At 45.2% G+C, this 72,089-nt stretch overlaps 1 long non-coding RNA gene across 1 annotated transcript; it reads left to right on the top strand.

Annotated features, from left to right (window-relative positions):
* The first annotated feature begins 12,195 nt into the window (after positions 1 to 12,195).
* LOC109307603 lies at positions 12,196 to 22,884 on the top strand. Its single transcript, XR_002100304.1, has 3 exons — positions 12,196 to 12,288; positions 12,472 to 12,477; positions 22,874 to 22,884. It is a non-coding gene; the product is annotated as an uncharacterized LOC109307603 (long non-coding RNA).
* The last annotated feature ends 49,205 nt before the right edge of the window (positions 22,885 to 72,089 follow it).

The following is a 72,089-nucleotide window of genomic DNA, read 5'->3' as shown; positions in this document are numbered from 1 at the left end:
AATCCAAATTTATCAGTATTGTAAGAAATTCCTGTGATATATCTTCCTCCTCCCACTGAAAAATACAAGCAGCTCACATAAAAAAGGTTTTGATTTTTTTTTTGTGAACAAAACTGTGATGAAGACTAGATTTCCTTTTTTCTGAAAGTCCTTGTAAACCTGCTGTGTCATGACATTAGTAAGGCAGAGCAACCTTCTGTAGCAAATACACAAAGGAATGTCATGGACAGGACTAGGCTGGCTGCCTTTGACACCTCAGCACAAATGATCAGGTACCCATTTACCTGACTGTCTTGGTCATACTTTGGCATATGTGCAGAGAAGCACTCAGACACACTCACATTATAAGAGGTATCTCAAAATACTCTAAGCACCCTTCTATTGTACTCTACTGAGTCAATGTTTATTTTAGCTAATTCATGACACCCACTTTTGAGCAAAAAATTATACAATTAGATATTATTCTAAAGGAACAATTTTGCTCTGCAAAGTAAGTAAAAGGCTTCTTAGCATTATGTTTTCACAGCAATTTGATGGTTCAGGGGGACCTGTTTTGGTCACTGAACCTATGCTGTACTAGTGCACTCAAATTTCAATTACTGCTCTGGACAGACATCTAAGATTACCTGTAGGCAAATTGATCCTCTGTCAAGAATATATCTGCTCTATAATTTCAGGGCATGGTGTTTATTTCTACCCGGGGTACTACTAAAGCAGAACATTAATCAATTCATTAACAAGAGGGATAATGAAAGACAGGATTATGCAATCATATTTTCTAAACAATAGACTTGAGAGTGCTTAAGGCCAGGGAATTTCTGATATATAGACCCTTAACACAGCAAATATAGGTACTTTATCCTATACCCTCAGAGAAATGGTGGGGAATTCATAAATGTAGAAGCAGTGGAGTATCTCAGGCTTGGGAGAGGCTGTGAGGGAAGGCGAAGATTTAGGAATGAAGTAAGGGACTCATAAGGAATGAAGTGAGGGGAGAAAGGATTGGAACTATATTAACTATTGGTTAATATATATTGGAATATATATTCACTATATTGGAATATATATTCAGACCCTGAATTAATAATATATATTCAGACCCTATTATTCACTATTAGGGTAGTGAGTTAAAAGGGGATGGGTGGTAGAGAAGGAGTAGGGTCTGAAGCATGATGGTTGTTCAAGGAAAGAGGATGCAATTAGGAGGAACAAAAGGAAACACATGGGGAAGGGAGGGTGGGCAGAGAATATGGTACAAGAGCTGTCAGCCCTACATTCTCCTCTTCCTCATACAGATGTATCACTTCTAGTTGCTCCCTGGCTAGGAGTAGAGGGACAAGGTATGAGCTTCTCTCCCTTTCCTCTGTTTGTGTGTGCCAAGTTCTAATGAATCCATTCCCCACTGAGTAATGTGAATGTTTTTTTCCTATGCCCAGGATCTCTGGAGTCTTAAGACTCTTCTGGAGGAGTCCTTAACCCTTCCTTCCTGTTTCCTGTGTAACTGGCATCTAGGAAATTCCTGTCTCTCTGTATGGAGGGATATGACAACAAGCCTCATTAGAGCACACATCAAAAACATGCTGGAACTAGGCTGAGGAGCTGAAAAGATGTGTGCTTGATACATAATGTTGATTCAAGTAAGAAAAATAAAAACACACAAGAAAAATGAAATAGTTCATTCTTCTCAGAGTTATTGTTACAAGTTATATTAATTGCTGTTGAAAATATGCCCCCCTTCTCTAGTATCTGAGCACCTTACTGTCTTCAATATGCAGTATAACCTCATTATAACTGACCACTATGGCCAGGTACAAAAATTAGACTTACTGCATGGTAGGTGCACAGAAAGTACTCTACAGCTATAACTGAATGGATGATCAGGGCACAGAGTGCTGTAAAAATGGGAGATCCCAGTCTAGGATAACACTAGATGGATGTGGTATCAAAATTCATTGCTGTAAGTTAGAGCACCTTAAGGAACAAGACCCTATCATGATTCATATTATGTTGCATTCCACTGACATCCCATGGAGCATTGCTGCACTCCACTCTCCCCCTCAGGGTGGCGGTCTAGCCTCAGCCAGTGCTTGACTCCTCTGCCAAAGCATTGGGCTGTCCCTGCCCCTGGGCTGTCACTGACAAATCATCAAAGCTCATGTTTCCAATGTCCATATCGAGTCCATGTTTTTTTTTATATCTAGAAGTAGATTTATGAAGTGAAGTTTGTAGGCTTGTCTACAAAAGGTGTTTTGTAAATTCCCTTTCAGGATCATGACTGAGATATTGGATAGACAGTGCTTCTCTTGTGAGAAATGTGCCTCCACTGGTAATTGGGTGTTCTTGTCTTTAATAGATGTCCGGTGTACATTCATTCTGGTACGCAGTTGTTTTTTGGTCTCTCCTATGCATTTGCCATCAGGTCATTTGATGGACTGGATGAGATTTATAACATTTCTGGAGGTGCACCTGTAAGATCCAGGAATGGTGATGGCTCTGTTGTGGGGTGTAGTAATTTTGGGGGTACTGAAGATATGTTGGCAGGTGTTAGAGTTAAGCTATACCCACAAAATTAATCACAATCTCTTGTTTTAATATGAACTGGTTAATTTACTTTATTTCTCGCATGCCACAACTTTGATGGAATAAGGTACAGAAATAAACACAGTCCTGAGTGATTAAGATATTGTGTCTGTGGTTCAGCAAAAATAACTCTTCTATACAGTTTTTATGTCTCTCTTAGATAACTAACATCTTAGATATATTTAGTTCCCTCTCTGTTTGAGAGCTCTCGATTTCTTGGTTGCTTGCCCCATTCTCCTCTGCATGGGTCTCAAGTAAATGGCAAATCTATGCTACCTTGTATTTTCTACTAATATCAAAATGTAGGGCTCTCTTCTCTTTGCTAATCTTCATACACTCTTGTTCCTTTCTCTGTTTTAAGTCTCTGGGACATTATCCGATATCCTCAGGTATCAGGCTCACCAACTCAGAGGTCTCCCTTGTTACTTCACTTCAGCTTCCCAGGCAAGTATCTCTCCAGGACCCTTCTTACATTCCCTTCTCTCTGTCATCTGTTGTCTCTTTCTCGTAGTCTTTCCCTATTTCTTCTGGGTTTCTTGCTTCTCTTTTCCAGAGCTAATTCTAGGTTCCATTCCCCTTTAAATCATTCCGGCCATTTGCTGCCTCTCTTCCAGTCAGCACTCTCTCCTCTCTCCTTCAGCACATGCTGCCTTTGTTTATCTTTTCTTCTGGATTCCTCTCTCCTCCATCCAGGTATCCCCACCCCTTTCTCTCCTCAGACTTATTGCTATGGTAAGTTTTCTGTTTTCCTTCACTCCCCCGGAGTTCTGTGATGGGGCAGACTTGGTGCCCCATCACAGCAGATTTTGCATTTCTTGTCATGGCATAGTCTGGATCCATTCGGTGTGTTTTAGGCTATAGGAAGTTTGCTTCTGGTGATGAGGTTAGCATGTTTCGGTGCTTGTTTGAATTTACAAAACACTTTTCACAAACAAGCCCATGACCTTCACTTCATTAACCTCCTTGATACAAAAACTCATGGACTCTATATAGATATTGGATTTATGACACACTATAACCTGCCTTACATCTGACTCCCCAAGTACCTCTCCACTTTTACCTCTACACCCTTCCCACTCCGCCCTCCACATCCTGTCTGTGACCCTCTGATGCCTCAATTTACATTTTTCAGGAAGAGCACACACACCAACTGCAGATGCTTCCTCAGCCTGATGAAGGGTTTTTAAGACCAAAAGCTTGCCAAGATATATTTCTCCAACTATTCTGTTGGTCTAATAAAAGATATCACATCTACTCAAAGAACCTTGCCTGCCTATTCCTTAGACCAACACAGCTACAACCAGAAACCCAGTTAACACACACAAGTGACACGAGTTTTGCTTTCAACAGCTTGAGATGCAATTTTACAGAAAACCCTGCACGTATCTTCTTGAAACCTGTAAGGCGTCATGCCCTCAAAAGGGACTTCCATCCCTGCTGTTTTCAGCCTGCTCTGCCTTAACATACAAACATGACATGAGTTTTTCTTTCAACAGTTTGAGGTGCAGTTTCACACAAACCCCTGCACTTATCTTCTTGAAGCTTGGCAAGCTTCATGCCCTCAGAAGGAGCTACTATCCCTGATGTTTTCATTCAATTCTGCAAAAAAAAAAAAAATCAGTTTTAAGTATTTTAGTGATTCCCTATTATAGTCTATGTCTGAATCACCGAATCACACTGAATCATCACCAAATCTTTTGAATCCAATTAAGTCAAATCAATTCAGGACAGTGATCTAATCACTGAATTGAATCACTGTCCCCTGAATCAACCAAATCTGAATCCGAATCAAATACTGGCCACTTCACACAGGCCTAGTGAACACCACTGACTGTGGTTCATGTAGGGCACTGTCCAAGATGTTCATCTTATACAGTGTTATTTTGAAGGTATCTCAAGCTCAGGATGTTCAACTTGACCCATACTTGTCTGTCAAGGTCATGCCCAAAGGAGGTCTCGTTTGGTATAAAATACTGTAGAAATAGATTTCATTCTGGATTCCTCTGAGCAATCATTTCATTTGTATTCAGTCTACTGTTATATAAATTCTGTGCAACACACAGGGTCACTGTACATGGCCAGTTAGGCTCTCCATGGGCCCAGAAGTCTGGCTTCAGGGCAGTGGTTAGGGTCTATCTTCTAATCTCACTTGGTCTAATGCCCTAGAGTGTAGGGAATACACCTGTGTGTGTGCAAGTTGTGCAGCCTGTTGTGACTCTTTGTACACTGTTAAATACTGTGTTGAGCTCTTTTGCATGACAACTTCTTGACCATACAGCAGCACAGTAATCTGCTGTGGTGTATACCGTTGTAAGTGCAGTGGTTCTGAGTTCTTTGAAGTTGGTACGCTATGTTGTGCTGGCTTAATCTCTAAAAGCAGCAACCTGTGCAGAAACTTTATTCCTGACTTTCTGAATGTGATGTTTATAGATGAGGGAACGGTCCAATGTGAGTCCTTGGTAAACTAAGGTATGCTCATAGAAAAGGATGTAGTTTCCTACTCTGATATTCAGTGTGGTCATGGCTCAATGATTGCTCACATAGAAGACTTATGATACTAGATTACTGATGATCCCCACTGACCTCATGACTCTTGACCCACCCCTCTCCACCCTCAACCCCTACACCATTGGCCTGGAACAAAGCTGAGGCACCAGGAACAGGACCTCATACTGTTTTGTGGGGCTTATCAATCAGTGTTACATTGAGTAGGGCTATAAATATGGGGTATTGTCAAGAGATTGCTGCATCCCCAAGGTCACATTGCTTTCCTGAGAAAGGCCAGAGTGTTTACCCAGATTCACCTGACAAACCCTAATCCAAACAGGCCCTGATATACACCGAAAGATTTTTTTTTTTGAGAGACCCTAAGGGATAACTAACAGGTGAATCTGTGTATCTATGCTGGTGATCCTCTGGGCAACATTTGGCAGAGCAGCTGCAAATAAGCACTACCGCAGGTAAGGCACAGTGTGAAATGGGACTTCTCCCTAGAAAACTGCCTCCACTCTTCCCCCCTCCCTCCCTTTCTCTCCTTCCCAGAGAACCAGTGAAGACTCATGCCTCTGAGCTCTGACACTTGGTTTTCCCAGCTCCCACAACAGGGAGATAGAACCCAGGTGTTTGGGTTTACCCAGCTGGGAGGCAGAAAGCAGTCATTTCATGGCATAGTGAGTGCCAGGTTGTAAGCAGATGTGTAGGCTGTGTAGGCAGGCTCTGAGCCCTCCACAAGGGCTAATGTGTTCTGTCTTACCCTGACCTAAAAGGGGGCACTTAGAGTAATACTTAAAAGTTAGAGTGCTTCTACCATGGGCTTCTTGAAAGCCTGTTCTTTGCCCACTGGACTAAGAAAAAACTTATTTAAAAGAGGGTGTTCATTATAACAGGACCAATAAATCTGCTACATCATAATAATGGAAAAATTGTTGCCTGATGTAGGGATTTTTAAAATCAAAGTTTCTTTATGGTCAAATCAGGTTGACTTTCACATTACAGAAGCTGAACAAGTTTTTCACTTCATTCTATGTAAGCCCCAATAACCATCCCTTGATAACTATACTATTTGGTTCTGATTCTTCTTTCTTAATAATGTATGAATATGGCATAGCACTACTGTACAGAAAGTGGAAGCCAGGTGTATTTGTTTCTGGGTTGTGTACATTTACATACAGCTTCCATTTTTAAACATTGGAAAACAGATAAAAACACATGAAAATTCAGTAAAATACCTTAAATATGCATATTTCTTCTGTAACTTATGATCATCCAAAGTTGGAAAATGTAATATGCCACATTTCTGTAGGATATATTTATAATACATATAACATATAACTATGTACAGCGGCTATCTTTTCCCTTTAGATTTAGCAAGGACATTAATTTTAACTATGCTTTGTGTGAATTTCAATGGTATTATCTCTAGTTAAGTATGATTCTCAGGTTTCTTGCCCAGGTTGTGACAGAGATGGTTCCTTTTAAATGTGATTGTCATCATAAAATCAAATTGCTTTATGCTGGGAAAAAAGGAAAAGGCATTTTACTTGTAAACATACTGTTGTGACTGACATCTCTATAATACCATGGCACTCTTCATGCTATTTTACAAGAACAGAATTAGATGACCTACCAGTGCAAAGCAAATGTTTTAGCTGCAGTAGTCCTTGAGAAGTCAAGAGAGAGAGAAGATGTGGCAACACTTGTAAGTTAAATGACTCAAAAATTGAATTACATACAATTTCAAGGCCACAACCCATCTTTATATAATTTACAGAAGCAAGTTAGCTATCTGATAATCAAAGCTTGTGGATAACTTCTTCCTTCTTTAATAAGCTAAGTCAAAACAAGGAAGAAAAACTGGAAAGAAAATTTAAAGATTAAATCCTGCAAGGCACTGAACGTCTCCAGCTAATGGTGAAAGCTTTTACCTCCCTCTGTAGTTGAAAATGGCCAGATAGTATTCAGTGCACTGCAGGGTTATATCAGGGCATTTCAGGGGCCTTTACCTGTATAGTACAATGAAAAATCAATGTTCAGTTGTGTGATCCTGAAATCCTCAACAAATCAAGAACATTTTTAAATGGTGTTTGGGTCCTATGTTCTGACAAGGCTAGATAATATGGCTTTTATAATACCAGAAACTGATCTTTAGTGGCATTGTCATATCTAAGTTACAAAGATTTCCATCCTACAGGCTGCTGGTATAACTATGCTGGCAGAGCCCTTAATACAGGTGTGAGCAAAATGAGGCCCATAGGCCAGCCACCAGCTGATTTCATCCTGCCTGTGGGAAGATGGCCACCAGTAAATCATATCCATCACAGCCCATGGCTGCCCTTGCTGTGGTCTGTATGGGGGCCATACCCACCCATTCCCACCAGGGCAGTGTGCTGCACTCCCACCCTCATTTGCTAAGGGTCCCCAGCCCTGACCAGCACACAGCTTCTGAGTAGGGCTGCTGCTGCACCCACACAGGGAACTGCTCAGCTCCCCCTATCCTCCAGTGGCTCCTCCTTGTGTTCGTGCTACAGGACTCTGGGCAGCAGGTAGGGAAGGAGTAATAGTTGGGGGAAAGTGGCAGCTGGGCAGGAATGAGGAGCCCACAGCATGGTCCCCACACCCAGTGGAGTGGCAAGAGTGCAGAGTCCAGGTCAGTTCTGTTCCATCATGGGGGGACTCCCTTCAGCTCATGTGCAGCTCCTGGGACTCATGCACCACTGCGGGGAAGGCCCATGTGATGAAACCAGCAGCCTTCCTTGCTCCCTGTCGCCACATGCAGATCCTGGGACTTTGCCAGAAGTGGGGGGAAGCACCACACAATGGAGCCAGGCCAATTCCACTACCTGATTCCTGAAGGAGTCCAGGGATCTGCACATGGAGGCAGGAAGCAGGGCCAGGCTGCCACCTGCATTATGTGGAGTTCCCCTCCACCATGGCATGAGCTTTTGGCTGGGTCCTAGGAGCTGCATGGGATATACAGGGAAACCCCTACAATGAAGCCAGGTCAGGCTGGTCCTGCTCTGCCACCATGTGCAGCTCCCAGAACTGGCTGAAGCCACACGCCACTGGGTGGGTCCATCTGCATAGGCCATCAGCACCTCAAGGGCCTGCTCCCTGCTGCTGCCACAGGTATTGAGGGCTCTGCACCATAGATGGGAGGGAGACATCTCTGTGTATAGGGGAACTCCCATATGTACACCCCACCATACCCACACACCCTCCCCCACCCACACACACCATCCCCCACATCCCTCCACTCCCCCTACAAACCCCACAACCACACCCTTCTCACACACAACCACACCCTCCCCTACACCCTGCCCAAAGCCAACATTCCCCGACAAACCCCATACCCTTTACATCAGGCCCAGATACTGCAGCAGGTACACCTGTGTGGCAGCGTATGTGTGTTCTTGGCTCCTCCTGACCACACCACACCGGAGTGACTGGTCTCCATTGGGTGAGGAATCACCACAGAAGTAAGTCAGATGAGTGGATGGGAGGGGCAAATGGAGGGGTCAACTGTAGGAGATCCGGAAAAGTTTTCCCACCCTCTGATCCTTATATAGCGGCACCAGGAGGAAGCCACACTCCCGAGCCATGCAAACTGGTGCACTTTTTTGGGGCATGCCAGAGTTTGCATGGGAATGGGTGCAGGCAAGGAATAGCTGACCTTTGTGGGAGGGAGCCTACTTACTGGGTGATCCCTGGGTGAGGAGTAGCTCCCAGAGCAGAGGGGAGGGGCGGCCATCACACCCTTCTGTGCGGGAGCAGGGCAAGCCATACCTGTGCAGAACAGCTGAGTGGCCATTGGTAGGCATGGGAAATTCAAACCCACATGATTTGGGCCCAGACACCAGAGCAGGCACATGTGTGTGGCAGCATGTGTGTGCCCTCAACTTCCCCCAACCTCGCCACACTGAAGAGACTGGTCTCTGCCGGGTGAGTAATCACCACAGAGGTCAGTGGCACAATTGAGGGGGAGGGGTGAATTGAGGTGCCAGCTGTAGGGAATCCCTTTCCCCTCCTTTCCACCCTCTGGTCCCTATATAATGGCACCAGGATGAAGCTGCACTCCTGAACTGCATGAACAGATCACAGAAACAGACACGCTCTTCTGGGGCATGCCAGAGTTTGGGTGGGAGTTCAAGCAGGAGGGAACACAGATGGGGCCTGAACACTTCCTGTTAGTGGCCCTAGACGGAGACTTTGGCAGAGTAGAAGAGGAGGAGTATTTAACCATGGTAAGGATATGGTGCACAGCCAGTGACCTTACCTCAACAATGCCTCTTACCCAGGGCTTCTCTGAGGCCTACACCCAGATGGAGCCTGTGGGAGGGTTGGCAGCACCCTGCCCTCCTGTATTGGGTTGCCTGGAGAGGCCCTTGTGGCCTAGGGGTGGGGGGAACACAAGTCCCCTCACACTGTCCCACATGTGCCCAGCTTGAAGCCTTGAAGGTGAAGGTGAGGGAACTCCAGAAAGAGGTCAACAGGCTGTGGGGAATCAGGGATGCTGAGGATGCAATTGATGGGTATTTTCATTCTCTGCAGGATCACACATCTAGTGGGGAGATATGAGAGGCACAGTGGAAGCCCCTGTAAGGGGTTCCGGACCACCACCCCATGCACCCCAGGACTTATCTTAGGGATCCCAGAGAGTGGCAGCCTGGAGGAAATGCAGGTGGCAGCCCTGCAGTTCCAGAGCTGCCTGCAGCTGAGGATCAGTGGGGGAAGGGACAGAGGCTCCAGAAATTGTGAGCTGCTCAAATGGCAGCCAGAAAAGCAGCTGAGTGATGAACAGCAGGGGAAGAGGATGCTGATCCTGCTGGAGGAAGAGGAAAGCACCAGACCAGGGACACCAGTGGAGGGAAGGACAGACAGTGACCTGAACACACAGGTGGCCAAAAGGAGGATTTCATGGCTGCAGGCAAGAGGAGGGAAGCTGAGGGCCCCAGGCACAGGATGTGGGAGGCACCAGCAGAAGCAAGTATCCCACATGGAGGATATGACAGAGGGGCATGAGCAACCCTGCATGGGAACCATGTACTCTTCCAAGCGGGGAAGACCAGGAACGACTCCAGGTTGTCTGGGGGCCAGGGCCAGCCAAATTGAGAGGCCGGGCCAGGGTGAGGCATGGAGCAGCAGTGCACCCCCATAGTCATCCAGGGTGCTGGGAAGTGTGGGTTCCTTATTTACTTCTCTAAGTTTCTCCTTTACATTGGACTCTGAAAGGAACACTGGCAGGCAAGATCCCAGGGGGTACCCTCCTGTGAAAATCCAAGTGTTGAGTTTTGTTGAAAGCTCTAACTGGCCAAAGACTGGGCCCACCCAGATACAGTGGTTGGTCTGAAGCCAAGGAACTGGCTACAATGAGGGGCAGACTGACTGGGATGGCCTGACCCAGATCAGGGGTGGGCAAGCCAAGTGAGGAGGAAGAATCATCCAAAGTGGACACCAATAGAAGACAGTATCCATCCTGGCTGTGGATGTGGTAAGGGTGGGGTAAAGGGGAGGTTTGGAGCCCCACAAAGCAAGAACAGAGACTGAGGCATCTTCATCCTCAGGTTGGAGGAGCCACCTGATGGGAACTGCCTCCCCATTTCGAATATCAAAGTTGTGGCAGGAAAGTAAAGGCAGCACCCATACCACCCAGGTGGCATCTGAGCTCAAACCTGACCCTGATGTTGCTTGGGGGCAAGGTACCCAGTAAGAGAAGGATGAAGCCGTATAACACCTTCAAGCAACACAGGAGGGACCAGGTGCATATGTATGAAAGACAGTCACCTCCAGAGCCAGACACTGCACTGTTGAGACAACTTCCCAAGTACAGCTGGGGAACAGGTATGAGGCCTTGGTTACAGGAGGAGAGTGCAGCAGAGGAAGCCACTTCCACAACCACCGCCATGCAGACTGAGGGACAACCAGACAGCTGGAGGAAGAAACAGCGAGTTGTCATGGTGGGTGACTCCCTCCTGTGAGGAATGGAGGGACTCATCTGTTGCCCGGATCCCATGGTACGGGAGGTATTCTGCCTGCCAACGGAACTCAGGCTGGCGTAAAAAATTAAAGACAACAAAAAGTCCTTCTTCAGGTATATAGGGAGCAAAAAGAAGGTGAACAGCAACATAGGACTCCTGAAGGACAAACTAGGGCAATTGGTAACAGAGAGGAGCAATAAAGCTGAGCTTCAGTGTGTTTTTCACATTCATATTCCTAGACATGGATAAAGACACATCTCCCAACTGAATTATAGACAGGCACAAGAGGGACACCAGCCCACCAACAGTTAGTGCTGACCGAGTGAATGGACACTTGGAGGGGCTGGACATGTTTCAGTCAGTGGGCCCACATAATCTTCATCCTAGAGTGCTGAGGAAATTAGCTAGTGTTGTAGAAGAACCATTGGCAAGACTCATGGTGCTCAGGACAAGTCCCAGATGACTGGAAAAGGGCCAGTGTGGCCCCTGTTTTTAAGAAAGGGAGGAAAGAGCAACCAATATAAGTACAGGTCAGTTAGTCTCACCTCTATCTTTGGGAAAATCTTTGAAAAAATTATTAAGGAACACATTTGTGGGAGTTCAACAGAAGAAATAATGCTGAAGGGCAACCATCAAGGATTCCATAGCAGGTAGATCCTACCTGACTAACCTTGTTTCTTTTTACAACCAGGTCACAAAATAGGTAGATGCAGGAATTGAGGTAGATGTTATTTACTTGGATTTTTAAAAGGCCTTCAATATGATGTTTCATCCCATTCTTACAAACAAACTAAGCAGCTGTGACATACATGATTACATAGTCAGATGGGTGGTGAATTGGTTTATGGAACACACCCAAAGAGTGGTAGTGAATGGTTTGGTATCGACCTGGAAAGATGTGGGTAGTGGGGTCCCCCAAGTTTTAGTCCATGGACCAGTGCTGTTCAATATCTTCATCAGTGACTTGGATGAGGGCATGGAGAGCACTCTGCCCAAATTTGCAGATGACACCAAAATATGGGGCAAAGTAAACACATGGGTGGGCAGGGAATAGATTCAGGCAGATTTGGACAGGTTGGAAAAGTGGGGAGAACAGAACAGGATGCAATTTAACAAAGATAAATGAAAAGGGCTGCACCTAGGGAGAAAGACATACAGATTGCACCAGCACACATACAGATTGGGAGATGACCTTCTAAGTAGCACAGTGCCATAAAGGGATCTCAGAATCATAGTAGACTCTAAAATGAACATGAGTCATCAATGTGGCAAAATGATAAGTACAACTAACTGCACTGTTTAATACATAAGCAGGTATATCACAAACAGGTCTAAAGAGGTGATACTTCTTCTGTATGCAGCATTGTTAAGGCCACAGCTGGAGTACTGTGTCCAGTTTTGGGCACCACACTTCAAGAAGAATGTGGATAACCTTAAAAGGGTCCAGAGGAGGGCTACTTATATGGTTAGGGGCCCTCAGGTAAGGCCCTATGAGGAGTGATTGAGGGACCTGGATCTCTTCAGCCTGCACAAGAAGGATGAGAGGTGATCTTGTGGCCATCTACAAATTCATTGGGGGGAGGGGGGCTGGAATGGGAGTAGGGCAGGCAGGCAGCAAGGAATATGAGATATTCTGTTTACCAGGGTGCCTCTTGGGATAACTAGAAACAACGGCCACAAACTGACAGAGAACAGATTTAGGCTAGATATCAGGATGAATTTCTTCACGGTAAGGGTTACCAGAATCTGGAACAGGCTTCCAAGGGATGTGGTGCTCTCCTGTACCCTAGAGGTCTTTAAGAGGAGACTGGACAAGCACATGGCTGGGGTCATCTGACCCTAGCACTCTTTTCAGCCCAGGACAGGGGGTTGGACTTGATGATCTATTAAAGTCCCTTGCAACCCTTAAAATCTAGGAAATTCCCCACCCATATCCCCCACAAACCTCCACCCACACAACCCCCACACCCACCAACACACCTGCCCAACACCCTACCACACACACAGCCACCCCCTCAGCCATGTGCAAGAGGAAGACATTATTTTGAGCTTTTATGCAATAGCCTCTATATACATTATGCAAACACACATAAATAAGGACAAAATAGTTTTTGAAATAAAATTAAAATGTTATAATAGATGTTTAATTTTTAGCATATGATTCTTTTTCTGGTTCCAAGATAGCAAACCCCCTCCCCAAAAGAAGTACTTCCAGGGGCAATGGGAGGGATTTCTATTGGCAAAAGTCGGGGGTTAGGGGCAGGACTTCTGATCCCAAGATGATAACCAGGGGGTGGGGTACCTGTCAAGTAGCAAAGCTGCCCTTGTGGCCCTTACAGCTCACTAAAACATATTAAGTGGCCCTTCAGCTGAAATAATTGCCCACCCCTGCCTTAACAGAACATGCCGACAGAAGTTTTTTCTGCAGGTGCTGCTGTCCTATCTTTCTGAAGACACAAGCTAAGCCAAGCCAAGCACCCTTCTGTCAGTACTGCTGTGTCTGTTGTGTGTGATGGGGTGGGGAGGGAGGGCTAAACCTGGCATGTTTATGTCAGTTGGGTATGGAGCAATTTATTTTGTCCCTAGACAAGATAGATATGCCTTTGTCACATATACAAAGCATTTCTATTGTTAACATCAGTGCACCCATAATAGCCTGCATAACAATATATCAGTCCTTAATAACATATTTATAAGAGCTCCCTTAAATGTTATGCCTCTAGACTCATAAAGTGATTTCAACCCTTTAATTTCAGAGGAAGAAGAAAGCACTCACTGTTAGGAGGAGGCATTCAGTGTCTTTCAATATTTTATCTTTAAATGTTTCTTCCTAGTTTTGTTTTGGTTTACTCTGTATATTGTTCGTCTCCAGTTTTTGGTACATAACATCAGAAGCAAATAAGAACAAGCAATGACATGACAGTAGTGTCATGGAAGTACATTTTTTATGAAGCAGACAAAAGACATACAAAAAAAACAGGACACAAATGATTCTAAGAAATACTGATTAAAATTTGTTAAAGCTAGTAGAAAAAATCTCTAATGCAAGGTTCTGTAAACAAAAGCTTGTGAAATGTATATAAAGAAGGGGATAGAAAATAAAGAGTAATTTCTTTATGCTAAGTTGTGAAGTTCATAGATTTCATAGATTTCATAGACATTAGGGCTGGAAGACACCTCAGAAGATCATTGAGTCCAGCCCCCCGCCCCAGGAGCAGGAAGTCAGCTGGGGTCATAGGATCCCAGCAAGATAACCACCTCCAGCGACAGTCTATTCCAGACCTTGGAGGCTCAGATTCTAAAGAAGTTCTTCCTTGTGTCCAACTGAAACAGTCCTGAAAGAGTTTCTGACTATTTGACCTTGTCATCCCCTAGGAAAGTCTGGTGAACAGACGTTCCCCCGGATCCTGGTGAGCACCCCGATAAACTTACAGGTGAATACCAGGTCACCCCTGAGCCTGTGCTTTTCCAGGCAAGGAGTACCATAAATCTCAGCCTCTCATCATAACATCTGTTTTTCTGACCTCTGATAATCCACGTGGCTCTCCTCTGGACTCTCTCAAGCATCTCCACATCCTTTATAAATTGCAGAGCCCAAAACCGGACGCAGTACTCCAGCTGTAGCCTCACCAAGTTGGAGTACAACAAGAGAATGACATCCTAGGATTTGCTTGAGAAGCATCTATGAATGCAAGCCATCATTTTGTTCGCTTTACTAGCTGCAGCATCACATTTAAGGCTCATGTTCATCTTGTGGTCAGTCATGACCCCCAAGTCCCTTTTGTCCATAGTGCTAGCTAGCATAGCACTGCCAAGTCTATAAGCATGCTGTAGGTTTTTCTTCCCAAGGTGGAGAACCTTGCATTTTTCAGTGTTGAACACCATCAGGTTCTTATCCATCCATTTCATGAGCCTGTCAAAATCTGCCTGGATCACCCTCCTGTCCTCAGATTTGGATGCTTTACTGCAGAGTTTGATGTCATTGGCAAACTTGGCCAGTCCTTTTCTGACACCAATGTCCACATTATTGATGAAGATGTTAAATAGTATAGGCCCTAGGACAGAGCCTTGAGGCACCCCACTGGTGACGACACACCAAGATGATTGGCTTCCATCAACCACCACCCTCTGGGTCCTACCATGGAGCCACTTCCCCAGTCAGTGGATCATTGTGAGGTCAAGGCCACAGCTGGCCAGTTTAGCCAAGAGGTGATCATGGGATACTAGATCAAAGGCTTTTTAAAAGTCAAAATAAACAACATCAATCTCTTCCCCCTTGTCCAGGTGATAGGTCACCTGGTCATAAAAGTAAATGATAGCTACACCCCTGCCCCTTTTGTCTACTCAGTCTCTTCTGTACAGGGTATAGCCATCTATACCTGTGGTCCAGTCATGGGTGGAGTCCCACTAGGTCTCCATTATCCCTATGATGTCATAATAATTTGTGTTAAGCAGGAGGACAGGTTCCTCCTGCTTATTCCCCAAGCTTCTGGCATTTGTGTACAGGCAGGCAAGTGTTCCTTTGGGGGCCCTTGCCTTGCCCACAGCTCATTCCAGAAGAGTTTCCTCCTCAGCGGAGAAAGATGGAGGAAGCTCTTCTCAGGCAGCAGCTCACTGCCTCTCTCACCAAAGAGAGGACTGTGGTCATGGAAGCCGAAACCTTCCCGATGACCCCAGTACTACAGTCTTTGGTTTACTACTTCAATCCTTCTCTCCCTCCTCAGGCCATAGCCCAAGACTTGGAGGATTCAAAAAAATACCACCTGTGCCCCCAAACCCTTTAGTCCCACTCCCAAATCCCTGTAATGCTTCATGACCCAGCTGAGATTGCTCTGAGCCATGTCATTTGTGCCCACATGGATAAGGAGGGTAGTGGTCAGTGGGCTGGAGGAGTTCATGGATATTCTCCACAGTGTCTCATATAGGGGCTCCTGGGAAGCAGCAAACTTCCTGGGCTAAGGGGTAGGGGTGTCAGATTGCCTACTCCGTCCCCCTCAGGTTGGAGTCTGCTATGACAAACACTTTGTCTTTGGGAACACGGGGGCGGTAGCTATAGTTGAGTCTGTGCTGTCTACTGGAGCTGGCAGCTTAGCAGGCTTTTCTGGGGCTGCAAGAGGTTCATACCTGTTGCAAAGCTCCAGCAGGGTGGGGATCTTGGTGCGGGGGGCCTTGGGGCCCTTGACCACCTTGGTCCAACCCCTTGGCTGGACAGCATGGGAGGTCCTTTAGTCCTCCCTTGTCCTGGAAGGAGACCATGGTCTACCCTACACCTCCAGGGGGTGAAGGGCCTGGTAGTAGGAGTCGATCTTCCACTCACCATCCCTGATGGTACGCCGTCTCTGGACTGTGGCCTGGAGCTCCTCCAGCTGGCGCACCAGAGACTTCAAAAGGGAGCAGACCTCACAAGGGGAAGTGGCCATGCTCCCAGACCCCAGAGCCTGAAAAAGTGTCAGGCAGCCCTCACAGCCAAGAGCAGGGACTCTGCCTGCATGAAACCTGGAACTATGGAATACGTCTGGGTGGAGGCCTCTGAGGAGAAGGGGGAGGGGGCAGCACAGACCCTGAGGAGACCCTAGTACTGCAGTGTGTGCCCATATGCATTTTACTGGTGGTAGTCTGGCTAACAGTGACTACCTACCCTAGGGGCTCACAGGCAGGGCCTCGGGCATTCACCCTTCTGTACAAACTCTATGCTAACACACGTACCAGGCAAACCTGCATACTTGTGGGTATGGCTTGTTCGTGAGGCTCCAGTCATGTGGCTCCCTGGCGGCTGGGCGAAGTAAAAGGTGGGGGGGGGAGGGGCGTGCTCCTTCCTGACTCAAACTCAGCTGCCCCGCAGCTGTCTGGGGTTGAGGTCCTTCCCTCCCTGTCTCTGGCTGTGCTAGAGGTCTGGGTCAGGGTCCCACTGGGGGGGTCCTGGGGGTCCCTAGGCTCAACAGGGGTGCAACAGGCTTCCACCTGTGCATCTCACTCCAGAGCCAAGGACCAACTTCTCGCTCAAGTGCAGAAAATGTTATAAAATATTTTAGCATGTCTGAATTGGCATTTTTAGTGATATCTTTTTCTGGATGGAAATCTCTGCCTGATTCCATTTGAAGCATTCTGATGCTATCTTTTGCTATTTAGTACTTTAGTACCACACTAAAACTCCATGATTGTATTTTAATATAAATTATTATAAGGTTTCCAAAAATGTTTAGAAGGTTGACTGTACAGTTTCCTTCCAAGTAGATGTTTATCCTATATATATAATTTTGCAGGCAAATATAAAATGCTTGAGGGCTAAATCTCCTAGATAAAGAATAAAGATGCAAATTGAATTACAGCACAATAAGTTTTTGTTAGACTGTAGTGGACTATACTGCCTTGTCTCTCTGAATTTATTCTAGCCTCATTGTTGGTAGGTTCATCAGGACACCTTCATTCAGGTAACTACTTTATCTTATGCAGAAAAACAAAAAACAAAACAGTATTAGAGTGTTAAACCATATTGGTGATAACACAGGCCAGCTTGGGTCCTTCATTCTCAAAGGCTTCCAAGATAGAAGTAATCCTTTAATCTTCCATGTGAGTCTCAAGGCTCTCTCTTTTAATGCTGTACTACATTTTTACCCGTTTTTCTTACTTTTCTGAATCTGCTTGCTAAATCCATTCTATGTTTATTAGTTGGTAGAGATGTCCCTTCAACCTTACTGACAGCAAAGGCTTTGGTTAAGTATTTTTATATATAAAGAGGTAGATTTCCCAGGCTACGCAAAGGTTCATTACTAATGGTGAGAAAAAGATTCTGAACACTTATTTTGGTTGAATGACAAGACAGATCAGTAAAAGAAAACACAGAATGTTACAGGAAAAGGTCAAGGGAGATAGAATGGAAATACATGTTGCTGGAACACATGCCTTTTATCTTAAAGAGCTGTTTTTTACTTAAGCATCTGAAAAAAATTGTAATGTAATGACATTAAATGAAATGAATTCATCAGCCTCTGGCAAATTACGGTTTTTAACAATTTATATTTTATTCTCTTTCTTATGTAGTAACTCTCTCCTCTTCTCCCACTGTGGAATGGCTTTAAGTAGTGTCTTTTCCCTGTTTGGTAAAGGGATCAAATGACTCCACATTCATTGCTATATTTACCTGAAGAGAAGCTGATGAATCTTTATTGTGTTCAACAAGCTATGCAATTTCTAGTCCACCGTCAGGGAATCTGAGGGCTACAGCACCATAAATTATCCGAATGATGACAGTGCGTAGGCAACAAGAGAGAAGGCTTTATGTCACCTTGGCAACTTCACAATTTGGAAGCTAACTTAAACTGTGAATACCAATGGTATCATGATCTGTATTTTGGTCCTGAGTCTGTGCTGCCTAGTATGCCCATTTGTACAGAGTGGGTGTGCAATGCCAGCAGTTAAGAATGGTACCTGGTATATGACTTCATAAAGTTCCAGGAAGTTGTGAATAGGACTTTTAGACTCTTAAGTTCCCTGGGAAGTCACAGGATATGGAACTGTTGCAAATAATAAACTCAAATTCACCATTTTAAGTTTCAGTAACCATGATTGCTCAAGCATCAAAAGGTTTACAGAGGATTTTCATTCAGAAAGACTTAGCTAACTTTGATATGAATAATGCATTGGAAATCTTGTGAGATCATGATTCTATGATTCTCTCCATTCACTCAGTCAGGAAGCAGCTTGTTTGGAGAGATTGGTATGCAGGCCTCCCATAATGGAAACATTTTGAACAGGTCTCTGAGCCAAGGTTCATAGTCTCTATATTTATGACTATATGTTGTAACATTGACACCTTGAACAGATTCCTGGTTCTTTGAAACCAGAATATGGATATTTTCCTATCCTTATGTGTGCTATCTGGGTCTGTGCCTATGCCATTTTCCCTGAAGTAGCCAGAATGTGGTGCTTCAGATGTACAAATAATAAAATATGTTAAAGATATGAAACTTCAATTGTTCAAAAATAATAAATGACATTAAACAGGGTTGAGCAAATCAAGATACTTTCACCATTTCAAGGAGTTCTAACTTCCAAATAATTCTAATTAAACTTAAATTGACATGCAACATTTGGCAATGTATAGGTTCGTTCACACTTTGATTATTCTTGTTTATGTTTTACCAAAAAAAAAATTCTTTCACCCTGACTAGACATTTATCTTTTTTCTGCTTTCAAAAACAGCGAGTTCTGCTACGAGATAATTTCTGCATTTAATTCCTTTGAACATTGTTTAAAGCTTTCCTGTCAAAGGAATCATCAAATAACATTGCGATTTTAAATGCTGTATTGTTGGTTGTTATAATGCTAATTAAATGTCTGGGGCAAATTCCACTTAGACCCGAACTATTCATCTTATCTTCGAACAGACTCCAAAACTCAGGTCTTTAAAGTGCCACAGAAATAAAACTAATCAGTAGAAAACTAAAATTAGATAATAAAATATCTTATCACAATGTAATGTAAAGAGGAAATTGAAACTGGAAATAAATAACATAAGCAACTCTGAATTGTAAAAATCAAGACTGTTTAACTAAAAAGCTTAAAAAAATAGGAAGAGTGCACCATAACTTCCTTACAAGGTGATCACAAAAATGCATCCTATATACATTTAAAAATAATTACTACATAACATAAATTTGTATCTGAATAGTTTTATCTGAATATTTCATTACAGATTTTTTTTTATTTGAGGATATTTGAAAAATTGTCCTCAATATGTGGAGTTTGGTGTTATATTGCCAGTAGCTAACTCTTTTCTATGGTGGCTCCCAAAGTTCCAGTATTTTCACAATATGTAGTGTGAGATGTTGAGATCAACAACTTTAAGCCTTAGATGTTTGTACCAACTACTTAAATTTCACTCTGTTCTGAATTTGAGACTTATTCTAAATTTTAAAATCTTATCTCTTTGTTCAGCCACTTTAAAAACACTGGAAGGCCTCTTTATAAACCTTGCCTAAAGAAATGCTATGCCACATTGGGAAGACATGGGCTTTGGATGTTCTTATATAAAGGACAATGGACTAGGGCTCAGTGGATTCAAGTTTAATTCCCAGTGCTGTCACCACATTTCCTGTGTCTACGCACAAGTCAGGGCCTTGTTGCACATTCATTTTAGGCTGATCGTAAAGCTCTTAACCCCTGGATTGTCCACACATTAACACCTGAAACTAGCTTCCAGCACATTTTAGGCAGCTTAAATTTACACTGCACCAGGGCAGTTTTATCTCTGACCCATCTTACTCAGCTCACGTTCCATTAATGTGTGACCACTCTTCATTGACAAACTACCTAAGCTGCAGTCCTCTGCATCACTGGATACAATGTTGCTCCTCCACAATCCTGTTCTGTGTGAACAAACTTTCCATCTCCTAAATTCTACTGCTGTGGGGTGGGAAGGGTTCTAGCACCAAGCCAATTCCCCCTCCTAAAGGTACAGGGCTGCAACCTGTGCAAACAGCCTGCAAAGCATATGCCAGTGAGACAGGTCTCAGAGTATGGATGGGGTGGGGTTAGGATGGCTAGAGGGGTTGGGGGGAAGTAGAGGGCGAGATCAAGTCCCTATGAACCAGGACTTCCTTTTCAGGGTAGGGGCAGTACCTCTCCCAGAAAATGCCTTCCCTCACCACTCCCACCTCCAAAGCACCTTAAGAAGCACCCATAACTCCTGATCCACAGTCCCAAATTCAAATCTATTAAAACATGAGATCTTCTTTAATTTACTTCCTTTTTTATATAGTCTTAAAATATTGTTTTTTACTTTTTTCTTCTTTCAGTAGCTGACTTCATTTTACTACCCTTCTGCCACCCCCATCTTCTTTCCACTTCCCATTTCATTACCCACCCCATTTCATTAACTTTCTGTCCCACAGCTTCATGTTCCTACCTTCCCACATCTCTCGCCCTCTACCACCGAAAGCAGGGATAGAAGCTTTTCCTGACTCACCAGACCTGTAGTATCAACTCATAGCTGTAGTTGCTAGACTTGCCCCTGCTCACTAGCCCTATAGTGGAAAGTCACAGCTGTGCAGGTAGAGGCAATCAGAGAAGGTTTTTAGCCTTAAGGTGTGACTGCTCTGAAGTCAAGCTAGCATTAACATGATCTATATTTGAGCAAATTGAAGTGCAATGTGGAAAAATGCCCTCACTCTGGTCTAGATCCTCAAAGGTATTTAGGCATCTACAGTGATTATACAGGTTCTCCAGGAGGTGGGGGATACTTTAATATAAAAGCACCCAGAATGTCTCATGTACCAGTGTCCCTGGGCTGAAAAATGGCAATGGGGGCACTTTCACTAAAGCTTGCTGAATGCACTTTAGCTAAAGCAACCCCACCACCATTTTCCAGTACAGGGATGCTAATACATGAGACACTGGAGTCTCCCAGAGTGCTGTAATTACCATACTCCAGAAGACTTGATTAATCAAGCCTGTTCTGATGTGCTGTTGGAGCAGCCTTGCTGCTCATGTGTAGGTGCCCCCCTAAGGCCCAACCCACATTTAGGTGTCTTTCACTGATTTTAATGAGAGATAGGTGTATTGGGCCTAAAAATTCTGTTTCATTTGTAAAATAGTAGTGGTAATAACTTTTCCTCACAAGGAGACTCTAAACTCAATAATAATTGTAAGGTGCTCATCATATTAGATCACGTGGACTATACAAATATTTTTAATCTTTCAGCCTTCATTTTAACTTCAACTCAGAGGGTGTGTCTACATGAGATGCTTTTCTCCACAGTAGTATAGTTTACTGCACAGTAAGAGCAAGCATCTACACACACACAGTAAATGGTGCTACTCACAGGTGCAGTAAATGAAGCTACTCACAAATAAATTTGCTACCTGCAAATGCAAATAGCAAATTTACTTGCATTTAGTTACTGGGCAGTAATGCAAGTTGAGATGCCAACTGGGAGCTGATTTGTCCCCAGTCAGCCCTGCCACTAGTGGGGGCAGCCTGAGCCTCGCCTTAGGACTCTGGGGCTGGAAGCCTGTCCTGCCCCGGGGCTGGCCTGCCTCTATGGCAGCACCAGCATCAGACCCTTAAAAGCCTGCAGGGATTTTGAACACTGGGCACATGTGCAAGCAGCCTGAGGCCAGTCTAGGCCTGTGTCCCACTTGGCAGGCCTCAGGCTAGCCATACCAGTGTGCCTGCACCCTGGCACCTCTGCCTGGCACCACAGTGCTGCATGGCTACCAAGCCCTTCACTGTCCACGTGTGAAAGATGCTGCAGGCTCCTGCCACATTGGCCAGCACTGCCCACAGCCCACTCTCAACAGCCTGCCCGGAGCCTACAGGTGCTCTGGGCATTGGCTTGCTGTGGAGCTGCCAGTCCCACACCATGCCCCTGCATTGGGTGTTGCAGGCAGCTGCCCAGGCCTGGCAGCACAGGGAAAGCTGCACAGAGGCCCAGAGAGCCAGCACAGAAGCCCCAAATGGCTTCATTGCCCATGCCTGTGTGCACCATCTGGGGCCCCAGTTGGTTCATGGAAGAGAATAGTGACTTTGAGGCACTGTGGGGAGAGGCAAAGGTGCAGCACTAGTTCATGTGGGGCAGGCATTCCAATGCCCATGTGTATGAGGGACTGTGAGGCTAGATACAGAAGCATGGGCATGACTGGTCAGCATGGCAGTGCCACATAAAGGTCAAGATTGCAAGTACTGTGGGTCTCCATCACTGACCACAATCATTGGTCAGTTAGTGCCCACCAGTCCATGCCCTTTTTGCAGCAACTGACAGAGATTCTCACACCCCATGAACCAGGCAACAGCTATGCTGTATAAAGTAGTATGGCAGGCCTGCCCAAGCCTCTGTTCTGGCCTGGTACCCATGGTTATGTTTCCCTTAGGATGCCAGCAGCCCATCCCACTGAGCTCCCCACCTACAGCCTCCACAAGCAGCTTGGGGAGCCTGGGCCAGTGCCTATTCCAACAGTTCTGCAGCCTCAGCCCCAGCCATGATGTGTGGCTGGCCATGTCACCAGGTAACCTTCCAGGCAGTGGCATAGTTTGTGGGGCAGCAAAGAAGCTCAGGATTCCATACCAGATGTGCAGATGTGGCCAGGTTACCATGGCAATCGGTAGCAGCAGGGCATAGTGCATGGGGCACCCCTTGGTTCACACAAACACCTCCTCATGCAACACCCATGACATGCACAGCAGGGACACAGTCAGGGTGTAGCACCAGAGCAGGGAGAAGCTGGCCCCAAGGCACCTCCCTAGAGAGGTCCCCTGCAGGGAGGGCAGGGGTGTGGGCATCTCCTTGTCCCAATCATCTGGGAGCCCTATGGCCTCTGAGTCCAGATACCATGGGCTTGACAGCAGCACAGGAGAGCAGCTGGCCTTCAGGGTTGGGGGTTGGGATTGGGCACAGCAGGGTCTGGAGCCATGGCAGCAGTTCCAAGACCTGACCTGTCCCAGCCTGGTAATAGGCTGGGGAAGGCAGCCTCGATGAAGCCAGCAGAAAATCTTGCCATCTCTCACAAACAGCTTATTGTTGAGGGTTCTGCAGGCCCTGAAGCTGCACTCAGGGTAGCAGCCACTGTTGGCAGCCCCAATGTGGCCCCAGGTTCACCACTGCCCACAGCCAGGGCCCTGTGCATGCTACAACTATGACTCAAGAGGGCAGTAAGGATGCACTTGTGTCCCCTCAGGCAGTCAAAAGTACACTCCAGTAGGGCATAGGTCTGGTCCGGGCACCAGTTGAAGTGGGACTAGAGGGGGATCCAACTTGCCAGTGTAGGGTCATATGAGCAAGGGCAGGAGTGAATCATAGAATCATAGAAGTAGGGTCGGAAGGGACCTTGTAGATCTTTAAGTCCGACCTCCCACCTGGGCGGAAGAAAAGACTGGACTCAAATGAGTCCATCCAGGTAGTTATCAAGCCTCTTCTTAAAGATCCCCAGGGTAGGAGCCAGCACCACTTCCGTAGGAAGTTGGTTCCAGCTCCTAGCTGCCCTAACTGTGAAGTAGTTATTGCAGATGTCTAATCTAAACCTACTCTCTAATAATTTCTGTCCGTTGTTCCTTGTCATGTGGGTAGGTGGGATCCCCAATAAGGAGAAGTGAGACCACCATGGTGCCCAGTTGCAGGTCCAGCACTTCTGGCATGAAGCAGTTACTGTGCACCAGGGTTGGTAGGACAGAGATGTAGAACATGTGGGCTTTGTGGATGCTTCCCACCCAGTCAGTGCTCTTGTTAGTGAAGGTGCTATGGTGGTCCATGATGGCCTGGAGCAGAACAGAGTGAAAGCCCCTCCGGTTATAGCAGGGGTGGTAGTTTGAGGTGGGCAGGTGGTGGGGATGTGGGTCCTTTCCAGAACCCCAATGCACTGGGGAAGTCCCAGGGCATGAAACCCTGCCACCACCACTAGGCAGTTGTGCACACAGAGCACCGTGTGACCCAGCATGTCCTGGAGGGCACCTCACACCTGCAGGACATCCTCTCCATTAGTGGCCTTTTCCAGCCCAAAGAGATGGCCCACATACTAGAGGCTGGCAGGCTTGGCCAACATGAGCAGGCTGAGGGTCAGCCGGGTGTCCACAGGGAGGGACGACCATATGTTGGTGTCCTGCCACTCCAGGTGTGGCTGGAGCTGCTCCATGACATCCTAGAAGGTGGCCCAGGTCATCTGGAATGCCTCCAGCCACTGCTCATTATCCCAAGTCTGCTGGACAATGTGCAGCCACCAGTCCTGGCTGGCCCAGTCAGCCCAGATGCAGCAGGGCTGGAGACTCAGGAGGGTGAGGGCAGCCTCGGTGGTGGCGTCCAGCAGTCCATCATCAGCATCTTTGCTGTAGTTCAGCCAGCTGGATGGGGTCCAGGCAGCAGTTGTGCTGTGGTGGTGGCCCTGAGATGGTGTGCTGTGGCCAAGCAGGCAGTCACTTCACATGGCGGAGCTGGGAGGACCCAAACAGCTGTGGGCCAGCCGGCGGTTGTTACGGTGGACCAGCAGGGTCAATGCAGTGAACAGCAGGATTCTGAGGTAGCGTTTATTGCTGCTAGAGGCAGGGGCTGGAGCAGCCATGGCATGTAAAGGCAGAGGTGTTGAGGAGAGAGCTGCCACATGCTGCCCCTGTGCTGTGCTTGCTTCTCCAGGCCAGGGAAGTGGTTGGTCATGGAAAAGAGAGCAGAGCTGGCTTTTCATGATGGCTACTGGCTTCTGGCAGCTGCAGCTGGAGCCTAAAGCTCTCCCCTGGTAGCAACAGGGGCTCCTTGCAGCACCATGGGAAGTGGCAGCAGTTTGGTGCTAAGAGCAGCAAGTCTGATGCCATGTCCCTACACATTTAGATGCCTTACCGGGAGCATTTATTTACAAGTAGTTTACTTTCAAGTAAACTGATCTCGTATCAAATGCACATGTAGATGCACTCAGAATGAATTAAGATTTGGTCATGCTAAGTATCAGATAACTACCTATGCCTTCAGTGAATGCAATGAAATTATTCGGATTCTTTTAATCCGGTGTTACAAAAGTATGCAAACACAATACATTTTGGATAGCTCCTCTCACATTATTTGTGATTTTTTTTCTAACACTCCTTATCCTATATTTACATTCCATAATATAATTCAGCAAAATTGTAAACTTCTCTTGAAGATTAACCAGACCAGGCACAAAATTGTGCCCTCTCTCATGATCAATGATGAAAATAAGAAAAAGTTGCTTTTCATTCTAATATAGCAAAAAACTTACCTTAAACCATTCAAACAAGTGACCAAGCTAAATTTTATGCAGCTAACATAATGAATGTCTAAACTATACATGTTTAAAAACTAAAAAGGAAAAGAAGAGGCAGAATACAGACTATTTAGTTAATTTTACTGTGTGATAATTAATCTAATTCAGACAAACTTAGAACTATAAGAAATGAGACTGTGATTCATCTGTCATTGACTCTTTCCTGGGAATGGCCTGATTCCGCTCAATTAGAAAAAAATAATCTCACTCATTCTATGCCTCCGAGTCATTTTTATAGCAGCAATGCTTTTGTTTGTCCTTCACATCTAGCTCACCCTGGTAAGATTAAAAATTTAATAGACATGGGTAAAGAGGAAAACTCTACAATAAGGAGTTTTTCAAAGCTGTTCATGTACTGAGCTAAAGATATGAGCTATTACAGCATGATTCTTTTTATATGTGCATTAAAAAAAATTGAGCAGTGAATAAAAAAATGAGGTATAGTTAATATAATTATGTTTTTTAATGCTTTAGGTTAGCTGGAAAGCTGCCTGTCTTATTTTAAATGGTTTTGCTACTCAGATGTACCAGTAGTATGTTCTCAAAAAACTCGATGCCATAGTCTTTTTATATGAAAAAAAAAAAAAAAAAAAAAAAAAAAAAGGTCATATCCAGAGGTGGGATCTTGATTAATGACAACTTTTTCTCAGGTGCTGAGAAATACTCTTAAATCAAATGAAGAAATACATTGTCTTGGTACCAGGAAGATGGAGATGCTTAATATGAGGTCCCCAGAATTTGGATATCGTCTGGTCTAAAAAAATACTGTTAGAAGCATAGTTTTCTGTGAACATGAAATGCTATTGCTATTTCTTGAAAGTAACAGCCTGTAAAGCAGGTTAAGTTCATGCTATAGAACTTGCAGACTCTACAGTTGACAAAGGTCATAGTACTGTCTGTAGCCACCAATTTTAATGCTCTTTATCTACAGAATAACAGAAAAGTAGGCCTGGAAGAAACAGCAGGAGGTCATCTAGTCCAACTCTCTGCTTCAGGATTATCTCTATCCAAACCTCATCCAGCACAAGGATTTGTCTATCTCATTATTAAAAACTTTGGGAACAAGAATTCTATAAAGATGGCTGTCAGTCCTTTGGCTGATTCTACAGGTATACTATATAGGTCTAACATAGAAAGCTAGCTGTCCCTACCTTTCAATCTCTGTGAATAAAAAAAAATAAGTATTTTAATTCTCATATGAACCGGGGACTGTTTTTTACATCACTTGTGGTCTTCTCAAATCGTCGTACACAAAAGCATATTTAAGTAAATGAAGTTATCCTATGGTTAAAAAGGTATCAACATGATTTATAATCAGGTATCAAACTTCTGTTCTTCTTTTTCTCTCCTTTTTTCTGCCTTCTGGAAGCAAAAAGGGTCCAATTTACCAATGCCTTGTATTTTATGGAGTCATTCAAGGTGAATATATGAGTTAGAGCAAACTGCAGTTTTCTACCTGTAAAGTTTCTTTTTGAGGATAATTCAAGACATATTTTTACTAGGCAAAACCATGTTTTTTTGGTTTTTTTCCAGGAGTGGAAAGAATTGTTTTGAATGTTCATGTAGCCCAAGGCTGCCCTTGGATGGACAAACCCACGAGAAGAGCTTAGGAAGGAGAGTTTGGGTGCTTAATTTAATTGAAGTATGTGCTCTGTTAAACTACAGTTGTAACTTTTCTGCAAGGCAGTCTTCTTCTCACATTTGACCACTTTGTTACACATGCTTGTGCTCATTTATTGTACTTTGCAAGATCTTTTATTGTACAGGTCCCTTCAAGCAGCAGGCACTGCAGCAGGTGTTGCATAGTCTGAGGCTCTGTGCCACAGTTATAGGTGGTTGAACCAATGGTAACCCCACATAGGTAGTTGAGACATTGCCACATTTGCCAAGGTTCATCAGCCCCTGGTATTAAGGACCTGGCTGCTGAAATATCCTTTTTCTTCAGCCTCTCGTTCCACATCTGTAATTGCATCTCCTTCGGTGTGACATGAAGAGGTTCAGTGCTGGTGAGGAAGCTCCTGAACTTCATACCATGATTTTGCCAGGCATTGAACAGCAGTAACAAAAGCCAAGATCAGATTTGCACAAGACTTCTATTTTGATAACCTACCCCTTCCCCACCTGCATGTGTATAAAGTTGCATGCAAATTTTCAGCTGTATGTATGTGAATCACATTGATATTTCAACAACTTGTCTGTCATTAGTACCATCACACTGGCAATTTCCAAGAGAGAACCTAATGGGAGAAACAACCTCAAGTTCATTTGAAACGCAAAGGATTTGAAGTCAAATTTGCCATTTATACCCCTGAAGTTAATATACGTTTTTCCTGAGCAAAGAGGATATGAGGTTTTGGACTTTATTTAACATGGCTGGAGACTCTAGACGACAGGTGGTCAGCTGTGATGGTAATGGATATGGGACATGCAAACAATCAGGGTGCATCTGTCTCCATGAGAAAGACTGTGCTCATCCTGTAAGTCTGAGTTTGTGAGACCAACAAATGCAATAACAGAGAAGAACTAAGATCAAAAAAAAGCTTTCCATGGAGGAAGGATTTATAGTAAACCTGAATAGATCAAAGATCATTATCTTCTATTCAATTCTAGACTAGGACAGTCCATTATGTCTGTACTTATGGTGGCTTGGAATTTCTATATATGGAACACTGAAGGGCACCAGCTAATAATACAGTCTGTAGTTTGGAGTGCTCAATTATTTCACTTACTCCTTTTTAAATACCAACCCACAAACCCTAACTACTGATACTTTATACAAAAAAGGGTGAATTTTACCCTAAGGAGTGATGGTGGTATATAGCTGCACTATATAACTATTACAGGGTGCATCTACACAAGACACTATGTGGTGTCAGCAGGCACAAATCATGATGCTGATGCTACTGCTTAGTAGCAATGACCTACTATGCAGTCAGTAGCTTATTGATACTGCACAGTTGGGTCAGAAACAACTCATGTGCCACCAGACCAGGACTGTGCAGCAATTCTGTGGTCATTTACTGCTTGCTAAATGACTGCACAGTAACACCTGCACAGTCAGGCGCACATAATTATTTACACTATCCATAAAACATTGTGCCAGATTAGAATCTGATTCACCCCAGATGTAAACTGAAGTAGAGCTGTTTGAATGGAGGCTTGTGGTCTGCATGCAGCCATTCAGGGGTTAACTGGTATCCCACAGGTTTCCTCATGGCCAGCACTCCTTCCATTGCTCCTGCTGCTATAATAGCTAGGGTCTATGGTCTCTCCCTCCCTCTTCCAGATTTTGCTTTCTGTCCTAATCCTGGGAGCAGGAAGACACAGTGGGAGGGGTGCCAGGGAAGGATCTGTGCTGCCCACATTCTGTGCACAACTGTCAGGGAAGACAAGCCAGGCTGCATGCAAGGCTGGCAGCAGACCCGGGCTGCCTGGACTTCACACATACCTGAGAGTGGAACTGAAAGAAGTGGGCTGCACGTGTACCTGGGAGTAGAGCCAAGGGGAGCAGGCTGTACACAGTGTGCACATCTACACATGCAATTAATGTGCAGATAGCTTACCACACATTAGACTCCCTGCCCATTTGAGGGCTTCCTGCCAGCTGCTACATGAGTGGGACAGCTCCAGGCCAGCCCCTGGCTCAATGCAAAAACAGAGAGCTCTCCAGTCCCAATGCTGCTCATCTCCCAGCTCCAGTGGGAGCTGCACAGCACTGGGACAAGGGTGGGCAGAGAGCAACCCTGTCCCAGAGCTGACTGGCTCCCAGCTTCTGGGTAGTGCTGGGAGCTGAGTAGCGCAAGGACTGGGGCCCCTGCTGGTGTTGCTGACTGAGAGCATCTACACAAGTGCTACTGTGCAGTAACTCCTGTGCACTTAATCTAGTACCTGGATTTACTTGTACTAGCTAACTTTACAGTAGACTAATTTACTGTGCAGTAGCTGGTGATACTGCATATGGTTACATGATGACATTTTAATGCACAGTATATTAGTCTAGTGTGCAGTGAAGCACCTTGTGTAGATGCATCCAATGAGTTAGAGAAGAGGGCTGCACATATGCCTGAGAGTGGAACTAAGCTGTACATATGACTAAGACTGCAGCTGTACTGTATGTGGTGAGGGGGGCAATGGGATGCCTGTCCAGAAGGGATGACATAGGAGGAATATTCCCATATTGTGTGGGCTAGAATTTGGTAGCCCATGGGATGTGCAGCCCTCTGCCTCCCAGAAGTTGGGAAACCCTGAATTAGAGGAACACCATGAATAAATATGGGGTTTATAGTGGAATACATAAGGGCAAATCTAGGTCCATAGCTTTCATTAAAAAATCTGTCTGCTGTACTATGTAAAGAAGGTGCATTTGTATATAATAGAGATAGGTCAAAGATTTACGTTTACAAGTCTGACTACCACAATTGTCTTTAAAGCTTATCTATATTAGAGGTGCACTGGTATATCAACTTATATTGTACCGGTGCCGATAAAAACAAAATTGACATTATCAGCAATTGACCTTTTTTGACTGATGTGGCCAATTATGTCACTATTGAATGTTGTGTGCATGCATGCAGTCCTGCAGCTTGGAGAGCAGTGTCTGGCTGGTAAGTCTGTGGAGGGAAGGGGCATGGGGGGAGGATAGGGGCCCCCATGATAAGGGAGGGTGTGAGGCAGGGGCAGGCACTGCCCAACTGGGGTGGGGGCATAGGCAGTGCGTAGGAGGAGTACAGGGAAGCATGTGCCCTTCCTGAGAAAAACCAGCAGCACTTCCATTTTTGCCAGTGGCACTTCTGGCTTTGTCACTGGCACTTCCAAGGTGAGGGGACCCCCGCCTCCCGGTTGGCAATTGGGACCCCTCGGTCAGTGATCAGCTGCTGGTCCCCCCCCAGAGTCAGGAAGCACCAGTTGCCCATGGGTGGGGGTGTGGGATGGAGCCATAAGTGGCTGGTCTGGGAATGGGGGGGCTGCTCCCACCACTGGTGCACCCTGGGGGAGACACAGAGGGCACATGCCCCCTGGATCCATGTATGGGGCAAGGGTGGACAGCCACTGCAGGCTGGAGCTGGGAGCAGCACTGAGCTCTTCCTGGCAGGAGGCTGGGCTGGGGTTGTGTGCAGGGCAGACAGTGGTAGCACAGGGAAGGTGCATTGCAGGGTGGGGCTATTACAAACTCTGGGTTGGCCAAAGTCCACCCCTTAGTCTCCACTCCCAGTGCCCTCACTGCCCACCCTGCATGCAGCCCTGGCCCAGCCCCTCATCCGGAAGAGCCTAGCACCACTCCTAGCCCCAGCCAACAGCAGCAGCCCACCCTTTCCCCACACACAGATCTGAGGGCAGTGTGACCCTCTGTGCCTCACCCAGGGAGTGCCAGCAGTTGGAGCCACCCTCCCTCCCCACACCCCTGGAAGAGCTGCTCACAGCTCTGTCTTGTGCCCTGCCCCACCCTAGCCAGGCAGTGCCTGCCCCAGCCCCAAGGCCACACTCCCTCCCTCACCACAGGGGCCTCAATCTACCCCCCCCACCACATCCCTTCCCTTCTTCTGCTCCTTTTTTCCCACAGACTTACCACCTGGATGCAGCTCTCCAATCTGCCAGGATGCATATCGGTAATCAGATCAGTATTGGCCAATTGGCCAATTGACCATCACTATTGGCCCAAAAGTCTTTATCAGTGCACCCCTAATCCATATATTTGTCTTCTAAATGAGAGACACAACTGGTAGTAGTCATTTTAACAAAGAAAATCTCCTTTATTTGTCATTCTAGAGAGAGTTGAAGGAAAATTCAGCTTTATTAAATATTATGAAAGACTTTATGTCCCTCACAAGATTTAAACAGTGCCCATGGAATTCCTTTATATGTTTCAAAATGTATCTATCTTAAGCTAGATATGAAGGACAGATATGAGCACTAACTTTCAGATCATTTCTCCCAGAAAAATTAAATATGCAGGTTCAATTAATAGGATGCTGTCTGTGTTAATGAAACTTCATTAACGAATGATGCTGATATAATATACATCATACATTTTCACTGAAATAGAGAAGTATGTGTAATAGCTATCTGTTAACTAATAATTTAAACTGACTCCAGAAAGCACTCAGACTCAAAGCTCCATTGATATCTTCTTTCTCTGTCATCTTTGTCTGCATTTTCATTGCTAGCAATGGACATTTAAGTGGAGAAATAGAACTCCGAGCATGAACGGATTATTTTACTAATCATCCTTAAAGCTTTCCCCTGATATTCTATCAATACAAAACTATTGGTAGGATTCAAGTTAAATAAACTTAATATAAATCCTGGTTGTTGAACCTGTGTCTTAGAGTTTTATTACAATACTACAGTCATGTAGAAGGATATTTATCTATTACTATTTTTTCTCAGGTTTGTTATATTCCTTATATATCTATCCTCTAAGAGGAATAAGTGTTTTCATATAGCCCTCTGGGCACTGGAGGGTCACATAGCTGTAATAAGCATTAATACCCAAAGCATCTTTCTTTAATTCACATTAAAATTAGGCAACTGAATGCTACAGAGCAGCACACTTCTTCTGCCATGATATTTGGGCATTTATTAAAGGCTCTTTCAACCTGAGTTTTTTTGTTTTTGTTTTTCTTTTTACTCCCACATCCAGCGCTTTTGGAGAATGGTAACTGGAAAATGCAGACATTGTTGCTGTTTTGCTAGACAAAACAGAAGCTGAACATGAAAATACTTAGGGGAATTGGGTTTTCTGGCTTTATTTCAGATAAAACAAATAACCTTTTAGTTCATCAAAGACAAAGTGGTTCCTCAAGGCTGAGACTTGTTCTTTGAGAGCATCCCATTACTATGTGGTAGCCATTACCTTTTGTGTTGGATTTTAAAGAATCTAAAGCTTGCAGATATGTGGCCAAATGTGCATCTTTTTCAATAAGCCTGGCCCCCTGGGGAAGGGAAAGTGAGCATTTCATTTAGGGGAACACAGCTTGAAGTTACATCACAGGATGTTGACCCACAAAGCAGGTAGAACAGCTATGCTGAATCTGTGCGCACCTGATTTTTTAGCCACAAGCTCTGTTCCCCTCCCTTCCCTGTGTTTCAGTTAGCATAGGAGGATCGTATATCAACATGCACTGGCTTCAGCCAGTATTGAACCCAGTGAATCTTGTCTATTAACCTACAGTTCATTTTGGTACTTGTGAGAACTCCTGGGTTAATTTGTTAAAATGCAAACTTACCAATCTGCTCTTTTATCTTGGGATGAGGATTTGAATCTTCTTCAGAAAAGCTGTTCACCCTGGTAACCAAAATAGAACAATTCTAGTGAAGAATAAAGAGAGGCATACAAAAAGGAATCCTGTTATTAAAGTCCACTTTTGAAAATGACTCATAATATCTTGGATAACAGTTGGTAACCTATACTCCAGGGGTTGTCAAACGTTGTGATACCATGACCCTGCGTGGTGGATAGCAGCGTCGGGGGACGGAGAGCTCACACACGGCAGCTGCCACTGTCATGCATCACTCCACTCCACCGCTGTGCATCACTTCCCCATGCCACTGCTTGTACCCCCGGGAAGTTTGTGGCCCCCTTTTAAGAGGTTTGCAACCAACAGTTTGAGAACCCCTGCATCCATTATACTCTTATAAGATGTTGGATCACTGGTTCTAGGGACTAACACAGGTGGTTTAGATAAAACTGATGGGCCAGATCTGTTTCTTTGTGTTGTTAAGAGTGGTGCAGTGTGGCATTAATGCTTGTTTCCAAGACTAGTCAGCACAATGGATTTGGCTGAGGTACAGTTGGCTCTGCTGGTTTCAGATGAGCACTTCCTAGCCTACAAGACATCTGTTAGGACCATCTCAGGGCAGGAGAGGAACAAGAAGGGTTAGAGTTGGAACACATTGTATTCTCCTGATTCCTCATGGGCAGAATGAGGAAATAATAAATTAAAAATCCAATGCTTACTCTAGAGTACACAGGAACTAATTAAGTATTATACAGATGCCAGTATTAGGGAGAGCATAAAGGAGACAAAGAGTGAATTTTGCATCACTTCCTCAATGTCCTGAACATGCACTTTGTGTAGCTCAGGATGGTATCTCATGTCTCTGATCTGCAGGCCCAAGTCTGTGAAATGAATTTCCACCTGGTCAAGAAAGAACAAAGACTTTAACGGTGGAACGGAAACCTGAGGGTGGGACCAGGAGTGAGAGGGGGTAAGATTCAGTGGTTTAGATTAATGTATATATTCAGCATATATTATTTTCAGTTCTGTGTTTAAACTATTTAACTACTTATTATTTATATTGTTGTAAGAAACCTACATAGGGCCATAACATGGAGCTTACTCCTACATTTTGTTTATTGCTGCAGCTAATTTTTAAAAACCATTAATATTGCAAGCTAGTAGATGTAAATTATATGGTATCGCATTGTATGGGAGCTCTTTTTTCTTATTTTTATCACTGTATTTTTTTAGAAGTAATGACTTACTTGGACTAATAGGTGAAAGGTTGTGTTCACTTTGCCTTCCTGCTGTACAAGCTTCTAGTGTTATGGTATGTTTTGCACCTTTGCTGCTTTTCTGTAAGATATTTAATCAGCAGTATAATCTCTCTGCATATAATCACCTTTTGATACCTGTGCTTTCTTGTGAGAGACTCATGCTACACTACACATTCAGTGAATACAAAGATTTAACAGAAATGTCAAGCATAGTAAGACTAGTTTAATGACTACCTGCATACAAAAATCATAAAGCATGTTTAATATTTGAAAAAAAAAGGTCTAGACCTTCCCTCTCCCTATCCCACACACCAAAAAATGGCATTTGAAACTTTGCAAATGGTATGGATTTTTGCTAATCTTTAAGCTTAGATTTTGACTCCTACTACGCACATTTGCAAGGTTTTAAATTAAAGCTCTGAGAGGGCTAATGAGACTTCTAGTCAAGATGTGTTAGCAGTCAATGGGACATTAGCCTGCTTACTCCCTCCCTTAAGCAAGTGAGTAGTTAGGGCTGGAAACAGAACAAAAGACTCAAGTCCTTAAATCTCTGTCCCTGTTCAGTGCCTAGAGTAATTATGCCCAGTCAAGGTTCTGCTTACAGTAAAATTCTAACCCTATTGCAGAAATAATTTAATCTAAATTGCTGTGATAAGTCAACAGTTCATGAACTATGATTTTTTTTCATTGTGTGTGTGCATATATGTGTGTGCCCAATGGATCCTCCTAATTCTTTTCTGCTTCTTGCTTCTGCTTTATTCACATAAATATTTCCACAGAGACAACAAGGACTGGTATTCATGAGACTCCTGGTGCTGCAGGGCAAAAGAATCCTACGGTGTGGTGTAGACAGCTTAGGACCCAGAGTTAGTGTGGGGCTCAAAGATGTTGCACAGATGGCTCAGTAGCGCTAGGTGTTACCTTTGTATCAGTGGGGTTTCAGTAGGGTCAATCAGTGGGAAAACTCCCTGCTTCCTCTGAAATAGCACATCGGTGTGCTAAGACAAACCACCCTTCCTCAAATTACTTCTATCAAAGAGTGATGTGATCAATATATGTTAAAGGGCCAAGAGGACTTAAACTCCTTGATTCAGTCTAGGAGATAATGGGAGCATGTACACATGCACTTTAATGTGCAGTAGCCTATTCTACTGCATATTAAACTGGCACATACAAAACTGTGCTAATATACTAATGTACAATAGAATAGGCTACTGCACATTAAGTTTTACTTGAAGAGCATGAACTTGCACTACTGTGCAGTACCACAGCCTAATATGCGTTTTAGTATCTCATATTGGAGGTACTATATTTAATGTGCATTAGGAAAAGTCCATTAATGCATATGTAGATGTGCCCAATGAGGGTTGGAGTGATCCTCAGAGAACTAGTTTTGCCTTGATTACTATCAATGATGTAACATCTATGACCCCCTTTGACAGATTTCCTGCCTGATCTCACATTTCGTACTATTTAATTTACATTTCCCCCTTCAGTTATGTTATGCCATTACTACTACTTCTACTTGTATTCTCTTCACTGCCAGGAACCCTCCCACACCAGCCTCCCCCTGCTTCTTTTATTAATTCTTCATAAGCATTTGCAGGCTGTTATCATTTCATCTCTTCTCTAGACAGGCTAAATTCATTTTTTTAACCTCTCTTAATACAGTAACTCCTATCTTCTAAACCTTGTAGACATTTTTGCTGCTCTAGTTCTCTAGCGATATCCCTTTTCTAGCAAGAAAGGCCAAAACTGCTCAAAGGATTAAAAGTCTATCTATACTATTTTTGTATAAAGCTATATCTGATTTTGATGTCCCCCATTTGATATTTCCTATATATACACTCAAAAGGGCAGGAAACAATGTCACATCCTGACACCGTTGATTTTACATAAATGATGAGGGAACATATCCTTCAGTACCGCAGGAGACACTGAATAAATCAGAGAGAGAACTCTATTTAAGGGGAGTTTCCATCTATCTGTGTATCCGCTTTTCAATTTCTCTAACAAAGCTTGATCTGTACTAGTTTGTTTAATTTTCTTGAAAGGAATAAACATTTCTTTTAAAGGATTTATGAATAAAATTAAACCCATGTTGTCTTTGTGGCCTCCATAGAAATCCCTAGACCAGTGGTTCCCAAACTGACAGATTGCGCACCACCAATTTAAAATGATACAACTTTAAGTATCACCAGCAAATTTTTATCATATAAAGTAATTATAATAAATCTGCTAACGCATGCCACTGACAGGTTGTCTACATAGTACTAGTGGTACTCATACCGCAGATTGGGAATCGCTGCCCTAGTCTATGCTACATGTGCTGATTATTAGACCTTCCTAGATGTGCTGAAAACACAGAACTTCACTTGTTGCTCTGCAATATAACCACTTTGTGCCCATATCTAGCACAAGCAATGAATGCCAGGTCCTATTACTTGATTAATGTATCACATTCTAAAACACCACATTTACAGATGAAATAACTTGTCATAAAAGCAAGTTTCAATTCAAAAGGACCAGCATTGATTAGGCTTTGGAATTAAGTACATTTATCAATGTAAATTCTGTGGAAAGAAATACACAGCATATTGTTTTAAAAATAACTTTTAAATTGAAGGGCTAGGGGGGTTGACTTATGTAAACCTTTAATGTGTGTTTGCTTTCATTTTAATTTGCAATTTTTTTTGCATAACGTGTGCTCAAGGTTATTTGAAATAAACATATAATGCCCCTATTGTATTTTCTTCTATACATATTGTAAATAAATAAGGGTGGAAAGGATATTCATTTAAAAATATAAAACTTTAATTAAAGGCATCTGTATGGGGAAAGTCTTTTTGCACAATATTATTCAATGTTGCCACCTTCAGGTCAAAGTGTATATATAAGGAATTTGGAAAGTTGGCTTGATAAAAAACAGTAGCTAATGCATTCTTAATAACAAAACTCTAAAAATGCTAGTTCTAAATATTTTCAGTGAAAGTGTATTTTGTGCTTCTGAGCTATTTTGTATATGCAGATTTGTGATTATTTGAGCAAGTGAAAACTTCAAATGAAGAGATTAGGTTTGGTTAAAATTTACTCCAGTTTTTTCTACAGGAGGAAAATGTTTGTTTCCATAATACTGAAGAAAGAGAAAAGGAAATTATGCTGTATTACACACATTTCCTGTTGAAAGAATGCTGATTTTTGCTTCATTAAAACAGATAATATTAAAATAGAAACCAATAAATAAAAGTGTGCCTTCTATTTGAAGAGTTCCTTTAGGTGGACATTTGACAGCATCTGCTCTGCCTACCAAAAAACCTCAAAGAGATATTGTCATCTCTGCACTTTGTCTTTTGGGTCTAAGTAGAGTAACTAGAGTAGAGTAACTAGTGTAAGACAGTGTGTTATTGATTAGCTGATGCTATGATCACTTTCCCAGAAGTTCCAAATCTAAAATCTTTTTGAAATATAGCTTCATACCAATGCTGCTTTCCAAAAAAATGTCATGCTGTTCAAGAACAACAATGGAAAATGATCCCTTTGGATTTTGGCATAATGCTTCACTCCCTGCTTTTATGATTGTTCACTGCTATACTAAAGAGTTGGCACATTACTCAACACAGGTGGCTGCATTTCAATAGTTGTATGAAGCAATTCCTTTTTTCAGCCTTCACCAACAGTGCTTCCTAATTCTGACATAAGAAACTCCCTTTTTCACAGACTAATAACCTTTTAAAACTCTCATGTGTGAGGCTGAGGTTTCTTTGAAATTCATACGTGAATTCAGGAAGGCATTCCTCTCAGGAAAGGCACTTAAACATATACTTAGTGTTGCACATGTATTTACATCCCAGTGAAACCCATAAACCTTAAGAAAAAGCTCAGAGGTTAGTGGGTATGTCTACATGACACACTTTACCATGGACTAGCACATTTTACTGTGCAGTAAGTGCATCTACTTGTGTGCACGCTTACTGAACAGTAGATGACACTACTCACAAGTAAATTTGCTACCTGCAAATGCAAGTAGCAAATTTACTCATGAGTAATTACTGCACATTAATGCATGTGTAGATGCCAACCAGGAGCAAATTTCCTCCCAGTCAGCCCCACCACTACAGGGCCAGCCTGAGACAGGCTCCAGGGATCTGGGCCTGGGAGCCTGTCCTGGCCCACAGCTGGGTTGCCTCTATTGCAGCCCTAGCCTCAGGCCCTTAAAAGCCTGTGGAGACTCAGAGCCCTGGGACACAAACAGGCAGGCTGAGGCCATTCCAGGCCACTGTATCCCACTGGAAAGGCTGAAGGCCAGCTGTAGCAGCCTCCCTGCACTCCAGTGTCACTTCCTAGCACCACAGTGCTGCAAGGCTGCCCGGCCAGTGCCATCCAGGCCTGCAGGCTGCTCCCGGCTTCTTCCAGGCCTTTTGGCCCCCAGGCCCAACTGCAGGCAACCCCTGGCCACTAAGGCCAAATCCAGCTGCCCACAGTCTACCCCCAACAGCCTGCCTATAGCCTGCAGGTGCTGTGGGGCATTGCCTCAGCACACAGCTGCCAGTCCCATGCTGTGCCCTTGCACTGCATAATGTAGGCAGCTGCTCAGGCCTGGCAGTACAGGAACAACCGTATGGACTCCCAGAAAGCCAGCATGGGAGCCCTGATGGCCTCATCTCATTGTCACCCGCACCAAACCCCAGCACCCAAGACCCCATGGTCCATGGCAAACACTGGTACCTTGTGGCACTGTGGGGAAAGGCAGAGGTGCAGCAGCAGTTCATGTGGGGCAGGTACTCCAATGCCTATGTGTAGGAGGAGCTATGAGGTTGGATGTTAGAGCATGGGCAGAACTGATCAGCATGGCAGGGCCACATAAAGGTAAAGCCCTTGTTGGCACAGTGTTTTTCCATCTCTGACCATAACTGTCTATTGGGGAGTGCCTACAAGACCATGCCCAAGACATGTCACCAAGACAGGGCCCCTCAAGGTGCCAGTAGCTTATCCCACCAAGCTCTTTATACACAGCATCCACCAGCAGCTCAGGGAGCCTGGGCCAGTGCCTGCCCCAACAGCTCTGCAACCTCAGCCCCAGCCACAACGTGCAGACATTCATGTCATTGCCAAATGCCAGCAGTGCCAACTCTTCCCTTGGGTGGGGGGGCCCTGGCTGCGCACTCACATGTCGTGCCCCCCTGTCCAATGAGTCCACTCAAAGCCACACAACATCACCACCAGCTGCGACCGACTGAAGCTACAAGATGTGCCAGCTCTGGCCACATGATAAACTCTGCACTGGAGTGATGTTCCTCCCTGCCCTGGCCTCTTCCCCTGCCCCCAGCTCTGACCCCTGCTCTGGCCCCTGCCCTTCCCCACCCTCCTTGCCAGGCCAAACCAAACTCCCCTGCTTCCAGATTCCCCAACCACAGTACTGAGGGAGGTGGGAGAAAGTGCAAAACATTATTGAGTAGCCAGTGCCCCTGCAGCTTGGTGGGCAAGGGCCCCTCACATACCAAGGAATGTGTCAATGCTGGCAGCAATGTGCTCCTTGGCTGTAGGGAGGAATGGACATGTAGTGTAGTCACAGGTAGCCCTCCAGGCAGTGGCAGAGGTTGTGGGGAAGCTTTGGTTTTACACCTGCACTACCAAAGCTCAGGGTCCAGTGCCTGGTGTGCAGGTTCACCTGGGCACTGTGGCAATCAGAAGCAGCAGGATGTAGTGGCTCAGACACCCCTTGTTCCACACAAATGGCTCCTCACACAGTACCTGCTACATACACAGAAGGGGTATGGTCTAGACACCTCCCCACTGAAGCCCCCTGTGGTAAGGGTAGGATGCAGGCAGCTCCTCATCTCATCCTAGTCATCTGGGAGCCCCACGGTCCCTGAGCCTTGGCACTGTGGGATGGGTGGCAGCATAGGAGACTGGCAGGCCTACACAAGGCGAAGGTGGGAAAACAGGGTCTGGAGCCTCAGCAGCAGGTGCTTACAGAAGCCTGGCCTGTCCTGCCCTGGGAATGGAGCAGGGGAGGTAGTCTGGCCACAGCCAGTGCCCAATGGTCTGCTGGCTCCAGGAGAGTGAGCAGGGTTGGGGGACTTGGTGGGTGGCCCTCTAAGCCCGGGTCTGCCTGGCACATTTACCATTGTCTCTGGGTTTTTGTGCATGCCTAACCCCGATCTGAGTCTCTGTACTGCACAGTCCCTAGAACAGATCATCTAATAATGCTGCAAACTCTCACAAACAGCTTCTTTCTCATGGCTCTGCAGGCCCTGCAGACCAGCTGGTGACTCTGTCAGAAAACAGCCTTGAAGACACATGGGCCTGGTGGGCAGAAGATGTAGCCCACCAGGACAGGTGGCAGCCAAAGGATGTGGCCCGTGAGGACATGTGGGACCAGGGAGATAGAGTGCCCTGGAGTGTGAGCAGGTGGAGGCCCTGTGGGAAAAGAGTTCAGTCATGACCAGGGCAGTGAAAACCACAGAAGATAACCACTGGGTGCTGGACACCATCCTGGCCCTGGCAGTCACCTTTGTGCCACTCACTGCTTGGCTCCTGACCCTAGCCCCACCTGCCCCCTTGCAGCCACCCTCCTCCAAGCAGCAGTCCCTGCCATGGGCTTGGGTGAAGGTGCAGCACTTCTTCCACCAGCCAGAAGCCTCTGTCCCAGGCCCTGCCCTGGATCCACCCACATCTCCCTCCCTCTGCCTACCTTGGCCTAGGCTTGCCAATTACTCTGGCTCCAAACAGGCATAGAGCTGGATTTGCCTCTGGGGGGCCAGGGCTGCATGCCAGCCTTGCTGGCCCTGGACACTGGCTCCAAGGAGGGAGAATTGCCTGTGCCAGGGGGCCTTCTGGGCACTGTTGCCCCTGGGCAAGCCCCTCACCTGATGGGCTTGCCATGGCATGCACACCCACAAGGGAATAGCCAAAGGCCTAGGTGCTGGCTGCCTGTCTCTGGGCTTTGCCTGCTAGGTGTCCCACTCTAGGGCTGCCCATGCTGGTAAGGCATGCACCACAGCATTTCACTTGTAAATACTTTACATGGGCAAGAGAGTGTTTTGTTGTGTGTGGGTGGAGTGGGTGGTGGAGGGCTTCTGTCATTGGGAAGAGAGGGTAGAGTGGTGTCTCTGATGTAAGGGAAACAAAACCTTTTGTTCTTCTGAGATGTGTCTGCACTGAGCATGGTGCTGGGGCTGAGTGGTAGGGTTGCAGCCCATGGGTGGCTGTCCAAGTGGGCTACAGCACAGAGTGCATGAGGAGGTGGCCAGCCAGTGCCTCTCACATCCAGTGCTCTGGCCCCCCTGGTGGGTGTGTGACTCACCCAGGGACCCAGGGGAGGCACTGCTGTTGTTGCTACTGCAGGTTGTGCTTCCACTGTCAGGTGTCCTCCACCCACCATGTCTCCTCTGCCCAGGCCTTATGAAACAACTCCCCTCTGGCCTCACAGATGTTATGCAGCATGCAGGCTGCAACAATGATTCCAGGGGATGTTGTTCTCGGTAAACTTGAACTGGACAATAAGGGTGCGTCAGCATCCTTTGAAGTGGCTGAAGGTGCACTCCACCAAGGCATGAGTCTGGCTGAAGCACCAGTTAAAGTGGGGCATGTGGTGGTCCAGATGGCTGGTGTAGGTCTTCATGAGCTAGGAAAGGAGTGGGTAGGTGGAATCCCCAATGAGGAGGGGTGGGACAACCATGGTACCCAGTGGCAAGTCTGGCACCCTCAGCACAAAGCAGTGACTCTGCACCAGGGCTGGCTAGGCAGAATTGTGAAACACACAGGAACCATGGGCACAGGCCCATCCAGACAGCACTCATATTTGTGAAGGTACCACAATGGTCAGTGTTGGTCTGGAGCATGATGGAGTAAAAGCTTGTCTGGCTGTAGTAGGAGCAGTCACCATGTGGTGGGCAGGTGATGGGTATGTGGGTCCTGTCCAGGGCTCTGATGCACTAGGGGAATCCCAGGGCACAGAACCCCACCACCACCACCAAGGAGCTGTGCAACCAGACCTCTGTGTGCCCCAGCATGTCCTGAAGGATGCCACACACTTCCACCCAAATGAGATGGCCCACATAGTGGAAGTTGGTAGGCATGGCCATCTTGAGCAGGGTGAGGGGCAGCCCTAAGGCAGGGTGCAGGAGAAGCTGCTCCAGGAGGTCCAGGAAAGTGGCCCAGGTCATGCAGAGCAATTCAGCCACTGTTCATCATTCCAGGTGTGTTGGGCAAATGAAGCTACCAGTCCTGGCTGTCCAGTGGGCCTAGGGGTACAGGCTAGAGGCCCCGCAGGGTGAGGGCATCCCTGGTGGTGGTGTCCAGCAGCCCATCATCAATGTCCCTGCCTGGGTCCAGCCAGCAGAATGGTGTCCAGGCAGCAGCTGTGAGGTGGCAGCAGCCCTGGGATTGCATGCAGCAGGTGGTCAGGTGGTCGCTGTGTGTAAGGGAACCAGTTGGGCCCAGATGGCAATGGACCAGCTGGAAGTTGGTGTGGCAGGCCAGCAGGGCCAATATGGTGGCCAGCAGGAGACCAGGGCACTGGCCATTGCTACTAGGAGCAGGGCCTGGAGCAGCCACTGTGCAGGGAGGCAGAAGTGGTGACGATAGAGCTGTCACATGCTGCCCCTGTGCTGTGCACGCTGCTCCTAGTCAGAGAGCAGAGAGTAGGGCTGGCTTTTCAAGATAGCTGATGGCAGCTGCAGCCATCTTGAACTCCTCCTGGTGGTGGCAGGGGCCCATTGTAGCAGGACCTCAAGAAATGGGAACATTTTGCTGTTAGGAGAAGCAGATATTCTCCCATGTCCCTGCCTGTGTAGACACCTGCCCAGAAGTTTTTACTAGTGAGTATTTTACTCATAAGTAAATTGATCTCTGAGCAAGTGCATGTGTAGATGCACCCAGTAGGTACAAAAGTATTTTTCTAAATTTGTCTTTAATCTTTGTAAAAATGACTGTACTTTAGAATAGTTTGATTCAATTAGAGAAATAAACAAACAAGTCTTGCTTCTCATATATTCCCTTGACCAGGGATAGGCAATTATTTTGCCTCGAGGGACACTTAGAGAGTTTTAATAAGCTGTTGTGGACCAGGTTATCACCCTCCTCCCCACATAACAGTTCACCAAAACTCCCTAAATGGCCTCTGCATTTGGCCAGGTGCATGGGATGGGGCCACTGGCAGATAGGGAGTGGCATCTAGGAGCAGGATGGGTGGACAACGGCCAGGATCCTGAGGTCTCCATGGATTCTGGCCCAGGACCCATGTGGGCAGGCCAGATGTCTAGGGAGATGTGATTGGGCTGTGGGTGGGCAGAAAGTGGTGTCTGGGGGCAGGACAGATGGCTGGGGCCAGAGATCAGTATTGTGGGGTGGTGACCACATGGGACAGGGGCATAGGGCAGAGCCATTATCCACTCCCTGCACATCCCTTCCCATGGAACTAATGCCTGTTGCAGGGATGGGCAGGCAATGTATCACAGCTCTGCCTCAGGCTCCAGGCCTACACTGTCAATGCCCTGCAATCCCAGCACTGCTCACCCATACTACTCCTGGATGCCACTCCCCACCATTTGTCACCGTCCCATCTACCTGGCTGCACACACTGCCCTGATGGATCCAAGCCAGTCTCCATAGAGCCTCTGTCCACCCACTCCAACCAGCCCCCCCAGCAGCGGGCACAGGGTGGACAGATTGGGGTACCTGGTCAATGGGGCCAGGTCCAGTGGTGGCAACAGAGACTGGCAGCATCGGCCAGAAGAAGCCATTACTGCAGGGGTTTCCATGAAGTGAGTGTTGCCATTGTGCCACCACCACTCCACTATGTTCCTGGGGGTGGCAGGAGCAGCTGCATATGCCACAATGCAGGATGCCTCCCTTGCCTGGGCCATGCAGGGCCAAGGGACCTGTCATGGGACAGACAAAATCCCTTGGTGGGCTGGATCCAGCCCATTGGTTATATTTTGCCCAACCCTGCCCTGGATCATCATGGCTATGACACTACAGGGAAATTTTAACAAATGTTGTCTTCCATTTTTGAGTCATGCCTCAGTTAAAAAAAATAAACATATTCCTTCCTTTTGTAAAACTTTGATTTTATAGATTTATGGCAAATGATCACACAAAACCAATTTGGCTCTTTAAATTTTTACATGACAATATGAAAGCAATATATGTGCTTTGAAAATGTGGTTGTTGAAAAGTAAACATTTCAAATTATGCCATTTCACCTGTGAAATGAGCAACATTAACTTTTTTAACTTAAACTGCAGTAATATGGGCATGATGTGCACAATTTCACAACTTTATAGTTCCACAGACAAAATGCCTATTCAACTGTGCTTGTGGGATGAGAAGGTGGACACAGCAGCAGATCCAGCGGGGATGCAGTGATTCAGTCACAACCTGTTTCAAACCAAGCCATGGGAGTAACAGACAGCTTTTTTTAAGTCCCCAAATAAGGCAAGAATTCCCCACCTCTCTTCCCCTCCACTATCAGTGGAACATCCTATCTCTTCCCATTTGTCCCTTTCCTACCCATTGCTGCCCCTGTCTTCACTGTCCCCAGCTGTCTTTGGGACAGGGGGAGCTCTAGAGCAACAACTGCCCTACTTCAGCCAGGCTGTGTGGGGAGCTGGGTTCAGCTTGAGGCAGCAGAAGTAGCAATGGTCTTGTGAAGGTTCCTCCTCCATGCTCAATCCCAACAGGTGTTTCCCACCATCCTGGGATCAGGTTTGTGGAGGGGGAACTTCCCCACCATCACTGCCATTGATGCTGTCCTGAGCTGAACCCAGCTTCTCGTAGAGATGAACTGGAGTGGAGCAGGAGCAGCTCTGAAGCTTTTCCCACCTCTGTGACAGTTTGAAAAAGCAGCAGTGGTGGGCAGGGGAGGGAAGGAAGGAAGGGGAGGGAAGAAGATGTGCCACTGAGCATGGAGGAAAAAAAAGGAAGGGAAGGGAGGGGGGAATTCTTACCTGATTCAGAGATTTAAAGAAGACCGTAGAGGCAGCTCCCGTGGCATGATCTTCCTTTCTCAGTGGGGAGGTAAGCTGGTAGCAGGGTGTAGCCACTCATACAGCACTGATTGCTATTCTTGCACTCTTCTGTAAAAATCCTGAATCTGCCCACAGATGTACATGCCATATGATCCAGAGGAATGAGTTCAAAACTCAGCTCATGTTATCCAAGGCTTTATTCCAGCTTCTGATACTGGCTGGATAATATCTCTAATAATATTTCTAACATCTTTAATACTATGTAGAAACACAGTACTTTACCAGAATCCTTTAATATAAGTATTGTTTTCCTCATTTTATATAATGGGAAAGTGAAGCATAGGAAAGTTATAGGCTTCACCTTCATAATAGGTCAAGAACTATAATCTGGAGATTCCAAAGCTTAAATCTGGTGTTCCTTCTAGGTAGGGACATGCCTAAGCCTTAAAACCACACTATCACCCAAACAAGTGACTCGTCTCACTTTCCCTATCTCTATAATAGTAAAATAAGGCACTCTATGCCCTTTTGCTTAATACAGAACTATATTTTAATAGTTCAATTTGCTTAAGTAGTTAAGTAGTGAGAACAGTTCACCACACAACAATGTGCCATAAAATCAATGGTATATTCATTAGCATAACCATCCTTGACCTTCAATACACTGATGACTGCACCATCCTTCCACATCCTGGAAAACCTCCAGACCATGCCAGACCTCTATGCAGAAGCCTGCCAAATTCAGGCCTCTCTCTGAACATCAAGAAGACTAAAGTGACCTATCAGCCTACTCCAGGCCAAGAATGTGACCCCCTTCCTCAAATTAGTATTGAGGGAAAGACCTTAGAGATAGTTGAACACTTCTCTTATTTTGGTAGCCGCTCTCTCAGAAAGTGAACATTGATGAGGAGGTCCAGCACAGAATCTGGTGCACAAGTGTCTCCTCTGGAAAATTGCTTTGGCATGTTTTTATTGATCACCATCTTCAGGAAGACAAGAAGATTCAGGTCTACAATGCAATTATCTTACCCATTCTCCTCTACGGATGTGAAATATGGGTAACCTACCATTGTCATCTCAAGAGCCTAGAGAGCTACCATCAATGATGCCTCCAGAAAATCCTCCACAAATGCCAGCATCCTTGGTGAAGTTAATAATACCAGCATTGAGTGAGTGAACCTCAAGTACCAACTTTGCTGGACCAGATATTGTGCGTGGATGCCTGAATCTCACCTCCTAGAACAAGCGCTCTGCTCCTAACTTAGTTGCAGTCTGAGACATCACGATGGCCGGAGGAAACACTACAGGGACACATTGAAGGTATACCTCAAGAAAACAGATGCCAGTATCAAGAGCCTGTCTAAGTCACTCTGATGGGAAAGAAGCACTTCTCAGCTAGAATGGCTGACCTGGTTGACAGGGCTTTAAACTAAGATTGCTGGGGGATGGGCAGACAATCATTTGCACAAGCCTGTAAGTGATAAGCACAGAATCAGCAGGTCAGGTAACACAAGGGAACTCACTCCTACCCCTGCCCAAGGATGGTACTCTTCTAAGAGGACAGGGAAGCCCAGGGCAGGTTTAGCTGTCTGTATACAAATGCCAGGAGCATGGGGAACAAACAGGAGGAACTGGCCCTTCTGCTATGTGAAAATGAATATGATCTCATAGGGATAATGGACACCTGGTGGGACTCCACCTATGACTGGTCCACTGGTATTTATAGGTATACCTTGTACAGGAGGGTTCCTTTTGCAAGGAGGGTTCCTTTTGTAAGGAAGGGTGGGGATGTGGGGATGTGAAAGGGCAGTACACTTCCCTACAAGCAGAGATTGGCACCCAAGAAGAGTGACTTGAGACCCTCTGGGTTAGAATACCAGGAGAAAGTGGTGATGAAGGGCATATAACTTCAGGAGTCTATTACAGACCTCTTAAGCAGGAGGAAGAACTTGACCACAAATTCACTAGGGAACTGGCAGAGGCTGCATGCTGTTGTGCATGGTCATCATGGGCAACTTCAACCACCCTGACATCTCATGGGAAGACCATTCAGCTAAATCTGATTAGTCATGAAGCTTCTTTACTAATGCACTCTATTTGACTCAAGAATTCTACAGGCTAAAAAGAAAAAAGGCAGTGCTGAATTTGGTACTGGCCAACGGGGATGGTCTAGTCAGCAACCTGAGGATCGAAAGGAAGCTTGGTGACAGTAATCATGAGTTGATCACTTTCTCTATCCATCACAAAGCTGACAAATCAGTCAACAATGCAGAAATCCTTGAGTTTAGGAAAGCTGACTTTCACAACTCAGGAGGTTGGTTGGTGAGAGACCATGATCTGACAGAGGGGAAGTCCACAATGAGTGGTCGCTCCTTAAGGACAAGATCCTAAAAGCACAAGGGAAGTCCATTCCGGTCCATAGGAAAGATAGCAAAAGGGCTGCGAGACCCCCTTGGCTCAGTAAGGAACTCATGTACCTCCTGACTCTGAAAAGAAAAGCTTATAAGGGATGGAAATTGGGAACTACCATTAAGAAGGATTATGCAGCACTGACCCACACCTGCAGGGAGTGAACCAGAAAAGCCAAGGCTGAAACCAAATTCAAAGTGGCCATGGGAATCAAGGACAATAAAAGTCCTTCTTCAAATACATTAAAAGTCAGAAAAAAACAAGGGCAACATTGGATCCTTGCTGAACCAAATGGGGCATCTGACAACCAACACCCAGGAAAAAGCTTATCTCCTCAATGATTAACAGGGTAAGGGTGATCATGTGCCTATAATTGCTGAAGTTCTTGTGAGGGAATAGCTTGAGAGGCTGGACCTCCACAAGTCAGCTGACCCAGATGGAATGCACCCAAGAGTGCTAAAAGAGTTGTCTGACATCATAGCACAAACAATGGTGAGGATATTTGAGAACTCATGGCATTTGGGAGAGGATCTTGAAGATGGGAAGAGGGCCAGTGTGGTGCCTAGTTTCAAGAAAGGAAGGAAGGAAGATCCAGGAAGGCCAATCTGTTTGGCCTCAATCCCTGGAAAGATCTTGGAAAAAAATCATCAAAGAAATGATCTACAACAGGGTAATGGAAGGCAGCATTCTGAGAAATAGCCCACATGGCTTCATTGCAGGTATGTCTTGCCTGACCAATCTCATTTCCTTCTATGGCCAGGTGATGCATCACCTGTACAAAGGAGAAGAGGCTGTTGTGATATATTTAGATTTCAAAAAAGCCTTTGACTTCATCTTCCATGATGTCCTCATGGTAAAATTGGGGAATTGCGGCCTCAACAACCTTATGGTCCGATGGCTGGGGAACTGGCTCCGTGGTTGGATCCAGAGTGTGATAGTCAGTAGAACTGAGTCAACATAGCACATGGTAACTAGTGGCATCTCCCAGGGCTCAGTACTTGAAACAGTACTTTTTAATATATTTGTAGAAGATCTGGGTTCGGGTGCCAGAAGCGGACTGGCTAAGTTCACAGATGACACCAAATTATGGGGAAGTGCGGTCATACTAGAGGATAGGCTGACAATTCAGGCTGACCTGAGCAGGCTAGCAAGGTGGCTGAATCAACACCTGATGACATTCAAGACATTCACTCAGTTGGGCTCTGGGGGAGGTGAGAGATGCACAGGGGGAAAGCCTGTTGTGCGCCTATACCCTGAACCCCCCAGCAGCTGTAGAGGACCCTGTCTGACCCCCAGTGCAGCCAGAACTAAGCAGGGCCTGTGGTGGGAGGAGGCAGAGAAATATCACTGCTCTGACTGGCAAAGAAGGGGTGCAGTAGAAAACCCTAGCACCAGACCCCAGCTGGGATCTGCCTGGTAGGGGGGAGGGAAGGAGAGAAGCCCTCAGAGGCTTTCCCTCACTCTGTGCTTGACAGAAGGGGACAGGGGACCAAGCCCTAGCTTGGCTCATCCAGCTGAGTATGACAGGGGATTTAAACCTCAACCCTTGCCTGCACTGACCCCATCCAGAGTATGCCTGGTGGGTCAGGAGGGTGGGAGACAAGCCCTCAGAAGCTTCCCCCCACTCAACCAGAGATGGGGGGCATGGCCAGGCCCCCTGTCTCTGCTTGAGCAGAGAGGTAGGAGAAAGCCTCTGAGGGCTTCCCCCCACCCCCTGCCATAGCTAGGAAGACCTGACTGGGATTGGTGTGGGACAGGATGAGGGTTTAAATCCCCCACCATCATACTCAGCCAGCTGGGCCAGGGTCTGGACATGCCCCCTCTCTCTATCTGAGCAGGGAGGGGGTGTGTGGATGTATTTGTGGAATCAAAAGTGAATATCTATTCACCTGCTTCTCCATTCAATCTGTGCAGTTTAGACTAACCTGCAAATATTTAACTGATTCAGCCTTGGTCTTTTTGCTTTTGTACTTGGCTTCATTGCATACTATATATTTTACTGTGTGTATTTTTCTGAATACACATAAAAATTAAGCTTTTTTCTGCCCAGATAAAGGGATGGTCAAGGGCCTTTGATTCATTTTGCAAAGGTATGGTTTTGTTTTAACAGTGATCCTCCTCCACTGTAGTCCAGAAACCTGTATGGCAATTGGCTGTTGCCTACCACCTGAAAAAAGACTGCCACTATTCATATGGATACATCTAGGAATTTATATACACTCATCAGAATGGTATCTGAGTGCCGTATAAACTCTAAAGTGCTTGACAATGAATGGCCCATATAAATGTAAAATATTATTACTCTAAACACTGATTAGTTGGGACATGCTGAAGAGGAGTGGCTGCTTTACTAGGATATCTCTCTGGAAACTGATGAAAGTGAAATGTAATGACTGGTACTTAATCTAGACTGTATTGGTGTAAGTTCTGTGACTGGAACAATATTAACTTGTTCCAAAAAACCTGCAAATGCAAGTAGCAAATTTACTCTCAATTACTTACTGAGCAGTAGTGCATGCGTAGATGCCTGACTGGGAGCAAATGTGTTCCTCATCAGTTAGGCAGCAGGGGGTGGGAGATTGCTCCCTGGGAGCTGCCTTCCATTTCGTGATTGGGGAGTGGGGGCTAGGATATAAGGATTCTTATCTCCCAGGCCAGGCTCTAGAGTTGTGGAACATGGGCTGGAAGATTCTTCTCTCCCAGAGCCAGCTCCATGGTTGTGGGGCCAGTGCTGGGAGATCCTGTGGAGCTGGCTCTGGGAGAGAAGGATGACCCCAGAGCTAGTGCTGGGAGACAAGAACCTCCCAGCCCTGGCCCCATGACTGTGGTGCTCAGACTGAGAGATAAGGATCTCCCAGCCCCGTGATCACAGAACTAGGGCTTGGAGCTTCCTGATGCTGGGGCAGAGGCTGATATTCCCCCACCTGGACTCTGGTGGAATAGAGTGCTCCCAAAGGCAAGGATCAATGTCCCAACCTACGCCAGAAGACAGCTATCTCCTGACCCTGTGCTCCCTGCCAGCCTCTTGGCTATCACCCAGGGGGGAGCCTACTGCTCCCCCTGGCTGCTGAAGGAGCCCAGTACAGGGTTGCAGGGAGTGGGAGAAGTCTCCTGCTAGTAGCAGCAAATCTGCTCTTGCATCTCTGCATGTGTAGATGTGTGCTCAGGAGAGTTTACTCCAGAGTGTTTTACTCTAGAATAAATTGCTCCTGAAATATTTGCATGTCTAGATGTGCCCATTATAGACTTTTGCAGCTTGTAATGGACCAGTGCATGCTTTATGTGCCACTTCAGCTTCAGTATTTGAACCTATTTATTTATATGTGAAATATTCTATTATTTCTGATGTGTGTATGATAACTATACCTCCCAATTGTCATGCATTTGCCTTTTCTACACTAGGACCTTGTACTCACAGCTTCAACTGTGCAAGGACTTTCCCAGTGTAAGCCTTTTACAGCTAGTTTTGTCAGTTTCTCTGGGCTTTGAGGTTGCTCTGTACTAGTGTTTCATAACTGCTAAATTCAAACTGTAGTCTACTGAAGAATTAATTTAATTTGCTTTCAACATTAAGGCAAACCATGGCCTAATGGGATAAGCCCACAAATACAAGCCAAGGTCACCACAACATTTCTACTGATGGCTCTTCATTTAGCACCAATGTGTTATACTGAGCATATGCCTGTTATACTAAGCATATGCCTTTCCTAGCACCTGACAAATCACATATACTCACCTTAAAATATATATATTCAATTTCCTATCTATACAGATCATTGTATCAGTATGTTGTTGCATACCATTTAAATTCAGAGCCAGGCTGAAGAACTGATAACAACACTCCCTTCCCAGACCCTCTCCTCTGTTGTGGAGGGCTAGGGCCAGGATCCAACCCAGGCACCATCTGAATTGAGGGATAAAGACCCAACCAGCCTGCAGGTCCTACACAGGTCTAGGTAGTTGCTGTCTTGGGATACTGCCTTAGGGTGCCACTCAAAGGTAACCTTTAGTATAGCCCTTCAGGAGGAATGCATCTGGGAATTGGTGGGGATCATTTGCTACCCTGCTATGGATTTTGAATATAATGTGTTTACTGAAGAATAAAGTGTTTATTTATTTTAAAGGATGGCCACAGACCTTCTGTAGGTGGAGGGAAGACTTGGGATGGACACTGGGAATGAGAGGAGGGATATCCCCTGCTTTTGAGGCAAGGGAGCGGGAGTGTGTGGGTAGGTCAGTGTCCGAGGTAAATGGGAAATGTTCTGTATACATAGTTAAGAACGGGAGTTGGGAAGCAAAGTTGGGATGGGTAGGAGGATTTGTTTTCCTGGGTAACTGGGAGGGAAGCAGGAGCGGGGTGAAGTTTTAAAGCTTTAAGGTAATGACTGGGATGTTTGTTGTTTCTTATCTTGGGCTTTCTTGTCTGTTATTGTATGCCATTCTGAGCCTTTCTGGATAGGGAAAGACATATCTAAATAATAACAGCATTGATCATAGCACCATTATTATTATCAGTATTATTTATAATAATACCACTAATAATATTACAATTTATTTAAATGATTTTTTCAAGATATTTCTTTAATGATTTATACCCATTTTACATAGTAGATAAGATAATACTGGGTTGTATTATTATTTCACCATGGAAGGGCCTAACAATGATAAACTTCTTGTAAAGCAAAGCTCTAGAGATACTTATTAATAATTTCTGCTGAAGGACACAGTCAAGCCACATTAAAACCAGTTAATGATGACAAAAGCTTTTTAAACATTATTTTATAATGTTTAAGCATTATTTTATTATGTAATACTAGAAGTAGCCTTTTCCATAAGAGATATACTTGCTTTTATAAATCCTGTGTAATACCACCATTGATTGGTAGAAGCTGTTTCTTCTTAAAACTGTGTCAAAAAAATGCATAAAATTTAAATCACTCAGAATTTGTCCTGGCTTTGAGTTCATGGATCTTGTATAACAGTTCAATGGGCTTCTTTGTTTTTTGAGTAGGGGGAGGGTGCTGGGAGAGGGGTGGTATTCATATCGGCAATCAGTCTGTGGTCTAGGGAGAACATTTGTTTTGTTTTGTTTTGCTTTATATTATATAAATAGCTTGATAACATCTCAGTGAATCTTTTGATATTGCATTCTCAAGTTTTAAGTTGGAGCAGAAAGTGAGTGTGTGTCAATATGGCACATTGTCAACAATGCATTATTTGATATATTTCTTGAGACCCCCCCCCAGCTAAAAGCATGTCATTATGTGAAAGCCTCAGTTGTGATTCTTTCAAAAACTAAAATTCAGCCCATAACAGTTATAGAGAAAATCTTGAAAATGTGACCAAATATAGCCACAGGATTCAAAAAGCAGAAAGCAAACGCAAAGAAACCTAAATATATTGCTTAAAAGTAAATGTGATATTTAAGTTAATATCATGATTACTTAGAGCCTAGTTCATGATTTTTGAAGAGCTAGACTTGGTAATAGTGAATAGTTTTCTCCCTGATTGGCTGAACCTGCTGTTTTCCCAGAAGAGCAAAATGGAACCATTTTGACCTGTTTTCTTCAAGATGTTTTAGAAAGAGGGAAGGAAGATATCTGCCCAGTTCAAAGAAGTGAGACTGTTATACATCTAACACACAGGGTTTAAAAATGTTAGATTTGTCAGAGGAAAGTTTTTAATAATCTATATCATCAAAAGTGCAAGGAAAATGTCTGTATTGTTCAGGGATCGTGGAAAGTTCCAGAGTGAAGTCACTAGTCAACAACTTCACATTTTCTTTTTGTTAATCCATGACTAATTAAATTGCATAATTTTGGTTGGAGATCAACCTGTATCATTAGCCTGATGTTACCTGTTTTTTCTTTCTGCAGGGTAAGGCATATGATTGGATTATCATACACAGTGGGAATCTGTACACTTAAGAGGCTTTTACAGGAGTCATTTGGATCCAATTGCTGCAGAACTAAAATGAGGTTTGAAGACATTTTTCCAGAGATTACAGAGCTCTCAGGAAAGTGTATAATAGAGCTGAAATAACTCACTGTCACACAAATCATGTCTCTAGGAATAGTCCCATGGTTCCAACTATGACTAAGAGATGGGTCTACATAAGCACATTACTTTGGGAATTATAGAGAAAATAGAAAATCCAACAGAGTGCATACACTTGCTGGTCACTGTAAGAGAAATGTAGAGACATTCACATATATACATTTATATAGACCTCCAAGAATTAAATATGTACAAAAGAATGGAATATTTTCTATACACCACTCACAGAGAAATTTTGGCAAAGATGACTGATGCTGTGGCTTGGTGTGTAATCCTCATTCTTGCAGGTTCCCTTTGAAAAACAGACTGCGTCTTTGTGCACATTCAACAACCATGTTGGAAGACACTGTTTATTCAGAGGAGCACTTGGCTTGTGTTCAACACCAAAGTCTGTTATTCTAAAATAGAAAAGCAATCTGGTGGAATAGAGTGCAGTAGAGATTACACGCCATGTTTTAAGCTGAGGAAAAATAGTAGAATAGCATGATTATAAGAAAGGTGAATTGTGCCTAAAAGCTTGTCAAATTTCCCACCCAACTATATACATGGCCCAATAAAAATATCACAGAAAATCTTGGCCTCATATTAAACTATGAAGGAGAATGTATGATAAGGTAGCTGCCTGAGTCAACAATTTGCAATCCTTACTATGCAAATATCACTGCTTAAGATAGACATCTTAATAGTTTGAAGAATTTAGAGTTAGTTAAAGACCCCCAACCATAAACACAAAATTGCATTGCCCATGAACTCTTCCAAGGTGGTTATTTACTCAACCATTTGAATGGGTTTCTTGCCACCTGACATTAGTGGTTGTATCTTAGTGCAGACTCACAGGTCCACATGGCAGCACAGGACACCTTGAGCCTAAATATTGCCAATTAGTTTATCTAATTGATTGCTTGTAAATAACTGAAATTTTATATTATGTATATTTTGTAGCTTGCAAGGATTTAGATGCTATTACTGCTGTGTTTTGCTGGAAAAATCAGATGTGGTAAACTGTAGAGTTTCTACCTTAAAAACTTATTTAATTGTTATAGAGGTGCTTATGTTCTATAAAACTGTTCTAACAGACTTTAGCCACTAGATGGAGCAGGCCTCTGTGAGGCCCCTTATCTCTGAGTGATTTCCGAATACATCCAGGTGCATATCAAACTATACATATTAAAGTATGCTTTATTATTGCCTTGGAGGTACTCCAAGATGCCTACCAAGTTAACCTGATAAGAAAGGATACTGTGGACTGTGTGTACTGAGCTTCAATTTTTGGATTCAGCTTCTGATTGCCTACTGGATCTTTCGGATTTAGTTAGAAAATGAATTTGGATTGTTATTAAAGTAAAAAATGTGAGGAATTGTTCCACCCCACTCCAGTACCTGAAAAACAGTTAATGTAAAACCTGGGTGGGTCCTCCTTGCCTTCCTCACTGTCTTTTTGTCTCACAGTGGGTACATCTATACAAGACAATTTACTGAGCACTAAAGCTAATTACTGCACAGTAAGCATCCATGTCTACATATGCAGACACTGCAGTAATTTGCTCTAATTGTGAGTAAATTTCCTACCTGCAAATGCAAGTAGAAAATTTACTCGAGATTACTTACTGTACAATAACACATGTGTAGAAGCCAGACCAAGGAAAATTGTGCTCCCAGTTTTCTGTGCAGCAGCAGTCATGGGGATCGTGCTGGGAGATTCTTCTCTCCCAGTACCAGCTCTACAACCAGAGTGACCACTGGAGGATAAGGATCTCCCAGCTCTGTGATCATGAGCAGGAGCAGGGAGCTCCCTGCTGCCAAGGCAGGGAGACATTGTACCCACCTGGGCCTCAGTGGCAGAGCCTGCTCCAGAAGCAGGCAGCTCCTGGGAGCAGGCAGCAATGTCTGAACCCCCACCAGGAGACAGTAATCTCTTGACTCCTAGACTAGCACCCAGGGAGAGACTAGAGCTTCCCCTGGCTGCTGCAGGGGTCTGTTGTAGGGCTGCAGGGAGTGGGGGCAGTTGCTTCTAGAAGTAGCAAATCTGCTCCCACATCCCTGCACATGTAAACATGTGCCCTGGAGAGTTTACTCTCAAGTAATTTATTCAAGAGTAAACTGCCCCTGGATTCTTTGCACATGTAGATGCACCTAGTGTTAATGGTAAAATGATGGTGTGTTATAAAAATAAATATATCAATGGATTTCCCAGGATTTGAACATGGTGGACTAGCATCTCACTTAAAGTGCCTAAGTCCATATACATACTTAAAGATTATGGCCTTTAGTGTAACATGGCAAGTAATGGGAGGAGCAGATTCAGCTGAGCCACTTGCCTCTACAACCTCTACCTCCACCTCCTCCGAAGTGCCTTCTGGGAATGGAGACCTGGCTCTAGGGGAAACTTGAGGGGTGTGAAGCACAAACTCAGATTATTTCCCCTCCTTCCCCAGAATTTCCCTTGCTAGGGCTCTCAGATCCAGATCCAGCCCTTCCTCCAGCTCTTTCTTGGCACTGGAAGGCTCAGGATGGGGAGTAAAATGGGGTGGAGGAGACTGTCATGCCAGTGCTGCTTATTGTCTTGGTGGTGGTGGTGATTGGGATTATGGCTGGTGCTCTTGGAGAGGATGCAGACTCAGACACAGACAGTGGTACTGCTCCCCTGTCCTTGCTGCCTGTAAAACTGGAAGCCTCATGCCTGCTAGTTGTAGGAAAGAGGCTGCATCTCAGTTTGGGGTGGAAGGGCATACCTATAGCTCTCCCTCTACCCCCTCTTCCATCCCTCCCTGAAGGCTTGCCAGCTGCCTTTCCAGCATGTTTCATGGTATGTTTCATAATGTGTTTGCCTTGGTTTTCTGGAAAATCTGTAATGTAATCTGATTTATGTAATATATAGAGAGAGAATTTTTTATTCATATATGCATTTATGTAATGTATGTGTCTATTTATGTATTTATATAATTAAATAAAATATATAAATGCATGTAGTGTTTCTGAATAAATTCTATATTATAATATGTGATATATGCTGTGCTTCCCTGCACTGTGAATGTACACTGTGAGGAAAAGCACAGATTTCTTTTCTGGGGGAAAAGAATCAAAATAGACTAACAAAAACAAAAAGAAGATTTTTGGGGAGGAATAAATTGAAAGGAATGAGTGAATATAGGGTATAGAAAGCAAAAGATATTGATTAATACCACTTGCTAGGAAAAGGCTAGGAAGTAGGAAATGATAGCCTTTGTCTGATGCTGCTGGAAGACACAGCTCAGTAACTGATCCCAAGGCAGAAAACAGCTCAGTTCAAGCAATGCTGCTTTTTATACTGTGTTTCTATCCCTGCCCCAGAGCACTGGGATTGCAAGGGACCTCAGGGAAGGATCACAGTCACTGGCCAGCTACACAGTCAGTATCAGAGCAGTCCTTCCCCCTTCCTCTCCTTACTCTCTGTTTCCATGCAAGCAAGCCCCACTTTGAAACTCGAAATGTTTCTAAACTTTTGAAACATTTTCACTTCCCTTGTTTTGTTTTGAGACTGTTTTGAAGCCTTTCATTTCATGTTGATTTGGATGTTTTGAGATCAAAAAGAGTCAAAACAGAGTCAAAATGAAACACCTGGTGAAATTTTGCACAGCCCTAGCAGATACATATACATTTATATCTTGCAGCTTATTACATTATAGAATGTGTATAGGAATGCAGATACATTTATATAGTTTTATAAAACAAGACACTATAAAACACACCATGAAGCATGGTGGAAAGGTAGATATCAAGCCTTCAGGGAGGGGTGGAAGAGGGGATAGAGGGAGAGGTGTAAGTCCCCCCACTCCCTCAAACTGAGACATGGTGTTGGATGAGTCCCACATGGCAACAGAGATTGTGGGGGCCATGAACCACTTGGTGCAGGGGTGGCTCATTGGGCAGGGTGAGCTCACCTGTGGGTTCACGTTCAACAACGAGGCCAATATGGTCATGGCAGTGTGTGTGTGGCGCACAAGTTCCACTTTATTGTCAGTGATGCATTGGACGGGGACAGGGCTGTTGCTGATGGCACCAGCACACCAGCAAGTTCATTTCCAAATGCAGGAAGGTGGCGGGCTACTTCCATCGGAGCATCAAGGGTGGCAAGGTACTGTGGTAAACAGGCAGAGCTGAACATCCTGCAGCACAAAATCATGCAGGATGTGGAGACTTGGTGGAATTCCACATACCTGATACTCAAGAGCTGGTGGAGCAACAGAAGGCTATCCATGAGATGGCCTTGCTCCAGGAGAATAGGATCAGCAGCCCCCTTAACAGAGCTGAGACCGTTTCCCAGATCTTGGTGGTCCTCAAGCCCTTCCTTGAGGCTACCAAGACCCTCAGTGCTGGCGATGCTCTCCTTAGCTAGAAGATCTCCATAGTGAGGGAGCTTCAGAGCCAAACAGAGAGCTTCCAAGGGACTGATGTTCCTGGCTGGGGCAAGCCACTGTCACCAGACTTGCAGGCATTGGTGAGGCAGCTGAAGGAGGGCATTAGGAAATGGCTTGATCCCTTGTAGTCCAGTACAGTCCATGTGCTGGCTTTCATGTGTGACCTGAACGTGAAGGGCAGCATATGCAGCAGCCAAAGCCTGAATCAGTGGATAGAGGTGCTAGTGAAGAGAGTCATGGAGGCAGAACAGTGGAGGCGGGGGAACATGGAACAGGGGGATCCACTGTTTCATGCTAGCACACCATCCACCAGCCAGTCTCCTCCTCCACCACAGGTACTGCCAATGCAGGCCAAGGGCATGGCTTCCATGGTGGGATCCAGAAGCACCAGACCCTGTCTTCAGGCAGGTAGCTCTCAGGCCTTGGTGCTGACTTGATGTCTGCCTATCTTGCTGAGGATGTGGAGCCACTGCTGTGCAACCCCTTGGCCTACTGGGCAAGCCACAGCCAGATGTGGCCAGATCTGGCCACAGTTGCCCGCAAACACCTAATCTGTCCACCGACCAGTGTTCCAAGTGAGAGGGTGTTCAACATTGGTGGGGATGAGGTGATACCCCACTGCACCTGCTTGGATCCAGGTTTGGTGGAGTAGCTGGTGTTCCTGAAAGTGAACCTCCCACTGCTGATGTTCCCCAAGCTCCAAGTGCAGATGGAGTGAATGCCACCCTCCCCACTCCTTCTGCACATATTTCCTTTTTTCATTTTTTAAAAGCCATTTAATGCCCCGCTCTCAGAACTGGAGGGGGCAATCACTGCAATACCAACCACATGTCCCTGCTGAGTTTGCATGCTGGGACAAACTTAGAGGTATGGGCTGGGGCTATGGGGGAGGAGAAGGCCCCAAGTCCTGGGCATGACCTCTAAAACTGCACTCTGCCAAGGTTGGGGAGGTCTGGTGTGACTGCTGGCAGTGCAGCAGCCCCAGGGAATGCCATGACCAAGGATCCCCCTAGTGTAAGGCAGGTGCCATGATCTCCAGCTACCACATGTACACACACAGCCCTGGCTGGGGAAAACCCAGACCCATCACATCTTTAACAGGCCTGAGTCTTGCTGGCTGCAGTGGAGTTGTGAGGCTCCAGGTGAGCTCAGCTTAGCTACCTGGGATGCCAGCTTTGGGGTTGAAAAACCCTTTGTCAGGCTGAGAAAGCACCTGTAGCTGTTGTATTTGTTGTTTCTGGATGATATTCTTTTGTTGTCTTTGATTGATTTTCGGTGTGCGCTCATTCTGGTGGGCAGTTGTTACTTGGTGTCTCCTACGTATTTTCCATCAGAGCATTTGAGATGAAGCCAGACCAGGTTGCCCTGCACATCAGCTGCATAACAATTGTTGAAGTAGTATCATGACAAGAACACCTGGTTCCAGTTACAGTTATGAGTAAGGAACTAATTAGCACATGAATCCTTTGTTGGAGAGAGCTGGAGTACACACACCTACTGAGCATTGCTGAGCTGTGGGGTCACCATGGCTTGAAATGCTGTTGACTCTCTTGGGACTCAGTCCAACAAGCTGTATGGTAAATCATGAGTGTTTTGACTTTGGACTAATAGCATTCATAGTTTGTACTATATATAATTAGGTACCAAAATGCTGCTTAAAAGTGTGTTTAACTCTGCTAAAACTTGCAGCAGTTTCAAAAACAGTAAAATGCATCAATTCTGGATGATCTAATTTTATAGGTACTACAAACGTCAAGGGGGCTACCTGACCCTCCAGATTTATTTTCCTTGCTGTAGTGGTGGGAGGGACTAAAATCAAGGCAAACCTCCAATAATTAAATTAAATATCTGGAAAACTATAACAAATTTATAATTTTTCCATATGTAGAATCTAATTATTGGGGGTTGACCTATATTTGAGTAAATACAGTATGTATTTGAACAACTCTAAAAAGGCATATTTTACTCAATAGACTATAGTGGTTCCTTGGAGCCTTTTATGATTTTGTTGTATGTGTTATATTTTGTCGTATAGAGAAGATCTACTGTTAATACAGATGTACTTATCTCTAGGGGTCTACCCAACTCAAGGAGGCAACAGGCTGATTCCACAAACAGATCACAGATTGGCCACAATTTTCATTGGCTTATCGTGAAGGGTCCCCTCCATATCTCTGACTGGCCAAGGGGCCCTGGTTGTCCCACCGTCTGTCAATAATTGAAAAGGGGGTGCCCATCATATGGCCCTGGTCCTTGCTGCTGATTGGCTGGGAAGTCTGTCCATCTTGTGGCCTTGCCACTCACCACTGATTGGTGGACAAGTGTGGGGCTACATGAGAGGCAGCCCTCTTAGCCAATCAACAGCGAGGGATGGGGGGGGCACCAGCCATCTTGCCTGCTTACCTTTCTATCATCAGCCCCCCTCCCTTCTTCCCCATGGTGGACTGTGTGTCTGGGAGGGCTGCTGGCTCCCAGTAGAGGACCAGCATTTTATGTTTAGTAAATGTATTTTTTTGCTTGTTTTTTTCCTGAAGTTTTAATAGAGAGAGCCCAATTTCATGATTTTTGCAAAATCTGTGAAATCACAATTTAAGTAGCCCCCTACTTATCTCTGCGGCATGATGTTTCTATACGCTTTAAGAAATGATTCCCATCTAACCACTCAAGTGTCCATGAAAATTACAGCTGCTTCAAGCAACATTCACTTGTGCTGTGTTTCTATTCTCTCTTTAATTCTGTGAGTCTTGTTGGAAATGAGGAATTGAACAGAAATCTGTGACAGATAGAATTCTGTTGGGGAGGGAGGCAGGTAATAGATATGCTTATGTTGAAAACTCCCTATCACCCAATCTTTTGGAAACCCCTGTGAATATTCCTGATGGTCTGTGTTTTGAGGTGTGGAAGTAAATGCTCTTCAGGGCATTTATCCTGTTTCAGAACCACAACTGATCTTGGAAGATTACACTGGCATGTGATTTTCTTTGTCTAATACTGTATTTCACATACAGAGCTTTGTGCAATAATAAAGGGACTCCCTTTGGATTAATTTAAATTGATGCTGGATGCATCTACACAAGATGCTATATCACTTAAGTGATGAGATATGGTGATGTAGCTCATTACTATGGCAATATAGCATTGTCAGGCACTAACCGCACTGACACCACTACTGAGGTAAACTGAAGCAAGGAGTGCAGGAGGAGGGGGTCGGGCAGGGTCTTCCACAACCAGTGCCATGGCCCCTGCCAGAGGGTGCACAGCTGTCCTGGAGCCTGGGCAGGGAGGGCCTGCTGGGGCCAGCAGGGCTAGCACCATGACCAGCAGGAGTGTGGGTGCTGGCCATTACATGCAGAGACAGGGCTGGAGCAGTGGGGTGCTGGGCATCACAGCCATGACATAGGGAGGCAGGGTGGGCAGCAAGGGAGCTGTTGCATGTTCCCCCTGCACTGGGTACATGGCTTCTGGGCAACAAAGGGGCTGACCAGGAATCTGGCAGCTAGCTCAGGTTTCATCATGGCTTCCCCATGCTGGCAGCCATGTGGCCAGAAGCTGGAGCTCCCCCGGTAGGCACAAGGGCACATGACAGGGTTGCAGAGACTACGCATTAGATGCAGTGCCAAGTCCCTGAACATGTAGACACACCCACTGTTTCCCCAAAGAGTTGTACTTCCATAGAGGTACCACCATAGAGATCCATAGAGGAGAAAAAGAGTAAGGAGGCAATATGAGTCCATACAAATGCCCCAAATCTAAGGGATTTTCCCCATGCCCCTTCCCAGATTTGGAGTTCCACAGGACAAGAGGGTTCTTTTGTGAGGGTAAGAAGGTCTGGAGAGTAGATGAAGAATTGATTTAAGACCACAAACTTTTTCACCATTTTTGGCTGCCATAGGGGATGACACAAGCACAGTCAAAATTATTTGAGCTCATGACCCTACATTGTGAGCATTTATGCCAGTGGTGGCCAACTTTTTTTGACAGGCATGGCACACATTTACACCTCACATGTTGTATGTTAAGAATTGCCACTCTTTGAGTGCTGCTTTGCTTTCTGTTGAAAGGAAAGTACAATGCCAAGGCTTCAAATGAACTCCAACTAGCTTCAAGTATCAAGGACAATAAAAAGTCCTTTTTCAGATATGTAGGGAGCCAAAGAAAAAGCAAGGGCAACACCCAGGAAAAAGCCAACCTATTAAATGGGCATTTCACATTGGTCTTTCATCAGTCCCATGGGACACCCACGCCCACTATGGGACAGGGAGGTCTGGGTGAAAGAGATCCCCTGCCCTCCATCAATGCTGACCTCATGAAGGAACACCTTGAGAGGCTGGATACCTTCAAGTCAGGTGGTCCTGACAATCTACACCCCAGGGTACTCAAGCTGCTGGTGAGGATCATAGCCCAGCCTCTGGCATGGATCTTTGAAAACTCCTGGTGCTCTGATGTACTGGCCGAAGAAGGCCAATATGGTGCCTATCTTCAAGAAAGGGAGGAAAGTGTATCTGGCAAACTATAGGCCCATAAGCCTGAACTCTATCCCGGGGAAGGTCTTAGAAAAGTTCATTAAAGAGGCCATCCTTAATGGACTGGCTGACGCCAACATTCTGAAGGATAGCCAGCATGGGTTTGTTGCGGGTGAGGTCTTGCTCATTTCTTTTTATGACCAGGTGACCTATCACCTGGAAAAGGGAGAAGAGATTGATGTCATATATCTTGACTTCAAAAAAGCCTTTGATCCCATGATCACCTCTTGGCAAAACTGGCCAATTGCGGCCTTGGGTCCACCACGATCCACTGGCTGGGAAATTGGCACCATGGCCAGACCCAGAGAGTGGTAATTGACGGAAATCAATTGTCATGGTGCCCTGTGACCAGCGGAGTCCCCCAAGGCTTTCTCCTTGGTCCCATATTGTTGAACATCTTCATTATGATGTGGACGTTGGTTTCAGAAGAGGACTGGCCAAGTTCACCGATGACACCAAACTTTGGGGCAAAGCATCCACACCTGAAGACAGAAGAATGATCCAGGATGACCTGGACAGGCTTAACAAATGGGTAGACAAGAACCTGATGGTGTTTAACACCGAAAAATGCAAGGTTCTCCACCTTCGGAGCTAAAAACTGCAGCATCTTTATAGGCTCGGCAGTGCTATGCTGGCTAGCACTATGGAAGAAAGAGACTTGGGGGTCATCACTAAACACAAGATGAACATGAGCCTGCAATGTGATGCTGCGGCTAGTAAAGTGACCAAAACGCTGGCTTGCATCCATAGATGCTTCTCATGCAAATCCTGGGACATCATTCTCCCATTGTACTCAGCCTTGGTGAGGCCACGGCTGGAGTACTGCATCCAGTTTTGGGCCCCACAATTCAAAAAGGATGTGGAGAAGCTTGAGAGAGTCAAGCAAAGAGCCATGTGTATGATCAGAGGTCAGGAAAACAGACCTTACGATGACAGGCTGAGAGCTATGGGGCTCTTTAGCTTGGAAAAGCGCAGGCTCAGGGGTGATCTGATGGCCACCTATAAGTTTATCAGGGGTGACCACCAGCATCTGGGGGAACGTTTGTTCACCAGAGCGCCCCAAGGGGTGATGAGGTCAAACAGTTATAAACTACTGCAAGACCGTTTCAGGCTGGACATAAGGAAGAATTTCTTTACTGTCTGAGCCCCCAAGATCTGGAATAGCCTACCATCGGAGGTGGTTCAAGCACCTACATTGAACACCTTCAAGAGAAAATTGGATGCTTATCTTGCTGGAATCCTATGACTCCAACTGACTTCCTGCCCTGCCCTTTGGGCAAGAGGCTGGACTCAATGGTCTTCTGAGGTCTCTTCCAGCCCTAATATCTATGAAATCTATGAAATTCATTATTTATGAATTAGAGTTCATGAATCTCTAGAAATTCACTTATTTTGTTCAGTTGTTTTTATTTGTATTTACTCACCTCTGTTTATGTTCCTTTCTCTTACAGTATAGTCTAACAAAGAATAAAATAGTAAAAAGATTCACCTAAATAATAAGATGAAGCATTCAGGAAAATAGGTTAATAGAAAAAAGCCTTGCAGTTTTTTAAAAATTCTTCTTTAATTTAAAAAATTGGGCATAAAATCCTGAAGACACTGTTCCCCACGTTGCCTTCCATGAACTTACTGTGAACTTCCACCAAAGTAACTGAGGGCATAATTTAATTTAATACGATTATACCCCAAAGACATTGGGACATCAGATAACATCATGCCTCACAAACTGCAAAGGCTAACACATGAGAACACAAATTCCATTGGCCCCATGTTCACTTACGAACAGAATTTAAAGTCTCACTTTTCATCCACCATAAAAGCTTTAATGGTTAGTGTGTGAATTAGCCACCTTGGAGACAGCCTTGTTCTCCATGATCCACCAAAACAGTTAACCTCTCTAAGAGAAACTATTAAAAAGAAAAAGTCATTGAAGTTATTGGAGCTGAATATTTCCCACAGCAGTTTACAGCTATACAACTCTTTACAATAGGAGAGGACAACAGAGTCCAACTCTGCATGACTTCCATCCTGACTGAGAAACACATTTTTGATAAAATATTTCTCAAAGATGGAACCTATGACCAACAGAATAATAGTAATAACAGGCAGATACAAGCTTTCCTGGGTATAATCAGAACATAGGCAATCAGGGCTTGACACCTGTGAACCAAGACATCGCAAAGAAAGGTACCTGAGATACATGTAAGTATCCTTAGGAAACTGAGAACCCTGCTCCTTATATTAAAGCAGCCAGGAACCTGCAGGGAATTGAAGCCAGGTGGGGATAACTAGACCACAGGCAGCCAGGTCCACTCCAGTAATAAGGGCCAGCTAGGAGCTAGTTATCTAGCCTGTAGCCTTGACTGCCTATGCCAATATACATGCCAAAATTGCCACACCACTCTTCATTAGGAGTGGCGAGAAGTAACACCATTTGGGGATGGATCTTTTCATGGCATCTTAGGCTGCCTATACATGCGCTCAGGGGTGGTGGTGGTGGGTTAATGAGAACAGCTCCCAGACTATAATTAGCCACTGTAATTAAAATGGCTCACCGTCACATGTATTAAGCCCGCACACATTTTCAAATAGCCATGGGATGCTTTATCTAAGGTTTAGATAATGCAGGCCTATGGCCATTTTATAAAGTGCAGGGGCTTAATATTTGTGACAGTGAGGTGATGCTGGAGTGTTCTAATTAGAACATGAATGAGTATGTGTACTCAGATGCAAGGCTTTAGTAATAATTGAGCTACATTACTAATATGAAGTATACTTCCTAAATAGAAATATACTTTAGAATAGGAATATAAAAGGCAAGTTACTTTCAATCTCCTTAACTGTTGCACATTTCACTTTAACATTAGTGCCATATACATCTGTCACTAACATTCTTGGCTCATACATAGAATCATAGGATCATAATATTAGCAGGGAATCCCGGTGCATATAGTCCCATGATTCTCAACCAGGGTGATGTGGCATTCTTCTGAGGGTGCCATGGAGTGCAGTACAATATTAGGTACAGAATCATAGAATCATAGAAAATTGGGGTTGGAAAGGACCATGTCCCCCAGCCCCCTCACTATTTTTGTTGCCCTCCACAGAACCTTCTCCAATTTGTCCACATCCTTTCTGTAGTGGGGGGGTGGGGGGCAAAACTGAACACAACACTCTAGATGTGGCCTCACCAGTACTGAATAGAAAAGAATAATCATTTCCCTTGACCTGCTAGTAATATACCTACTGATGCAGCCCAGTCTGCTGTTAGCTTCTTTGCAACAAGGGCACACTGCTGGCTCATGTTCAGTTTGTTGTCCACTGTAACCCCCAGGTCATTTTTGGCAGAGCTGCTGCCCAGTCAGTTAGCCCCCAGCCTGTACTGATGCATGGAAGTGTTTAAACCTAAGTGCAGGACTTTGCACTTGTCCTTTTTGAACTTCATGAGATTTCTTTTGGCCCAATCCTTCAATTTGTTTAGGTCACTCTGAATCCTAGTCCTGGCCTCCAGCATATCTACTATTCGCCCCAGCTTGGTGTCATTTGCAAACTTGCTGAGGGTGCACTCTGTCCCAACATCCAAGTTGTTAATGAAGACATTGAACAAAACTGGCTGCAGGACCAACTCCTGGGCCACTCCACTTAATACTGACTGCCAACTAGACATCAAGCCATTGATTATTATCCTCTGAGCCCAATGCTCCAGTCAGTTTTCTATCCATCTTATGGTCCATTCATCCAGCCCATACTTCCTTAGCTTGCCTACGAGAATATTGTGGGAGATCATGTCAAAAGCCTTGCTAAACTCAAGGTATACCAGATCCACTAGTCTCCTGGCATCCACAGAGCCAGTCATCTCATCATAGAAGGCAATCATGTTGGTCAGGCATGACTTTCCCTTGCTAAATCCATACTGACTGTTCCTAATCACCTTCTTCTCCTCCAAGTGCTTAGAAATGGATTCCTTAAGGATCTGTTCCATGATTTTTCCAGGGACTGAGGTGAGGCTAACTGATCTGTAGTTCCCTGGATCCTCCTTTTTTCCTTTCTTAAATATGGGCATTATGTTTGCCCTTTTCCAGTCATCCAAGACCTCTCCTGATCACCATGAGTTTTCAAAGATGATGGCCAGTGGCTCAGCAATCTCATCAGTCAACTCCCACAGCACACTTGGTACATCCCATCTGGCCCCATGAACTTGTATACATACAGCTTTTCTAAATAGTTCCTAACCTGTTCTTTCACCCCTTTTGGCTGCTCACCTTCTCCCCAAACTGTGCTGCCTGCTGCAGTAGTCTGGGAGATGGCATTGCTTGTGAATGTGATATATGGAATGTACCTTTAAGGTGCCAGCAGCAGAACATTACAGTCCTTCCCCCTGATGCCCTGTGGGTGCACTTTGTTGGTAGTGGGTTGTTGTTGTTCTCCCCACAACCTGCGAATATGTGTTTTGCTGAATCTTGTTCCTAATAAAGATAAAGTTGTTTACCATCCTACAGGTTTCTGCTGAATGCAGACCTGAGGACAGAACCCCAGGGGCATGGAGGTCTGAGTAAGTACCCCATCCCAGGAACCCAGTGGCCAAGGGCAAGCACTATATGGTGTCAGAAATGACCCATCTCTCAGTGGAATCACCAGGAGCCTGATTAACGGGGTTACAGTTTCCTTTCAAAAGAAAAATAAATAAATACTGGAGCATTTCAAACATTCACCAGCATTGTCCTTCACTGGAAATCTTGGGGAGAATTGGAGGAGATGTGAACAGAAGCTGTGATTATACCTTGCAGTCACTAAGTCCGAGGAAGAGGAAGGGGTTTATAAAATTGCAGTCATGCATCACTGCACTGGGGATAACACCCTAAAAATTTACAATAAAATGCAAGGTGAGTTTGCAGACCCTAATAACAAAACCCTTACAGAGCTGCTAGCAGCATTCAAGAACTACTGTGAACCCAGAAAAAAACCCTGTTTTTGAAAGGTATCAGTTCTGGCAACTTTGATACAATGAGGCTGCAGGCATAGATGATTTTGTTACAGAGCTCATAAGGAGAGCCACAGCATTGTGAATTTGGATCTGCTGAGGATGTTATGTTGAAGGACAAAATTGTTTCCAGCATAACTGACTGCAAATTCAAGGAAAGGATTCTGGAAAACCCCTCCCTCACTCTAGCACAGACTGTGGATATCTGCAGAGCAAAGGCTCTCACAAGTGCTCAGTCTCATATTATGTCTTCAGAAGCAAGTTTGCATACCATTGAGTAAAAGCAAAGCTGCCATAGCACTTTGCAAAAGCAAAGCAAACCACAGAAGTTTGGTCCATAGGAGGGCCATCAAGCTGCAAAAGGCAAAGTTTGTAAATGGTATGGAAGCTAGGGCTATGCAAAATTTCAACAGGTGTTTCATTTTGAAGCTGTTTTGACATGTTTCAAGGTCAAAACAGTAACATCAAAATGAAATGAAAGGCTTTGAAACAGCTTCAAAATGAAATGAGGGCACTCGAAACATTTTAAAGTTTCCAAACCTTTCGAGTTTTGAAACGGGATTGCTTGCAGATAAACAGAAACTAAGGAGAGGGAGGGAGAAGGGGAAGGAGAAGGATTGGTCTCATACTGACTGTGTAGCTGGACAGTGATTGTCATCCTTCCCTGAGGTCCCTTCCAATCCCAATACTCTGGGAGAGGAATAGAAAAACATCATAAAAACCATTGTTTGAACTGAGCTTTCTCTGTGCCTTGGCAGGTTTCATGGCCTCAGCAGCGGCTACCATGCCTGCTATTTTCACTGTGCTCTACCTTAACACATACACAAAGTCACGTCACAAGTTTTGCTTGTCAGCACCTTGACAGGCAGCACCTTGATGGACACGCTATGAAATCCGATGGGCTCACTAAACAACAAAGCCAACCTATTCAACAATTTCTTTGCCTCTATATTTCTGAGCAGGGACCAGGTCATCCCCCACACCGGAATCCCCGATGGTCCCAGGGGAGGCACAGCCAGGCCCAGGGTCAGAGATGACCTAATCAGGGAATTTCTGGTGGGACTGGGCATGTTCAAATCAGCAGGTCCTGATGATCTCCACCCCAAAGTGTTGAGGGAATTAGCAGAGGTCATTGCAGGACCCCTGTCATGGCTTAACGAGCACTCGTGGTTTTCCAGCAAGGTATCAGAGGAATGAAAAAGGCCAATGTGGTTCCCATTTTCAAAAAAGGCAGGAAAGAGGACCCAGGAAATTATAGGCCTGTTAGTCTTACCTCGGTCCTGGGGAAGCTCTTTGAGAAAATTATCTAGGTGCACATCTGTGAGGGGCAAGCAAGGGAGTGTATGCTTAGGAGCAACCAACATGGGTTCATTAGATCTGTCAGACCAACCTGGTGGCCTTCTATGACCAGGTCACAAAATCCTTGGATGCAGGTGTTTTGGTGGATTTAGTCTTTCTGGACTTTAGGAAGGCCTTCGACACTGTCTCTCACCCCATTCTCATTAAAAAATTAGGAGATTGTGGTGTCTATACCTACACAGTCAGATGGCTCACCAATTGGCCAGAGGGCTGTACCCAGATAGTGGTGGTGGATGGGTCATTTTCGATGTGGGCAGTGGAGCCCCCCAGGGCTCGGTCCTCGGGCCTGCGCTGTTCAACATCTTCATCAGCAACTTGGACAAGTGAGTGAAAAGCACCTTGTTCAAATTTGATGATGACACTAAGAAGTGGGGAGAGGTGGGCACGCTAGAAGGGAGGGACAGGCTGCAATTGGATCTGGATGGATTACAGGGGTGGGTGTATGAGAATAAGATGGGATTCACACTGACAAGTGCAGGGTACTGCACCTAGGGAGAAAGAACCAGCAGCATCCCTACAGGCTGGGGAACTCCCTTCTCATCAGCACAGAGGAAGAAAAGGATCTTGGAGTCATTATAGACTCCCAGATGAACATGGGCTGCCAATGTGGGGAAGCAGTCAGGAAGGCTAACCACACCTTGTCATGCATCCACAGATGTGTTACGAGCAGGCCCAAGGCGGTGATCCTCCCCCTCTATATGACATTGCTCAGGCCGCAGTTGAAGTACTGCATCCAGTTCTGGGTGCCGCACTTCAGAAGGGATGTGGACAACATTGAGAGGGTCCAGAGGAGGGCCACTCGCATGAGCAGGGGCCAGCAGTGCAAGCCCTATGAAGAGAGGCTACGAGACCTGAACCTGTTCAGCCTCCACAAGAGAAGGCTGAGAGGGGATCTGGTGGCCATCTATAAACTGACCAAGGGAGACCAGCAGGCAATGGGAGAGTCCCTATTCCCCCAAGCACTACTGGGAGTAACAAGGAATAATGACCATACGTTGATGCAGAGTAGATTCAGGCTAGATATCAGGAGGCACTACTTCAGTCAGGGTGGCTAGGATCTGGAACAACCTTCCAAGGGAAGTGGTGCTCACTTCTACCCTGGGGATCTTTAAAAGAAGGCTAGATAGACACCTTGCTGAAGTCATTTTACCCCAGCATTCTTTCCTGCCCATAGCTAGGGGTCGGACTTGATGATCTGCTCAGGTCCCTTCCAACCCTACCAACTATGAAACTAACGCCTTGAAACTTGGCAGGCATCATGGCGTCAGCAGGAGCTACCATGCCTGCTTTTTTCACCCCGCTGCACCTTAATACACATACAAGTGATGTGAATTTTGCTTGTCAGCAACTTGAGGGGCAGTTTCCCAGAAATCCCTGCACATATCTCCTTTAAACTTGACAGACTTTGTGGTCTCAGCAGGAGCTGATAGAAATGGAGCCACTCAGTGGCCAGTTACTCCAGCAGTTACAGGAGCACATGGAGGCTGACATAAAACTACAAGCCCTTAGAGCTCAGCATCTAAATGGATGGCCGAGCAGGCAAAAACAAGTTAGACCTGAACTAAAGCCTTACTGGCCTCTCAGAGACCAAATCAAGATTCAGGATTATTGCTAATGATTAGGCCAAAAATAAGCATTCCACACAGTGTAAGGACCAACATGTTGATATTGCTTCCCTTGCCCCATCAAGGCATACAAAGGTCAAAAGCACAAGCTTGACAAACATGTATTGGCCTCAGATGAATGTCCACATCAAGCAATGGATTGCAAATTGCACACCTTGTCAAGAGCTCCAACCCAGTACTCAAAAAGAGCCCATGATCTCACCTGAGATCCCAGACCTGCCTTGGCTAAAACTGGCAGTGGACATTTTTCACCTACTGGGACAGTCTTATTTGATAACAGTTGACTATTACTACAAGTACCTTGAAGTTTTGCACCTGCCTGACAAGACATCAAGCATGGTAATAGCCAAAATGAGGTCTGTATTTGCTCACCATGCATACCTAAAGAAATTGCTTGTTTTCATGTGCCATTGGCAAGTCACATGATGAAACAATTTGTGACTGATTGGGGCATAATCATCACCCATTCTAGTCTGGGTTATCCCGAGTGCAATGGTCAGGCTGAACACACAGTTCAGACCACCAAATTAATGTTTAAGCAGACTTTGCAGTATGGCTCAGATCTATATTTAACTTTACTAAATCTGAGGAACATGCCCATTACTGGTCTTGAGTGTGCTCCAGCGCAGCTTCTGATGGGGAGACTTTTGCGCAGTACCCTTCCTGCTACAATAGCACTGCTAACTCTTAGACTACCATCAAATGCCTCCCACAAGTTGCAGAACCTTCAAAGGTGCCAAACGATGCACTACGACCACACAGCTGTATTCTTGCCACCTCTACAAAACAGGGAGAAAGTAAGGATGCAAACAAGTACAGGTTGGATACCAGCATCCATTATGACAAAAAGGGATGAACCATGTTCCTACATGGTAAAAAAACCCCAGCAGTAATGTCTATAGGAGAAACAGAAGACACATAAGGAAAGATTACTCATCAGTACCAGTAGAACAAGGTGATGCACCTCAAGAGACAGCAGCAGAAAAAGCACCAGAAGTAAAACCAGGCCACCAAAAGCAAGAGTTTCATGACATTTCAGAGGACCCACTAGTACCCATAGAGACACCCGATCACACCACGCAAACTAAGACTGGATGTGTGGTGAAGTTGCCTGTGAAGTACAAGGACTATGTAATGGGATAGCAGGAAAGGCTAAACCCCATAGGTGGGTGAAGTGCCAGCAACCTCTGGCTCCATGATCCCAAAATGTTCTGAGTTAAAGTAACTACTTATGAAGGAGCTTCCAGAGTAAAGAAGGGGGAAGTGGTATATGGTATGTACCTTTAAGTGGTCTTCAGTGGAAATTTCCAGTCTTTTCCCCTGATGCTCTGTGGGTTTGTTAGTGGAGGGTTGTTGTTCTCCCTGCAACCCGTGTGTGTGTGTTGCTGAATCCTGTTCCTAATAAAGATAAAGTTGTTCACCATCCTACCAGTCTCAGCTGAATGACAACT

Source organism: Crocodylus porosus, unplaced genomic scaffold (assembly GCF_001723895.1).
Source record: "Crocodylus porosus isolate Cpor-Errol unplaced genomic scaffold, CroPor_comp1, whole genome shotgun sequence".
Lineage (NCBI taxonomy): Eukaryota > Metazoa > Chordata > Crocodylia > Crocodylidae > Crocodylus > Crocodylus porosus.
Note: the sequence above shows the minus strand (reverse complement) of the source record. Positions and strands in the feature narration are given on the sequence as shown.